The 72,089-nt window shown below is 45.1% G+C and overlaps 2 protein-coding genes and 1 pseudogene across 2 annotated transcripts; 2 read left to right on the top strand and 1 right to left on the bottom strand.

The window, feature by feature from the left end:
* The first annotated feature begins 22,000 nt into the window (after positions 1 to 22,000).
* Positions 22,001 to 23,740, top strand: LOC143099845 (uncharacterized). Its single transcript, XM_076262757.1, has 5 exons — positions 22,001 to 22,095; positions 22,503 to 22,640; positions 22,896 to 23,080; positions 23,164 to 23,300; positions 23,614 to 23,740. The coding sequence occupies exons 1-5, from the start codon at positions 22,002 to 22,004 to the stop codon at positions 23,738 to 23,740; spliced, it is 681 nt and encodes a 226-aa protein (XP_076118872.1). The 5' UTR covers position 22,001.
* A 177-nt stretch (positions 23,741 to 23,917) lies between these two features.
* LOC143099622 (uncharacterized) lies at positions 23,918 to 27,234 on the top strand. The gene is made up of 4 exons (XM_076262532.1): positions 23,918 to 24,192; positions 24,277 to 24,442; positions 24,544 to 24,668; positions 25,443 to 27,234. The coding sequence occupies exons 1-4, from the start codon at positions 24,043 to 24,045 to the stop codon at positions 25,764 to 25,766; spliced, it is 765 nt and encodes a 254-aa protein (XP_076118647.1). The 5' UTR covers positions 23,918 to 24,042; the 3' UTR covers positions 25,767 to 27,234.
* A 17,342-nt stretch (positions 27,235 to 44,576) lies between these two features.
* Positions 44,577 to 50,001, bottom strand: LOC143099844 (uncharacterized; annotated as a pseudogene).
* Positions 50,002 to 72,089: the final 22,088 nt, after the last annotated feature.

The raw sequence follows: 72,089 nt of genomic DNA, 5'->3' as shown, positions 1-72,089 counted from the left end.
GAGTGACACCATCACCCTCTTCACACAACTTGACAGCTTTGTCGATGACATTGACCTAGAACACAGAATCATTAAAAAAAAAAAAAACACACACACATTACATGCACATATTACATGACAAACACATAAATAACCAAACAATATTCCATTCAACTTCAATCATGCCACTTCACCACCTAGTAAATGTAGAAAAAATAAAATTACATATGGCAACATCCACCTTTTGAAATTCTCTACAATCACTTAATATTTCAGTGATCTTCTTTTCTTTGATCTTCTCCTTGGCTACCTCAGCAAATAAAAAGTCCATTCGTTTAACACCACCACCAGCCTTTTGCCTTGAGGGACTCATGCCAACATATACACAATCAATACTACATCATCTTGCAGCACACCAAATTTGGTACAATTCGATCCATAGGGGGCGGTACAGCCTCCACCTTCATTCTGCTAAAGGGCACATAACCGTAATAGGTACAGACTACAAATCTTTACCGTAGGTCTCAAATTAGTGCATGATCTCACACAACATTAATTACTTATTTCCGTCAGTGATATCACATTGGGGTCATTCCGTGCCAAATCAACATTTGGTGTTTTTGGCTCCTTGTTTCCGCCCCTCACCTGAATCTGCTTATTAGAGTAATCATTGTCTCACCTGTTCCCTGTCATGTTTATTGAGCCACTTTCTGCCTTGGCTATTAACTTGTACCTTGTGAATTGAAAGCCAATGTGTACGGTTTACAGTTAAATATCGTTTTAGAATTAGACAGGGCAAGGCAAAAGAATCTCCTTCATCACTGGAACTTTGTTAAAAAAAAACATATGTCATGCTTTTAAAGTGTTAGGAAGCTGAAAGTTCAAATGTCAAGGAAATGAAAAATTTTGGTATCAAATCAAATATCTTCAGGTGCCATTTATGAAGCCTCACCAATAGTGTGACTTTTCTGAGTTGTGAAACACATGCAGATTAATTGCAAAGCCACAAAAAAGGATTTTCAAAGTGATAGCTCTTGACACTAATGGCGGCCTTACATTGTACGATTTTGGTCTGTTTTCACAGTCGGCGACAAAATTTCCAAAGTCGGACAGAAATCATGGGAGTTGTACTGGAATCGCGGCGCGCTCCCGTCAACTAGATCGTTAAGTGTAAGGTGCCAATCTTAGCGGTTTTAAGTCAGTCGGAGTCAGTCCTTTTCTAGTTTTGCCGTTACGACAATATAAAACATGTTTGATATTATCGCAAGTCTTTCTAGTCGTGGCTCATGCAAATAGTGACGTGAACTATAAAAACCAATAGTGACCTCTCTCCAACACCAAACAGGAAGGGGCAAAGTAGGCGACAGCTGTAGCCTATGATTATTTGTTATTCTTATAATATTTGTCATTTCTTATGCATATTGAGTCGGCTCTTCCACGTGACAGAACGACTCTATATTGATGTCACGCATGAAACAATGCTGCAGAAACATGAAAATACGACTTTGAGTTTAGTATGCTATAATTTCGGTTCCTGTTTATCTATTGCACGATGGGTAATAATTTAAAGGAATCTAGTTGCGTCATCGGAGCCCTCAACCTCCCAGGAGGAGCAAAATGAGCTAGTGCAATGTATTTTCCCTAATAGGCCTACGCCTAAATCACTTATGTCTAATTTGTGTAGCCTAAGTGGCACTTGCATGTTCGAAAATTACCAATTTATGAACTTCTCAGTTGAAGGTGGAGTGCTATTACTGGTGGAGTCAGCCCCCCCCCCACCACCACCACAAATGATACTGCTCCTACTGCTGTAAGTCGTTGGAATACTTGAAATTAAAGATCAAGGTAAATAAATGGGCTGTGCAGAGAATAGAGCATAATTTCTTCATGTTTTCTGTCAGTGCATGAGAACATTGGATCAGAATATTTGCTCTATAATGAAGTGTTTTCTCTTTTCAGGCCATGAAACACGCATTGGGCAAATAAATGTCTCAAACAGTCTTACGTGCATTTATTTTTATTTCTAATTGAAGTGATTGTGACAGATTTCATCACGCATTCTTTGACCATCTCTGATATCGATTTGTTGAATGTGGTCCTCGGATACCAGCTCCTCAATATCTGGAAATAATTTTTTGGTTCACACCTATCGCCATTTCTAGCCACTGGGAGACCATACTCAGGATAGGTGAACTCGTATTAATGTTAAAAAACCTCATAAAGTAAAATTTTCATGCCATGGGACCTTTACATATACAACGACCCCATCCAGAGATAATAAGACAGCCACCATGGTGAAGTTCTGGATGGGGTCCTACATCAGACAGTTGCATATTTTAGTCACACGCAGGAGGGTGGATTTTGGACCACTATGCCATTGGGGTGGAGGCAGAGATTGGGTTGGTGGTGAGAGGAAGGCCTAGGTGGTGATTCCCAAATCGCTTGTTGGTGGATAAGCAGTTTCGGCGGGACTGTGGGGAGTTGTTGGGAGCATGGAAACTGAGTCGACCCGCGTTCCCCACAGTGACTGAGTGGTGGGAGGCCATGAAGGAGCGGGTCGCCTTTTTCTGTAGAAGGTGGGTGGCAGCTGACAACCTACGGAGAAGGGAGAAGATCAGGGGGATGTCAAGGGAGTTGGAAGTATTTGTGGGGGATGCAGGGACGTGTGGGGTGAGGATCAGGGCATTAAAGGAGGAGATGAGGCAGTTCTTTGAGGATTGGGCCAGGAGGTTGGGTCTACAGGCCATAAACAATGGCCATATTATGGGTAGACCTATATTTAGGCGATATAGTCTAGACATATCCACTCGGACAGAGCGGGCAATCTGTTTTCTCAGCCGAATGTCTCATGTCATGTCCTGCAACATTGAGGCCATATCTCCTTGTTGGTAAGTTTTTTATGCAGCCCTTGCCACTTAATCTACTAAACCCCTCTTCTACTGCACTTTTTACCCCATAAATGCACAAATAGGCTGACACCAGACATAATTTCACTGCATTTCTTACTTCCAGTAACTATATGCATGTGACAATAAACTTCCTTGTATCCTTGTATCTAAATAATTTGTCCAGCTGTTTAAATTTTTTTTCGTGCTACATTCAAACGCAAAAGGTGCTTTGATATCTTTTTTGTTTGAACGTCGGCAAGCAGGCATGCTGCGGTTGCAATGAATGAGGATAATTGGTTTTATCAGCGGATTTATTTTTTGCATTATTTTGATATGACTCGCTCCAGTCTCAACAGCACGTCTACTTTTTCCACACGCATCTAAGTTCTAACACACATATCCCCTCTCGCTTTCTCTCTCTCCATCCCTGCGCACGGTGCTTTCTTAAAGGAGCTGCACCATTTTACAACAATTGCATCTACATTTTTATATTAGAATGTTTTGTCAAGTGTAAGCTTAAACCACCGTGATCAATTTAAGTTCCAGTGCCCCCGCTGAAAGTCTCATGCGCTTATCGTTACACTATCAAATCTATAAGTAACCGTGACAAATAGGGTATAAGATATATAAACTTACACTATTGTATTATCATATATGTTTGGTAATGGCTCAACTTTCTCTGATTGTTCTACTGACTTGGAAACTGCGTCATGGAAGCAGTAAGTCAAGTCGCATCAAAAATAGTAGTGTCTCCATGGACAATAAAATAAACATAATCTTGATGCTTCAGGTTTTGCGGCCTCCAATACATGACATCAGGCCCCCACAAAGGAAATAGGTAAACACAATGCGTTAATTGCGTTAATATTTCATAACGTGTTATGTATGTGTTATGTACATGCGTTATGTACTTTTTACTTTACTGGTTAACTCCCTCCTCTTTCAGTCTGCTCCCTGCTCTTGCTCCGTTCGTTCTTCTAATTCCTTGTGTTTTCTGGTAGACGCTTCTTTCGTTTTCATGATCTCTCACGCTGGTTTCACTGCAAACTGCACGCAGCCAATGGGCGAATGAAATGTCATCAGCAGTGTTGGGTGTAACGCGTTACAAAAGTAATGTAATTACTGTAATATATTGCTGTTTGCGGTAACGTGGTAATGTAAGGCATTACAAAAAAAAATTGGGTAATATTTTACTCGGTACAAACTTCAGTAACGCGCGTTACAATGCATTTAACCCGAAATTAAGTGGTGTTTTGTTTTGATACATATTTGCCACCACACCACGCGAGAACAACAGAGGAGAAAAAATCAGCGCAAAATAGTAGAACGTTATCTCCTGATACTGGTTGAATATGACTGCTGCAGCAAACTCGCAGGCGGACTCTATTTGCGGGATGGACATAAGCCTACGCTCATTATTTTCAGCTTGTCAGAGACAAGGCTATGAAGAACATAATAGTTAGTGCACTTTGTGTGCGAAACCGAAAGATCTCTCTATGCCTCGCGAAATAGCACAAGTAAATTAATGAAACATCTAAAGTAGTGCCACGCTTATCTTTTTGATTCTTGATAAAACACAAACTATGCTGTTGTGCATGTCAGCTTTGTGCTGTGAACTTGAATTGAAGAGAATAACGGGATAGAAATGCAGAAAAAGATTGTGTAGCCTGGCAGTGCCACCGCTCCCACCACGCGCATCACGCACTTTGCGTTGGGCACCAAAGGACAGAGGGGGCACCCAAATGTAACCAATGAATAGTAGCTTTATTGCAAACTGCGTTTCACTGTTCATCAATAACGTTTACAATGTCAAAATGCACTAACACGATGTTACATGCAAGTTTGATACCTTTTGGGTTCTCTCAATCACCACGTAGTAGCCTACTAGAATTGGTGGGTCTTCAATAATTCGTTTTCCAAGCATTTAGGCTACATGAAGCACATGATATGCTGAGTCGACTGAAACGCATTCCATTCAGATAGCTAGGTGGATACCAGGCTCATAATTCACTTGTATTCGCAAAACGAAATTTGAAGCAACATGTCATTGCATACTTCCATTTCCAAAGCAATGAAGGTTGCTTCAAACAACTTAACATTGTGCATATTATTGTTAATATTGTGCTATCAATGTAACTCAAACAAATAAGGCTTGTAAACAAGAGCTGGCAAAAGGGCATTATGACAACGTAAAGATCAATGCTCTTAAAGTGACAGTGCACCATTTATAGGTAAAACATAATTTCTTCAGAAATTAATGTTTAAAAACACACAGGTGTTTGAGTGTTTGAGTTATCATTTAAATGTCACTCACTCAAAGCCACTCACTTAGGGCACCGAAATGGCCAGCAGGCCACCATCTTGACATGTCTTTATTAAAGGAACCGTATGTAAAAAATGTATTTCAATGAATCATAAAATTGCCCTGATATGTCACTAGACATTAAGATATCATGTTCATTTCAAATACTTATATCACTGACAACAGTAGTCTGGCCAGGATATTGTCATTTAAAAAGTGAAGTTGCACCCCTCAACTGATGTTGATGTTGTCATGTTGTGTTTTGGCTTAATGCGCCACCCTCCACATATCTACTAATCACAAAGTCAGTAGTGTTTCGTCATCCGGTTGCCAACTCTGCCAGTCAGAGGGGAGGGGAAGGGGATACAACGCTCTACAGTAATTTGAAAGTGATTGTAGTACCAGTTTTGGCCACAATCTTACATACGGTTCCTTTAACCTTTGATTTACAATATAGTAGGCTCTCTATTGATTTTAATGAGTAGGCCTAGGCCTTAAAGTTACAGTATTTCTATCACAATTTAGCAGACTTTGACCTTTTGTCAGTTTTTAACAAAAGTCTGACTATGATGTTCCTTGTATTGCATCATGAGCACTGCGCCTATTGCATTCTACTGTTGTTAGCCTTAAACCTAGCTCACTCATTATGCTAAACCACATCTCCCTCCGTTGGAAGAGCAAGCTGCATTGAGCGTAATAAACTGCATTTAGAATGGCAAATCCATATTTCTAGATATTTTGGTGAAAGTAACTTAAAAGTAATGCAATAGTAGTGTAATGCCTTACAATTCAGAGACAGTAATATTATAATGTAACAAATTACTTTTAAAAGACAGTAATAAGTAATACATAATACATTATGATTTTGAAGTAACTTGCCCAACACTGGTCATCAGTAGCATTATGGCACAGTGGTCATGGGAAATGTAGGAAGTACTACCAGGGGGATATGTGACCGAGAACAGCCTTATGTATCATGCATGTAATGCCTCATGCATCACCGGCCAAACTGGCTAGTAAGGTTTTATTAACACCCGCCAAAATGAATTTTGACCCACATTTGGCGGGTGTTAATTTAGAACCCTGGTGGTCGCACAAATGACAAGCACATCACAGAAAATTGCGGCTTTCTTGATAAATTGTCACCAGGAGATGTCATTCTAGCTGATAGAGGCTTCAATGTGAAGGAGACAGTGGGTCTGTATTGTGCTCAATTGAAAATACCAGCATTTACCAAAGGCAAGCAACAGATGCATCCACTGGAGCTAGAGGCAACTAGGGGACTCGCAGCCGTCAGGATCCATGTGGAGCGAGTCATTGGCCTGGTGAGGAATAAGTACACTATTCTTCAGACCACCATCCCTCTGTCCCTCTACCAAACCGACATGAAAGGACAGCCCTCCATTGACAAAATGGCAACAGTTTGTTGTGCTCTTTGTAACATTTGCCCATCTGTCGTCCCTACAGAGTAAGCGTTGGTACAAGTGCTTTCCTTGTCAATTTTAATGTACATAGTATCTCTTTAATATTTGTGTGGACTCTGAACTAAAATGACCAACTAATATATCATAATGCCTCCAATTATCACCACTTTCGTTCGAAAATTCTAAAACATTGATGTTTTTCAATACATCAAAATAATATTTGATAAATGAACCTTACATTTTTCAGTAGCCATACATGTCTAAATTTGAACAAAATCTGTTTTGGTTCTTAACGAAATATCTGATTTTGTTTACCATGCTCGGAGGTTAGTGCTGGCCTGGTGGATCGCATATTTACGGCGTTTCAACGGCACATGAATGGTTAGACCGAGAATTCTCATCATGAAATGAAAATTCCACTGGAGCTCCAAGCGGATGTGTACACGCAGCCTTACACCACTGTTTACAGCTCTTCGAGTCACGGTAAAATGTCATTTTTGGTACATAGCTAATTTAGATACACCTATGGTGTGGGTGCTTGCGTTTCTTTAGGAATCCGCCGTCTTGGTTTGTATAGAAATGGATATTAAGTGACACATACACGTAAAACGGCGGAAATACGGGACCGACGGTAATAGGGGGAGTTCCAATAACTGGTTTACAGCCCAATGCCACAGAAAAGAAGCCGGCAGCCTCCTAAGAAATTGGAAGATTACGACACTGTGAAACAAACGGCTCAAACAGCTGACCAAAATGGTAAGTAATATTTCCTACAATATGTTCTCACTTTTGTTTCACCGATAATTTACAGCATGTTGTAACAGTAGTGAAAGGGCACTCTTTTAACCCAGGTACACTATGAAGTAGCTAGTGTTGCTGTGGTGGAGGGATCGAGAAATAGGCAAGTCGGCACCTGCAGCCATGAATAACTACCAGTTAACATTTAAACTAACTTATTATGACCATAAATACCTTTATCAGTATTGGGCCAGGCATTAGGACATCGGTCGTCTGGCATTTATTCACTATGTGACTTATCATCTGTTATCGCGTTTATCATCTGTGGTTTGTATCAACAAGGGTGGCCAAGTTACGACGGAGTATTAGGGCCACACATGAAGAAAAACATTTTTGCCATGGCGAGATTAAACTCGACATGTTGACTTTAAAGTCGACATGCCGACTTTAAACTCGACATTTCGAGAATAAAGTTGAAATGTCATGTCGACTTTAATCTCGACGTGTCGACTTTAAAGTCGACATGCCGAAATTAAACTCGAAATACAGTTTAAACATAGCCTACAGTTTAAGCTATGTAGCCTACATGAATAATAGGCCTACTTCAAATATGTGTTATTTCAGATAGATTAATGCTAGATTGCTGATAGATTCAGGTAGATTGCGTCTTGTCTGTTAACAACTCATTGCCGTCATCGTGAAGTGTGTCTCGCGGTTATGGAAATACCATGCAGTATGCCATATTTGACCCCTATGTTAAATTCCCATAGAGGCAGGCAGATTTTTTTTATTTCATGGATCCAGGATACTATGCATCCTGATAAAGTTCCCTTGGCCTTTGGAATTAAAATAGCCCCACATCACATACCCTTCACCATACCTAGATTGGCATGGTGAGTTTCTCAGTTAGCCTATTAGCTGGTTTGATGCTCATTGAGTTCAAATGGGAATTTAACATAGGGGTCAAATACTTATTGCCCCTGTAATTTAAGGAAGAACATTTATTTATTTACGATACATTCTTCATTCACTAAGGAAATTGGTGTCCTTAAAGGTTGGATTTTTACTAACCTTTACTAAGGCATTAAGATATGGTTCAAATACGTATTCTCCCCACTGTATATAAACTGAGTAGATCTTGATTTAAGATCTTCTCTCCGGGCAGTACACCCAAACTTTATCCCTTGGCTGGAACTCCTGGCCGCGACAGCGCGTATCGTAAGCTCGCTTTTGACGTATTCCAGCATTCACTCATAGCCTGCCTGGCCAACTCGTGTACTCCTTTCAGTCTCTCGCGTAGCAGCTTGTAGTATTCCAGCCCTGGCTTACCTCCAATCTCCGCTTCCTGGCGTGCGTAGCTCTCGCCCGAACATCAGAGCTGCCGGTGTGCATTTCGTTGACTCTTGCACCGCTGTGCGATATGCCCAGAGCACCAGGGGCAAGTGTAAGTCCCAGTCCTTTTGTCGGCGGTCGGCCAATATGGCCAGCTGCACTGCTAGAGTCCGATTAAACCGTTCCACCAGCCCGTCGCTTTGTGGATGCAGAGGTGTCGTTCTCGTTTTCCGGATGCCCACGCGCTGGCAAACCTTAGCAAACACCTCCGCCTCGAAATTCCGCCCTTGGTCGCTGTGGAGCTCTTCCGGTGCCCCGAACCGGCAGAACATCTCAGTGACCAGTCTGTCCGCTGTCGTGTGGGCGCTCTGATCTGGCACCGCATACGCCTCCGGCCACTTAGTGAAATAGGTCATGGCCACGAGCACGTAGCGATTTCCCCGCTCTGTAACTGGCAGTGGGCCCATGACATCGACGGCTACCCGCTCCATGGGAGCTCCGACTGCGTATTGCTGCAGCGGAGCGTGCGAGCATCGCGTGGGGCCCTTCTTCGCTGTGTAGGCGTCACAGCAGTGCACATGCAGTTCAACGTCCAGCCTGCATCCCGGCCAATAGAAGTGGCCTCTCAGTCGACGAAGTGTCTTTGCAATGCCGAAATGAGCCGCCCTCACTGCCCCATGCAAATTTTCCAGTACACAGGCTCGTAATCCAGCAGGAACCAGCAACTGGAAAATGTCAGATTGTCTATCGGGAGCTCGCCAGTGTCTATACAACAGTCCTTGACGTGCTACTAATCCCGGCCACTGTGAATAAACCGCTTTGGTCTCTGGATCGAGTGCTGATACGTCAGTCCATGTAGGTCGCTGACCAGCTTCGATCCTTCCGGATCTCCTCCCTTGACATCACGTCCACCGGCGACTGCGCGTCCGTGGCCCCAGCTGCCGCTCTGCAGTGTTGCGTTGTGGTTTTGGGCTGCGGTGCGTTGTCTCCGGTCTCTCGATCACTGTAGCTGGTAGCGGAAGGCGGTGAGACGACCTCGGGGTGCTGCTGGCGAGCGTTGACTCTCTCGCTGGTGTGCGGTGGCTCTCTTGATGGTGCGGCACGCGGTTGAGTCTCTCGCTGGCGTGCTGCTGACGAGCGTTGGCTCCCTCACTGGCGTGCTGTTGGCGAGCGTTGACCCTCGTGTTGGCGCGACGCTGGCTAGCGTTGAAAACAGCGACTCTCTCTCTGCCAGCGGTGATGCAGCCTGTAGCCGACGAGCGGGCTCCGGTTGAGCCGCGGCCAGGCTCCTCTCCTCCCTCCGGTGGCAGTGTTGGCACTGGTCCGCTGCACACGGACGCCTGGACAGGGCGTCCGCGTTGCCGTGAAGGCGACCCGCCCGGTGTCGAATCCCCATGTCGTAGTCCTGGAGCGCCTCCAACCAGCGAGCCAGCTGGCCCTCTGGTTCTTTGAAGTTCAGCAGCCAGGTGAGCGACGCGTGGTCCGTTCTCAGCAGGAACCGTTTGCCGTAGAGGTAGGTTCGGAAATGGCGCACTGCCACCACCACAGCCAACAGTTCTCTGCGGGTCACGCAGTAATTCTTCTCCGCTCGGTCCAGTGAGCGGCTGAAGTATGCGACCACTTGCTCGCCTGCTTGTGAGAGGACGGTGTCCAGGATAAATGGCAGTCGAGGGTCAGGGAAAGCGAGCACTGTCGCGTGGAACAGGCCAACGTCTCACCGTCTCCACCTTAGCTGGGTCGGTGGCCACTCCGGCAGCCCCCACGACATGGCCCAGGAACCCGGTTTGCCTCTGGAACAGGTGGCACTTTTTCGGGTGCAGTTTGAGCCCAGCACCTCGTATGGCGTCGAACACCTTCTCCAGATGTCCTATGGCACCGGTGAAATCCGTTGCATGTAAACCACGCAGCATGTTTGTGGAATGCCCGCCAGGACATGCTCCATCAGCTGCTCGAAGTTCGCTGGCCCGTTGCATAGGCCGACCGGAAATACCCGGAACTGCCACAGCCCTTGCCCGATGGTGAACGCTGTCTTCGGCCGAACTTCCGGGGCTAGCTCAATCTGCCAGTAGCCACTGCGCAAGTCCAGCGAGCTAAACCAGTAGGAGCCGGCAATGCTGTCCAGCGCATCGTCAATGCGGGGGAGCGGGTAGGAGTCTTTCCGGGTTACCTGGTGAAGGTGCCTGTAGTCAACACAGAACCGCCACGAGCCATCCTTCTTCCGGACGAGTACAGCTGGCGCAGCCCAGGGACTACTGCTTGGTTCTATTACTCCTGCTGCGGCCATTTCCTTGATCTTTTCTTCAGCTGCTTGTCGTTTGGCGAACGGTAAGCGATGAGGTTGAAGTTGGATGGGCCGGGCATTTCCGGTGTTGATATAGTGTTGGACCAGGCTCATTCGGGTGCAGTCCTCATCTCTTGCGGCGAAGATGTCGGTGTATGCTGCTAGTAGCCTCCACACCTGGCTACCCTGTGCTTCACTCAGCCCCTCACAGCTACGAGTGCAGAGTTCATTTACGGCTTGCTTTGTCTCTACAGAGGGCCGCGCTCTCTGAGCGGAGAGTGGTCTTTGCTCAACCCGCTCTCCTGGCTGGCTCCTCTCTAGTGGGCGTGAGCTGAGCAGTGGCGGACTCAGTAAGCGGACCTGGATGAGACCTGTTGTTTTCGCGGGCTTGAGTTTCGCGGGTTTGTGTGGGAAGGAGCGGAGTCTTGGATGGCGAGCACTCTTTGCGAATTTGCTTTCTGCGGGCTTGTGTGGAGCGAGTTGGAGGGTTCTTCCCAAAGCTCTCCGCACTTCGTGCTCCGTCTTCCCCGCCGTGTGCAACACTACGCTGCTCATCCCTAAGTGTAGTGTGAACCGGGAAATGTCCACCACAGCCCCCCATTTCTCTAGCACGTCCAGGCCGAGAATGCAATCATCCTGAATGCTAGCCAACCAAAGCTGGCGGCTTGCCGTCTCACCGTTGATGCACACACATACCACTTTTTGTCCATACAGTTCTGCTCGCTCTCCGGTAACTGTGGTGATGCGTGTTTTGTCTCTTCCCAGCCTCTGGGTCTAGCTACCAGCGTGCTGGGTAAGAGACCGGGGCGCACCAGCGAGATGGTGGAGCCAGTATCGATCAAGGCACGACACCGAGTCCCGTCTAGCGTACAGTCCACGTAGAGTCCTCTTGTTTGGCCGAGCCGGCCCAGCCGTATGCAGTCCATAGCCAGGGAGGTAGTGAAACTTGATGGTGGCATCCCTACTGCCGTGCCACCTCCCTCTAGTTTGACTGGGGCGCGCACATGAGGGGTGCTGGGGCGGGACAGTACCTCGCGATGTGCCCCGGTCCGCCACACCGGTAGCATCCGTCTCCGCTGGCCGGCCTCTTCCACTCGCGTGGGCGCCGTTGTGGTGGCTGTGCTGTGGTCTGTCGCGTCACCTCCAACTCCTCCCCGTCTTCTTCCATCGATGTCTGGCGTACGCAATGCCTCGACTCCGTTGTGTGGAAGATGTTTTCCACCCGTTCGGCCTACGCCAGCGCCACGGCCAGCGAGCTGGGGGCGCTCAGGCGAAGGTGTTCTCTCAGCCGCTCCGGGTGGATGCCTCGCACAAACGCTTCCAGTGCCATCTCTTCATGTAGACTCTGGCTGTACGTTGGGTAGTCCCAGAACTTGCCCAGTCTCTCGCCTTTGTGTCGCCGTCTGGAAGCGAGTTGTTCTCGAGCATCGCTGGTGAAGATTCTCTGGCCGAATCGTCGTTGCAGAGCGGCTTCGATTGCAGTCCAGCTTGCTTGCTCTGCCGGTGGCAGGTCTTCTAATACTTGTAGCGCTTCCCCCTCCAGGGCCAACGCCACCTGTACGCCCGTTCTCTCCACCGACCAGCCATTCAGCTCGGCTGCCAGACGGACCTGCACCAGGTATGTCGCCAGCGGCCTCTCACCATTGTAGCGGGGCAACTTGCCGTTGGAGCGCCCTTCCGCCGTCGCACCGGGGACCGGCCGATTTCCCTCGCTCCCGTGTGGAGCGGGTTCCAGTGGCGGGATGCTGCCATCAGCCCAGTTCGTCTCCTCCTGTGGCCTGGGGCGGGCTTCTTCGTTATGGTCACGCTGCTGGCTGGCTCCGTCTGCTGGGCCCAGCAGGTGGCCATTGGCAAGCGCGCTGTCTAAGAGTCGCCTTGGCAGGAAACTCATCATCGCCGGGATATCGGTTGCAGCTTTCTCCTCCCGTCCAGTAGGGGTCGACATCCCACTTCTGACACCAATGTAACAAACTGCAAGGTTGTCTCAGAATGGCTTTTATTGGTTACGCACCAAAACACACGAACACATAATTCCGGGCCAGACCTGGCCCTTATGCTCCAGCACTAAACATCTATCTTAGGCTGTATCTAAAACACACACCAATCAACCCTAGTTATGAACAATGTAACCAGCCGCAAACATAAACACAACAGACAGGACATACAACGTTGTCAACCCACATGGTTTAGAACATGAACATTACACACATACACACACTGCACAGCATCATGGGAGCACAGTCATGAACCGCTAGGCTCAGATCATTACATTATTATTATTTTTTTTATGTTGAACTGAAGATTGTGGTGGATCAATCATATTGCCCTCTTAAATCGTAAATATTCTGTGGTCTCCTATGGTTGCTCAAAATATATGCTTTGTCTAGTAGCGGTGCTTCAAATTGGCGCTTTTAAAAATTGCCTGTCTCAGAATATGTATGAGTCGGTCCAGGGCAATTCTGCGCAAAACTGTCACACCCATAACGGCAACACAATGCCATGGTTTTTAGTTGGCGTTATGGGCTTGACAGTTTTGTGTGGTATTGCCCCCTATCGTTATACTGTATAAAGCTCTGTTCTCGCTGTCTAGCTTTCTCCTTTTTGAGCAATCCATGATTTGAAAATAACTTACTTATTGCTAACTTACATATCCATCTGATTGGTTCTCGTCCCATCTCCTCTCCTCGCTCGTTTTCCCTGTCAGGCTAATGCACAGATTTCACTGGCTGAGTAGCGAGATGATGGATCCTGAAGCTACTGAAGTAAATGCTGTTATCCTAACCTACGAAACATTTAGCGCAGCTTTGAAATCTCATCTCATCTGATCTCATTAACGACCTCTGTTATAGGTCATGGAAATTCAGGTTTTTTGTCAGGGAAAAGTCATGGAATTTTACACTTGACTTAAGAGTGTGAACCCAGTAAAAATGATGTATTTCTAATAAATAAAAGAAGTAAACAATAATAGTGCATACATAAATAATTAATTGTAATTCATAAATAGATCCCTATCTCTAAACTACTTTAAAATGTTAAAAGCATTAAAACAGTTGTCTTTCTGTCTACAGATGTTGAAGCGGTACACGTCTTCATCGACAGTGTTAAGGAACTCAAAAAGAGTGGATACAACAGGGACATCCCAAAGTCCAGAGTGGGCCAACAGGAGCTCTTTCCAAAGAGTGGCCTCTTGTCTTCTGTTAAACTTGCAGCCATCCACCAAGACGCCAAGAAGGACTGCCTTCGTCTTTTCCATCTTCTTTTTGAAGATTTTTTCTTACCAGAGGAGTGTGCCAATGCTGTTCCTTTTGGGAAGCATGGACAAATTCCTGATGGGAAAAGAATCTTGGATCGCGGAAAAGTCGATGGAATACTTAGTAAGTGTTTGCTTACTGTTCTATTAATTTCTACAGTATTCTTTCATCATGTATTTAAGCAATTAGTCACGAGGGTCTGTAAGTTATTATACAGTATTTACAATAGGGGTAGACTAGAAATCTGGACGTACCCTAGTGGTAGCAAATGGTTTTGCTATGCAGGTACATCTAGAAACGAACCATAGGGCCTCAGTGTTCTCCCAAGTTTGGTTGAACCAATCACATCAGTCTATTCTTATAGAGGGTCGCTGTTATTTACATGCTTTCCTGAGCAGGAAAGGAAAAAACTGCACTGCTGCAAGTTGTGAAGTACATGCCGTTGAGTAATAAGGAAACACTTTGCTTATTCTATATACAATATCTATATATATCGTATATGGGGATATGGCCTACTGGAATTTCCACAGAATTATTTTTGGAATCTGATCCCTTATCATACCTCTTCATTCGTACTTGTCGCTCGACTTATCGTGACTAAATTCAAGATGGCGGCGAACGGTAAACTTCCTAAAGGTACTGTCTGTATAAATCGTCTTGTAAATAAACTACCAGTGCTTTTTCAAAGTTCTCAATGTCTCGTTTTAAATGTCAAGGCCCTCAGAAGTCTACCAATGAAGTATGGAGCTACTTTGAGCCTCGTAAATGGTGTAAAACAGTGATTTATTTGCATGGCTAGGCCGATGCCCGAGGCACCCTCATCGAAAAACTGTTAGTAGCATATATATCAAAGTTTATATAACTGTTTTCCCCTCTATTTTGTGAGCTATATTCAGAGGTGTAAAAGTGTTCGGCTTCAGAAAGTCCGGCTCACATTTTTGTTCCAACCATTCACTTAAAGGGACACCAGGCAAGCCTGATGCTTTTTCTCTACGAAACTCCCCCTCGCTCGGTCTGAAGCTCTTTTTCTTTTCTTTGCTTCTTCCGTCAAGGGTTTTCGCTGCTTCTTCGCCGGCTCTGCCATTATACACACGTTTGCAACAATCTCTAGCATTTAGTTAGCCTGCCTCTGTGCTGTAAACTGATCCTGCTTCGGTCGGCGGGTAGGATACACCGAACTTGCAAGTGGTATATTCTTCCTACAGGCAGTAGGGGCGGGCAAGAGAGCCATCATTCGCCCCGTAATGAGTCATTTAACCATATACCGACTTACGAAGATGATTAATTAACACGAAAACGTTGCCTGGTGTCCCTTTAATCAGCTGTGTCTAATTAGCACAACTCTGAAGCCAGATAGATCAGCTAATTAGTGAAATCACCTAGTAGAGTAGAGTACTTTCTACTTCTACTTTATACACATAGGCTATCACGATATAAGCATTTCATATCAGTCGATATCGATAATTATTGATTTAAAAAAAATATATATATATATATGTCTATTTCAGATAAGGACCAGAAGGAAAAAAAAGTTAAATTTAAACACTTTTATTTTAAACTTAACCTTCCTCTGATTTTAACCACCTCAGTTATCAATCAAAGCAAACAGGGAAAAGAAATAGCAACACAATCATGAAAAACACTCAAATAAATAGTGCACATAGGCCTAAGTCAGAATGAAAAGCAGCACTGGTTGAAGCATGGAAATAAACAAAGTAGCTTAATTAGCTTAAAAGCTTGTAAACAAAGTAGCTTAATTTGCTAGTTTATCATAGTTTACTGGTTAGACTGTTCAGTTTCCATCCCCACGTGTTTTAAGTTTCAAATTAATACCTTTTCTCCTTGTGACAGGCCCGTTTCTTGGAAAATACTTTTCCATTTGCATCGGGATTGAGATGATTACAATTTAGCAGTCAATTTGAATGCAACAGTTTTGAACAAATTCGTGCAGCGTGCTAATGATGCTAACCGGATTTAATAGCAATTTAGCCAGTCGTCTTGCATGTTTGGATTACATGTGCATGAGGAGGGATGCGCCTGTTGAGAGAGAGAGAGAGAGAGCACGGGGCAAGGACTCATTGAGAGTCTGTGTTGAGGTAGGCCTACTTCTATCCCTACTCTGGTGGAGTTGCACATACTAGCTACAATGCAAGATATATTTAGCCTATTTATTTATGGACAACGTAAGGCGGGAGGTGTGTGTTGCTTTTAATTATCGAATGTTCTATCGAACATATTTTTATTGATATCGATTACATGTCTATTGCGATACATATCGTTTTATCGCCCAGCCCTAGTAGGCTATAGGTTTCACGTTCCCTTTTAATTCGTATCCTCTAATAAGTCTACAGTTGTCATTATAGATAGGTTGTTGCATAACTTAGTAGAATTTGAGCATGTTGCATGTCATTATAGAAACATAGGCCTACTTTCGAAGTGTTATCATTTTTAATAACCCACGTTTCACAATGTACTGTGCTAATAAAGGCCTAGACTCGCGATCAACTAATGTTGTTGCGCTGCATTGCCTCTAAGTCTCGCCAACTGACGATACACATTGGAAATGTGCGTACGCCAGACATGAAGTTTGTGTGGAGGACCGCACATTCTCACGTTCAAGTCATTCTTCGTACATCCGGGCGTGAGAAGTGGCGTACGCAGCATTTTTGTGCATACGCAAGCTTTGTACATGAGGATGTTTTGTTGCACATCCATTTTCTGTAGGCTAAATGTATTTTCAACAGCCTGTAACGATTTGGTAGCGAATCACTCAGAAGTCCAATCAAAAGGTTTATTCACTGGGAACGAGAGCCGGGACACAGATAGACCAAGACACAGAACACAATGCAAACAGGGCAGGTCAAGCACGCACACACACTACACAAACAGGGGAGGACGCAGCCTCCCACACAAAAAGGATCACACACGAGGGAGAACTAAAAGGGAAACATGTTACAATAAAGACGCTAACATTACACACAAAACTAAGGAGAATAACGACATAAACCCCCCAAATGTTCGCTCTCGTATCCCAGGATCCCCTGCGCGGGAGAACGCGAACACTGTCTTTTTGCGCCGACGTTACACAGCTCCCCCAACAAGCCATTGCCGTCCTCGGCAATGCCCACGAGGTAGCCACATGCTAACGTCGGCGCGCGTCGCCCGCCACTCAGTTCAGTGCGACAGTACCGCCAACTCACGTGGGGTGCACGCCGCAGGAGCTCACTCAACGGGCGCCACGCTGCTAGCAATCCAGTACGGGCGTGCTAGCAGCCACGTGGCCGACCTGCTCGTCACCAGCTCCCTCTCAGCAGCCGCCCTCAGGCTGCACTTTCCGCGGCGTGACACCGCGGCACTCCTCCTCTCCAGACGGGGCCCTAGGTGGCCTTACAACCGTCGACACTGTACCAAGCACCGGGGTTCGAGGGGGGCCAGATGAAGCTGCGCCAACGCCACTCCGCTCCGTAGAGTCGCCGACCAGGACAGACAGGCACCGACTCCACAGCAACCGGACCGCGCTGAGCTCTCCCGCTGCAGCTACCGTCTTCGGCGTCCCTCTTCGTGTTGCCATCTCGCAGAGCCGTACTGCTCTGTTCCCGGCCCGTTCCACTCCTTCGCGGCCTCGGCGAAGGCACGACCCCCGAGATGGTCGTGCTATCGAACTCCACACAACGAACTTTTTTCAAAAGGCGCCGGCCAACAGGCCAACTAGAACTAGCGCCTAGCACTGCAAGGTGCCCCTCACCCGCACCCAAAAGTTAAAGCACACACCAAAACAGTCACACACTAGAGGGCCCTTCCGTCGAAGCTGCCCCACCGTCGTGAGTTCGCTGCCCTCAGCGGCTCCGCCAACCGTCCATCGTCTAGGAACCTCTTCCTCGCCGCACTCCCTCTCTGCTCACGCGTCGCGGCTCGCCGTGGAGTCAGCGCCCAGGCCATCGCCGTCCTCTCCGCGAACGCTTCTTCAGGCTCCTCTTCCGGCAAGAACTTCTCCCATGGCCGCAGGCAGCTCCAACCGAAAGCTCCTCTCCTCCGTCGGCAGTAGCGATAGAAGGCCCCGAGCTTTTTAGTAGCCCTTACAAGGGCTCTCTCTGCATCCTCTTGCGTGGGCCTCCACCCAGTGATGAGGTCTCCCGCTCCCAGCTGCTCCCGCTGAGTGGAGGCCATGTTCGAAAGTCGCTTCTGACACCAATGTAACGATTTGGTAGCGAATCACTCAGAAGTCCAATCAAAAGGTTTATTCACTGGGAACGAGAGCCGGGACACAGATAGACCAAGACACAGAACACAATGCAAACAGGGCAGGTCAAGCACGCACACACACTACACAAACAGGGGAGGACGCAGCCTCCCACACAAAAAGGATCACACACGAGGGAGAACTAAAAGGGAAACATGTTACAATAAAGACGCTAACATTACACACAAAACTAAGGAGAATAACGACATAAACCCCCCAAATGTTCGCTCTCGTATCCCAGGATCCCCTGCGCGGGAGAACGCGAACACTGTCTTTTTGCGCCGACGTTACAAGCCTTTAACTTCAAATCATGAAATGATTAAATTATACATGGGATATTTTATAAAAGTACAACTGCATTATCAACTCATTTTGATTTTCTTTATTGTTGTAGATTCGGAAATTGGCTTTTGAATTGGCCAATTTTTACAGCTTGCCTTTTCCACAGCAGTGGACCGAAAATGGCAAGGCGAGGGCTAGTTGGTTCACCAACTTCATGCGGAGGCACCCCATTCTCTCTATTAGAAGGCCTCAGGCTACAAGTGTGTCAAGGATTAAAGTTCTCCGTCGTAGGACGGATTTCCGTCAATTTGATTTTAGAAAATGTCATATTTGAGATCGATGCAGATCCGATGAGAACAATGAGTTTCGCTTTGTTTATGTTGTAGGCCTAGCTACACACTTGTCTCGGGCGTTTGCTTAAAAAAAAAAAGAACACGTATGGAGGACTATAACGGTCTAAAAGTTGGATTATAGTGACACAATCGAGACAGCTGATGAGGTTGGCCAATCCGTTTAACGCGAATTCGGAGAAGAAGCGTAGGCTGTGTTCTTTCCGTGCATCAATGTAGACAATTTCTTACTATCGCGAACTCTTGTCAGGGGAGGTCATTCATTTTGGGTGTCACCTATGACTTGAACAGATAGCCTGCTATGCCACCCGATGTAAGCTACTATTATTTGTTACAGTTTTTAATCAATGCAACTAACATTATGTGTAAAGCGACGCAATATAAACCGTAGCCTATGCAATTTTTTATCCCGTCTGTTATGACATGTACAACAATGTTTTTCACAATTTGCGACGGAAGGTTTTGACTGAGCGTGTTAACATCTAAAAATATTATTAATTTATAGCACAAAACCATAACCAGTAGGCCTACCAGAACCTCGCATATTAGCGTCATGATTTGTGTGCGTCTATTTGGCAAGGCCACTAGCTGTCATGGATGCGTTGTTGCTAAAGGAAGGCAGCTGTCAAAAGTTAAAAAATAAATGGAGATGGGCAGCTGTTGGAAACGGGGAGAACTAACAAGCCATGGTGTAAAGAAATGAAAGTGCCAGGGGTTTGCTTTTGCGCGGTTCGCTGCAAGAAAATTGTTTAAATTGTTTATGGATGCAATAGGAAATGTTTTAGCACGCCACCAATCAGAAGACCGCCATAAGGTTAACTTTCGTGCACTTCAGGACATCTTCCCTACCTGGTGCAACTACCCACCACGACAGAGGTAGGCTACGTTTATCTATGGCTGACCGTTTTTACGTTTAGAAAGTAGGCTACGCATGTTCTTTCATAGCGCAACACGACCTGTCCCTCACCATATCGCAACCTCTTGTCAACCTTATACAATCTGTTGCTGAAGACAAAAGCGCCGTTTCCAGATTGTCGTTATCAAATGTGCAGACCTCCTTCATGAGCACACACAGTATTGCTGCTCATTGGAAAACTGAATTGTCTGTAAAACTCAAAATTACCATGTTTTCATTAAATGCGGATGAGGCAACAAATGGAAATATGAACAATACGTATCTAGAATGTTCTGATTCGTTACTTTGATTAGGAAATGGGAAGTCTTGCAAACTTGATTTTATAGATTTTACTTGTAGTTGAATTGCATATTAACAAGGAAAAAATCTCCCCTTTAAACACTTTTGGCCTGAAGTAATTAAATAAGACTGTGTTAACATAGTTCTCAGTAAAAAAATGTTGCCTGAAATTGCACTGGGCCTATTTACAAGGGCATTGTTCCCACCTTTTTTGGGGTCAACCATCAAGTGCTGGACCTCTATAGAAAGCTGAGAACCTGTAGCTTTCGTAGGAAGCAGTCAAGATAACTGTGTGATGTACACAGCAAATACATGAGTGTTAAAATGTTAGGGACGGTGTTGAATATAGAGTGTTGGTGTTATTTTAACACCACGCAGTTATGAAATAGCACTGCTAGTGTTGCCTGTGACTTATTTGCGTTGTCAAATCAGAGTGTTAAGCTTTTTTGGTGTTAAGGCAGATCTAAGCCACGCCCTCACGTAACGGTTGTCCAGGACGTGATGAAGACGAAAAAACTTTCTCCTGCGCCATTTTCTTTCACAAGGGGAATACTCAAGACTGTAGAAGGTAAGTGCTTAATTTGACTGTCTGGGGGTATTCAAGACTTAGTCATACACCTGTTATTTTATCATAATTCATATTTGCTTCATAACTTGTGCTTATTTAAGTTGTAATTGTCTATTTTGTATTGTAACGTTAGGTAATAGCTAGGTTATAGCAAAGCTTTTAGCATGACTCAATAACTTGCTCTCAGGTTAGACTAGCAGCTATAACGTTAACGTTCGTGAAAAGTTTACTCCCTGATAATAAACCTACTGTGTAAGCGGGAATATATCGCTGGACTTAAAAAGCGAAGTTATTAGGCTGTACTAGTTGCTAGCAATGTGCAGTGTTCGGCGGGAGTAAGTTAGCACGTTATGTTATTGCTAGCAAGCTGGCTAACGTTAAGTGAACTTTAACGTAGCCAGTGCCACTGAGAGATGGTGAAAACATGTATGCTAGCCATCAGTGACAGGATTGGTCTGACTTATGACATGACCTTCTAACCATGTCCATAATTGTCTACAAAAATACATTGCAACATGGAAAAGCATTACTGGTAGAAAGACGTTGCGAACGCAGCATTAAGAACTACAGTTCCCATCAACGTTAGCGGTTTCGCGCTATTTCAGAACCTACGAAGGGCCCGCGGAAGAAGCGGAACCACCGAATTCATCAAGTTCAGCAAGTAATATAACAACAACGAAAGAAGATAAAGGAAGAATGTAATGGCATTCTGAGATTGTAGAGAGAGAAGGAATGGCAGTATGTATTTGAGTAGTATGTAGTTGAGGGATTTGCTGAAATAGGGGAACAAGGGGGAAAAAATGAACGTTAGCCTCCCGTTTTCTCCCATACAAAATGTTGCTACGGACAACTCGACTTGCATGCATGCATGCTCATTTTCACCGAATACAATCTAAAGTACAAAACGGAAATTTGCCCACTGACCATCAGTCAGATATTTAAAATAAATATAAATATATTTGATTAGGCTATGCTGGGTTTCGTGGAAGTGAAAATGGGTAGTAATGGGCAGTAGGAGTCAGATAGGCTCAGGTCACCATGGGCGTATTTGGATTTGCCAGATTTTGCAGGACACTTGATATACAGGCTAATTGCAAATATGACATGTCTGGATGTTTAACTGTTGGCCTGAGATTTGTGTTGTATCATATTTTGTTTTTTTAAGAAAGAAATGCTGGTTCAAGTGGAGTGCAAGGGTGTCCTGAAATGGGTTCGAATACCAATGAAGGATGACCGCTATGATTACTTTCAGTTCATTCAAGAAGGTAAGTAAAAGGTTATCTCGACAATTTTTACATCACACCTAATATTGCATGTCATTATGTGTCAGTTTTTGATTATTAACAGCAAAGTGTGTAAACCTCATGATTGTTTTACATATCTAAAACAGAACTGTACCGACAGTTTATCGGAAGTTATTTCATCATGTCATAGGTTAAAACTTGATGGCATGTGGTTGTGGTGCTGTTGCCAAACAGCTTTTAAGTGCATTATCGTCACCTTCACGCTGTAGTGCATTGGTAATCCAATGGTAGTCCAATGAGATAAAAAGCCGTTTCCGTGTATTGGCCGCACTGCACCCAAGTATTAGTTGCAGGGATGCAGGAATTTTACAAAATTACTATATCAACTGTGGTTAATAGTTGGGAAATAACAGTGTTTTGGATCTCAGTTTCAGCTAAATTCAACCTGCCAATTGAATCTGATGTGGACCTGAAGGACTCCTCAGGAGTTGATGTAGATGCTGACATTTTTGATGAGTTAGTGAGATCTGCTGCAGTATCTTTCAAGGTGTTCACTGAGGACTCTGGTAAGACACAGAAACGCCCCTCCCATTGCATTTACATTTAGGACATTTAGCAGATGCTTTTGTTTAGAATGAATTAGTACATCTGTCAATAGGAACAGAAACAACAATATTGCTATTGTTACAACTGCAGATGTCAGAGAGCAAATATGCAAGATCAGGCCACTGTGGTGATGTTGCCTTATGCAAAATATATTTCCCAACTAATGTTAAATATTATAACCCCCCCCCCCCCCCCAATCCCTTTTCTTCCCTTAGCTGAGAAAGAGGTCTCTGAGGCCTCCTTCTGCTCAGAAGAGGGATCATTCTCACCCATTGAGTCTGTGAGGTCATTCTCATCAGTTGAGTCTGTGAGTTCAGGCTCCACTGTTATTACAGAATGCACCAAAGCACGGAGAAGGCAACTGGTAGAAGGACCACCTGACAGTAAGGCAGCAAAAGATGTAAGTAGTTCTTAGGTTGTTGGTAGGATGTCAAACCATTTTTAAAATGCATAGCAAGTTTACATGCAACCTCTATATTACAGATGGTCTATGTAGCTCTACATCAAAAAACCGGGGGTGAAGACATATTCAAAGAGTACAACGCAACCAAAGGCCTTTCTGATCAAACAAGAAGGAAACTCGTCAACATCCTGGTGGCAGATATGGTCGAGAGTCATGGGTAAGTGACCAATAAAATACAACCCCAATTCCAGAAGAATTAAGACGCTGTGTACAATGTTAATGAAAACAGAATGCTATGATTTACAAATTCTGAAAACCCTTTATTTAATTGTGAATAGTGCAAAGACCAACAGAGGAAAAAGTTTCTGATGCCAGTTAACCTAATTAGTTGTGAAATGTTCCTTCTTTTGTTGTCTATTACACAACTTTTCTAGCGTTTCGTTGCCCCCGTCCCAACTTTTTTGAGATGTGTTGCTGGCATAAAATTCATAATGTGCTTATATTTCAAACTGTCCCTATCTATGGTGTAGGAGGGTCCCACCAATCAATGTCCGCGTGACCTATGCCCTAGGAATAGTTACCCTTTTCCCCAATTTGAAGGATAAGGCTTCACCAACTGGTTATGTGAGTATTATGCAACAGGAACCTCTCATTTAGTCTTGGTCATGTATAGAGAAAAACCTTATTTTGGGGTCCTGATACAGACATCAGCTTTGATGGATTTTAATATTGACTGATTGATTGATTAATAGTGTCTTGCCTGTGTTCTTGTCTGACAGGAACATTACTACGATCCTCACAGTGGCCAAGGTTACCTGGCCTATAGATTGAAAACGGTTCAGCGCAATACCACAAGTGACTTAAAGAGGAGCCCCAAGTCTGCTGATCAACATGGCCCTAAGACCCTGCGTGAGACATCAACATCTGAGCAGCTGTCAGGTGATGAATGCAGAGAAGCGATGTCCGTGATGAAGCATTCAGCAGACCAACCAGTTGTTAAGGAGAAAATGAAGGCAACCTTCAAGCACCGTCAGAGTATGCTACACGATCCAGACCAGTCTTCAGTTATCCTAGATCACTTCCCCCGATTCTTGGATACACCAGGCTTGGTAAGAATAATAGAGACTTGCTTGATGTACCAGTTATTAAATGTGTTGTGTACCATGTTTTAATATGGTTTCTGTCTGTGTTAGGTTAACCAAGACTTCACAATGCTATTTGGAGAAGACGTCTCGGGCAAGTTTATTGCAAAATGGCCAACGTTCTACAAACCTAGGATTATCGCTGTCTGCAAAGGCCTTCGCCCTGGTACTCATGTGGATGACCTTCTGTCCGCTCAAGAGGAATCGAATGATTGTGGTAAGTGTCCACGGATTGTGTTTGCCAGTGTTCTTCATATGCGCTTTTTAACTATGACTGTGTACTGATGGGGTGTGGGTGTTGCCATACTAATCCACTAGGATGGGACAGTGACTTGGCAGCTATCCTCCTGCTCGTTCATCTCTTGCCTCCAACCGCAAAAGGAAAAAGACATGGGAAAATCAGTGCCACTGAAGCTGCTGACCATGTGGTCAAGTTCATGAAGGTATGTTTAGGACATAAATAGTGACTGAATGTTGCTTCACCTCTTTTAACACTTAATTTACCTATGATTTGTCACTTTCTTGCTCAGCTGTTTGAATTTCCCTCTCGCAGCAGTTAGAGGGACACACCAACATTTAGGGAAATTATTTATTATTTATCGTCTCCTTGTCTCTGTGCGTGCAGTAACTCAATCTGACATACCCACTACTAGCCTAGTTTTGCATAGCTTATTGAGGTGGGCAGAAGCAACAAGCAGAGTTAGAACATCAGACTGAGTTACTGCACACACAGTAACGAGAAGTGTATGTATCATCTTATCTAACTTTGGGGGATAATATTTAAAATATTGGCAAGTTCCTTTAAAAGAAAATGCCTCTTAGTGAAGGATAGGTAAAAACATATTTCATCTTGTTTAATCCATAATTGAATATTCATTGTATATATTTTAGGGTTGCAGTCTGATGACCAAATGGTATATTGTTTACATAAAATAATGCTCTTAAAATGATTTGGAGATATTTTATTCACTGCTGTGGTGGCACTGTAATCAAGGAGGCCAAGATGATGAGAGAAAATTAATTATTATTTATGTACGTTGCCCTTTGTTGAATAGACATTCAGTAGATCGATCCCAAAAAAGCTCTGCTTTTAACGTGCCATGTCATTTAGAGGTGTTTAGACGCCTATCCAGCTAAAAGAAGATGGAAAATTATTTTTCTGCCTCTTTGGTTTGTAAACAAATTACTGTTCCTAATTTCCCCTCCAACACTCTTAGGTGGGGACGAGCATGGTGACATTCCTGGACAGATTTGGATCAGCACAGCCCTTCCTCCTCTGTGTTGGAGAAAAGAAGAGTAGTATCCAAAAGTTTTACGTCATCCTCGATCAGAAGGCCATTCCCTGCGTGGCGCAGACAGCTGTGGCTGCATTCGACGAACTGTTTAAGGCCCACTTCGTCTTTGCTGTATCCTACGATGAGGCCTTGTGCAACTTCTACACCTTCATTCAGACTACCGTATATGGGATTGACGTCGGCACTACAAAAGAGAGTCCACGGGTCAAGGAAATCCGGGCAAAAGTTGATCATATTGAGGTTTGAAAATGTTCACCTGTTACATTTGCAAGGTACAGCACAAAAGTTGCTCCGTTTTTTTTCAACATTTGAAGTTTGGTCATGCGTTGTACCCAGGACGTACATTGCGTTTGAAATGTGGAGAGAATGGGTGTTCTTCTGTTTTTTACACATATTGTGGATTCAAGAAACATTTATTGAGAGTACATGGAGACTGTGTAGCTTCAAGTTCTATTGTTCCTTTCGACAATGTTGAGAGTAATGTTTGTGTTCCTGAACAACTGCCAAGTGAAGTTTCTCTCGTAAGCTACTCAGCTCCTCTTGAAAAAAGACAGTTACTGGATATGTGTAGCTCTATTGTGGCTCAAGTACAAGCATCTGGAGTCTCTGAAAGTACTGTGCAGTCTTTAGTTGGTTCAATGGAGGAATTTGTAAATGACGTCCATGTCCAAGCACAGGACACTGTTCTTAAATGTCTTTCGTCTGAGGTAACTGAACAAACTCTAAATAAAGTTAAAGACTGTTTTGAGCAGCTTGAAAATCCATTTTCATCCCTCAATACTGAAACTAAGAGGCAAAGACATTTTGAGAAAAAATGGAAAATTGTGGAACCAGTAGAGCATGTTCTTGGTGTGCGTTATGATCTACGCAAGGATAGAACTACTGGTGTATACAGTCAAATTCCTGTTAATGACAAATTTGTTTATGTGCCTATTTTGGGAACTCTTGAGTCGATGTTTACTAATCAGGAACTCAGCAACTGTTTCCAGCAAGTGAAGCTTCATGAAGATGGCATTTTCAAAGACATTAATGATGGTTCATATTTCAGAAATCATCCATTATTTTCACAGCAAGAACATGCTCTTCAAATTCAGCTTTATTATGATGATTTTGAAACAGCCAATCCGCTAGGCTCTAAAAAGGGAATTCACAAACTTGGCTGTGTTTACTTTATTTTAAGGAATTTGCCAATGAAGCTGAATTCAGTTTTGATGAACATTCATCTTGTGGCGCTTTTTCATTCAGAGGACTTAAAGAAATATGGTTTTGATCCAATCCTACAGCCTCTTGTTCATGACTTAAAAGTTTTGGAGACACAGGGAATCCAGGTACCCTTTTCAGATACACCATTAAAGGGGTCTGTTATTCAGGTTACTGGGGATAATTTAGCTATACATGGACTTTTTGGTATGGTTGAATCGTTCAGTGCAACTTACTGTTGTCGGTTTTGTTTAACTGACAAGACACGTTTGCAGTCAGTCTTTAGTGAGGATGACCCAGACCTAATTCTTCGCACAAAGGAGCTCTACTCAGAACACTGCAATGCCATGGCACAAAATCCCACTCTAGTTCACTCATTTGGTGTTAAGAGAACCTGTCCTCTAAATGCACTGCAATTTTTTCATTCCTCAGACAATTATGCAGTGGATATTATGCACGACCTACTAGAAGGTGTTGTACAGTACGAGTTAAAGCTTCTTTTTCAGTATTTGGTGAAGGACTACATTTCTTTAAATTCCCTCTCTCAAAGGATTCAGAGCTTTAACTATGGATACAGTGAGAGAAAGAACAGACCCAGTGGAGTCAAAGTTAATGATGATAGCAATGACCTCGGGCTCAATGCCATCCAGTCTTGGTGCCTCCTGCGAAATACTCCCTTGATTTTCGGAGACCTAGTTGACCAGAACAACAGTTATTGGAATGTGATTATGCTTTTGATTCAGATTGTCAACATTGTATTCTCACCAGTTATAACAGATGGTATGACTTATTATTTGAAGCACCTAATTTCTGACCATCACAAACTTTTCAAGTTAGTGTTTACAGATAAGAGGCTCATCCCAAAGCATCATCTGATGATACACTACCCCAGATGTATTAGGAAAATAGGTCCACTAATACACATGTGGTGCATGCGATTCGAAGGCAAGCACAACTTCTTCAAAAGGTCGGTGAAGAGTTTTAAAAACTTAACCAAAACATTAGTCAAGAAACATCAGCATCAGTTGGCTTTTCATTGGGAGAATTTTTATTTCAAAAGATTACAGTTTGGTCCTGTTAAACATGTCTCAACTAGCAATCTGGAGGGCAGTGTGGTCTTGAGGTCTTGTCAAACTTTGAATGTGTCTAGTGTCTCCACTACTTCTTGGGTTAAAGTCCATGGAACAGAGTACCAGATTGGAATGTTTGTCTGTACAAGTGTTAAAAATGAAATGCCTACTTTTAATAAGATTATCAATATCATTATCAAAGATGATGAAGTGTTTCTTTTGGCAACTAAAGTTATTACCATGCATTTCGATGATCACCTGAATGCATTCAGCATTGAGGAGGTAGATGATGTGTTCAGTGTAATTTGTGTGGCTGATCTGATGTATTATAGACCTTATGACAGGCAGTTTTCACCTGAAAATGATGAAAGAATGTATATTGTGCCCTACTGCAGTTTAGTCTGAAATGTGCATTGAATTGTCAAAAATGGATTTAATACAAAGGTACTTTTTTCTACAATTTCTGCCATTTGTCTTTTATTTCAGGTAGTATAGTATAGTATATATGCTCTTTTGATCCCGTGAGGGAAATTTAGTCTCTGCATTTATCCCAATCCGTGAATTAGTGAAACACACTCAGCACACAGTGAACACACAGTGAAGTGAAGCACACACTAATCCCGGCGCAGTCTCGGGGAGCAGTGAGGGGTTAGGTGCCTTGCTCAAGGACACTTCAGCCGTGCCTACTGGTCGGGGTTCGAACCGGCAACCCTCCGGTTACAAGTCCGAAGTGCTGATCAGTAGGCCCCCTAGTGGGGCATTGGGAAATCTGACACCCGATAGTGTCATTGGTATTTACACCTAGTAGTGTTAACTATTAGTAATTTTTAACACTGAGTTTTGTTGTATTCACACTACACTGGTGTTGGTGTTGAAGAAAGCAGTGTTCTTTTTTAACATTTTATTTTAACACCAACACCAGTGTAGTGTGAATACAACACCATAAAGTGTCGGTGTAGTGTTGATTTATAACAATATAGAGTGTTAAATCAACTAAAATTGGGTGTTAATTATCTAACACTTTCTAAAATGTTAATTTAACACTAGAGAGAGTGGATGCATATAGACACTTTGCCGGTGTTAAAATTAACACTGTGGGTGTTAATTTGACACTGACAATTTTGCAGTGTACTGACAAAGAGCTACAGAGGCTAGAATATAGTTTTTCCTTTCTGCCGGATTACAAGCATCTCTGAACTGACCACATTTCAGCCCTCTAGGTCACTTGATATCCCTTAGAAACACAACTGAGCCCTAGCACCAGGTCTTGTGAAGCTGTGTGCAAAAGTTGATCAATATAGAATGAAAATATGAGTGCTTTAGACTATTATTTGCCAAGGTATGCCCATGCATTTTGTAAAATGCCTATGGATACTCCCCATAGGACTTTTTGTTATCCAAAATGCATACTGACAATCAAATGCTTACTGCACATGAACCCCTTTGTGTAGAAGCATAATCCTGGTCTCAAATGAAAGGTAACACTTTGAGGTTTCTTGTGGACTATTTAGATTGTATGTCAGGTGTTCTGATATAGACTGACTACACAAAATATGGAATAATTACAAAAAAGTCTCTATTTTTGCATTTACTTTGTTGGTTCAATGAGTGTGTATAAGATCGACTATACATCTGTACAACTAATATTGGATAATACAACATGAAGATTCAAATTCTATGGATTCTTGTGAATATTTCAGTACCCAATATGAGGCATCTACTTATTGTGCTGCAGCTACACTGCAGCCAGAAGTCAGGGTATCACCAAAAGCGGAGGAGGGGGAGGGGGGCATTTTGGATCAAATTTAATTGAGACATAATAAAATTAATCTGAGAATGTAAAGCACTATACAGATTGTACATGAAAGAAGTTGTCATTTTTGGATTCCCAAGAGTCAAAGCTTTGAAATGGTGTATAACATTACTATGCTACATAGCAATATGGTGCATGCAATTGATTTAGAATGTTTGGGGGAGGGGGGTAACGGTCCCGCCGGCGGGACACTGAAAGTTATTTGGTTAAAGCCTTTCTACAATATTGCTGCAGTAGAAAAGAACAGCAATGGCTAATCAGCAATGATCAGGGATGGTACTAAAATATATTTTTGTTCATCAGGAAAACTCAATCAAGAACACTCTCAATTCGTCTTATTCACATGGCGGCACAAACCATAGGATTGTTATGTTCTATGCATTCACCTGTAGGTGGCATTAATTATATAGTAAGTGTACCCTGTAGCCTCGTTTTGGTTTAAACAATGGCCGCCGTGTGAATAAGGCGAATACTCCCTTTACTTTGCTGTTTGCATCTTTTTGTACATTAAAAACCAATAGGTCGCGACCGCAAAAGGGGTGCTATCTAGGTAGATATGAACAACGTAGCCTTATGACTTATGACCTGAAAAAAGTTCAGTCAAACGATTTTTTTTCACTTTAATCCCTGAGTGTGTACAGGTCAACTAATTTCAATGAAGTGAACGTGGGGTCCTTCTTTTAAAAACCTGTCAACTGTCTATAGCAGACATAGCTTTCACGCTAAAGACATTTGGAATGTGGATGAGACGGGGCTCGTCACTGTCCAGAAACCTGGCTTCCTTGTTGCAACGAAGGGGGAAAGATGAGTGGGGAGCATTACATCAGCGGAGAGGGGGGTTCTTGTTACCATGGCACTGGCAGGGAATGCTCCTGGTAACATTACCCCCCCCCCCAATTTTGTCTTTCCCCGGAAGAAATTCCTTCCACATTTTATTCATGGTGGGCCAGAGGGGTCAATCAGCACAGCCAATGGCAGTGGCTGGATGATGGAGAAGGACTTTGTTGTCTACTTGCAACATTTTGTGCACCACACCCGGGCATCAGAGAAGAACAAAGTGTTGCTGCTGCTGGATAACCATAGCTCTCACATCTCAATTGAAGCTATAAACTTCTGTAGGGCCAATGGGGTGATTATGCTTTCATTTCCACCACACTGCACTCACCATCTGCAGCCGCTTGACAAGTCTGTCTACGGTCCGGTAAAGAGGCTCTTCAACGAGGAGATGGACAAGTGGCACCGGGAGAATCCTGGGCAAACAGTCACCATATATGACCTGCCACAGTTGCTCAACAACATCTTACTGCTGGCAGCGTCACCCCTGAATGTGAAGAAGGGGTTTAAGATTACTGGGATCTGGCCGCTCAATCCTTCTATCTTTGAGGAAGAGGATTTTCTCCCGGCGTCAGTGACTGACAGGCCCCCTCCAGATGAGTCTCTCCCTGGTCCGTTCACCGCCCTCACACCACCTGGGCCGTTCACCGCCCTCACACCACCTGGGCCGTTCACTGCCCTCACACCACCTGGGCTGTCCGCCCCCGATGCTTTTGTTGCTTTTACAGGGCCAACAGTGACTGTAAATTCAGATGGTGTTGGTGAAGTAACCCTGACCTTATTTCCTCTGTCTTTACAAGAAAAGGAAATCATCACAGAAGTAAGAGAAATTTATTTAATTTTAAGTTATACATACAATTCTGGAAATGAAATATTCATACCCTTGTCTTTGTGTGTTTATGTTTACCAGGTTCAGCATGTTCCAAAGTTTAGTCCTGAACTAATCAGGCCTCATCCAAAAGCTGGCCCCAGAAAGGCCAATGGTCACCGTCGGAGGAAAAGGACCACGGAAATACTCACACCCCTGCCTGGTGTTTGACGAATGGTTCTCAAGGTCACGGTCAGGAGAGAAATGGGTGGCCTGCTCCAAGTGTAGCATGTGGTCACACGTAGAGTGTACCCTTGGCGGAGACAGCTACACATGCCATCACTGTGAAAGTGACACCTGAGTCAGTCTTTTTCTTTGTTTGTTTACTGTTACTGTTTACATTGTTATTTTTAGTGTTATTGAAATGTTTCCAATATCTGTTCCAGTGTTAAATATTTGTTCCTGTTGTATACTTTTTAACCAGTGCTAATTTAAATAAAATGAATGAATTTGAACATAAAACATGTTGTCCAATTGTTATTTTCTTTATTTGTCTTTATTTATTATATTTGCAGTGAATGGTTAGTTACTTTTACATCATTTAAAATGGGTGTCTCAACTGTACCACGGTACTGTCTAGAGCTGTCACTTTACGTTCGAAAATCGATTGCACAATCAATTGGACCAACCAACACAAGTTTCGAAAACTAAAATAGGGAATCGATTTTAACCAAATATGTACACTATTAATTTTAAACGAATTAAACAAATAAAAAATCTAGATGTAACAAAACTCACAAACAAGCAGAAAAATAACAAAGAATTCCGAAGTGCAGTAAGCATTGCGAAAGCTAAAAAGAAAATTCCCACCAATTTTATGCACCGGAAACAGCTGTTTCAATCGGCTGCTGTGCTGCTGGTGTTTTGCCAAAAAATTCAGGACAACGCGATCAACCTGTGCGACATGAGAGAGACGAGTGATAGGCCCTAATAACTTGAGGAGTTCGATATGGAAGCACTTCGGGGTTTGGGTATATCAAACTATGGAGAAGGACAAAGCGGTATGCAAACTGTGCAGTCGTGAGTTCTACGTAGGCGGAATTTGTTTTACATTTCTAATTGTAAACACAGCCACGTTGAAGCCTGCAGTAATGTTTTTCACTGATGTTATGACAGTCCACTCTGCTTATTGTTTTTCGAGAATGTTGAACTCCTGTTTGTCATTGTGCACAAAACTTCATGCCAAGAAATCATCAGAAATATTGCTGGCTTGTGTGTCTTCAAGCGCCCCCTTTACGTTCGTCCTAATGCCTGTTAGTTGTTCGTGGATTGGCCTATATTTGGCGTTGAAAATTGAAACGTCTTTAGACATGAAAAATCGATTTTACAATCGATTCAATGAACAATTATGTCTCAAGAATCGAACAGGATTTTTTCACAAAAGTGACAGCCCTAGTACTGAAAGTTGAGACAAAAAACACTTTATTTTTATGAGCTAATTGTGGATAATATAAAATACTTATGAGCATTATTGATTGATAATATCTTAGTCTACAGGCTAATGAAATGTCATGTGGACCCTTTCAGTATCTATTTTTAATTTAAAAATCAAAAAGTGTCTCAACTGTACTCAGTCTACCCTACATTGTACGATTTTGGTCTGTTTTCAGTCGGCGACTAAATTTCCAAAGTCGGACAGAAATCATGGGAGTTGTGCTGGAATCGCGGCGCGCTCCCGTCAACTAGATCGTTAAGTGTAAGGTGCCAATCTTAGCGGTTTTAAGTCAGTCGGAGTCAGTCCTTTTCTAGTTTTGTCGTTACGTCAATATGAAACATGTTTGATATTATTGTAAGTCTTTCTAGTCGTGGCTCATGCAAATAGTGACATGAACTATAAAAAACAATAGTGACCTCTCTCCAACACCAAACAGGAAGGGGCAAAGTAGGCGACAGCTGTAGCCTATATGATTATTTGTTATTCTTATAATATTTGTCATTTCTTATACATATTTAGTCGGCTCTTCCACGTGACAGAACAACTCTATATCGGTTAGGGATGTAACGCATGAAACAATGCTGCAGAAACACGAAAATATGACTTTGAGTTTAGTATGCTATCATTTCAGTTCCTGTTTATCTATTGCATGATGGGTAATAATTTAAAGGAATCTAGTTGCAGTCTTGTAAATAGTGACCCTGCAAGATCCCTAGTCATTGCAAAATCATAGTCTGTGACTTAAAACTCTACTACTTGTCTTTAGATGTGAGAGGGTCTGAGACTGTAGTCTTTCACAAATCTTTGCAAATCTTTCCAAAGTCTGTCAGTGTAAGGAGGGCTTTAAACCACAGATGTTTTATCTAATTTAAAATCCTCCCCTACATTTCTTCTATCTTTTTTATTTAAAACACAGTTAAAATCCCCTCCGACCACTAGGGAAGCCCTCCCTAATATGTGGCAAGGAGCACTCTTGCAGTATATATCTGCATTCAGAGTGCTCAACAGGGATAAAATGCTCTGAGCTCTCACTTGAGTCTTCACACTTCTAACATTAATTGTTGAGATTGTGAGACTCGTGAGCAGTATGGTAAAAAAAGACATGACACAAATTAAAAGACTACAAAGGTTTTAAAAACAAGTGGAGATCAAATATCCTGTGACTCCGCTTCTCGGCCTTTTGGCTAAGTTGCGGTCGACTCACGGTGGGAGGAGGTGGTCCTAACCTTTCAGGTGGTTTTGGCCCTCTTATCTGTGAGTTATATTGTGTATTGTGCTTTTCTGTGTTAATATTAGTGTTTTTTCATTTTGTCTTTTTTCTTTACAGGTCTAAGCAGCTGTTTTTCCGTGGAGTTTTATTCAAACATCAAGCCCAGGTAAGCGCTGTTTAGCTCCTTTTCATTGTGTGGTTTTTAGCTTGTTTTAGCTTAGCCTAGTTTTTAGTTAATTTATCTATTTATTGTTTTAATTTAAGTATTTATAGTTTTAATTGTTGCAAGTCAGAGAGGCGTGCTCAGTCCCTTTGGAGAATTGTGAAAAACAAAAAGATGTGTTCTGGTGGGGTGCTCTTTGGTTCAAGGTGCTTGTTTGTCCAAAATTAGTTGAAAAGAAAAAACTTTTCTTCACCAAGGCACTCCAAGGAATATTTTAAAATGTCTTTATTATTATGACATGTCCACTAAGGACTTTAAAGTTGCCCACGCGTAGCGGCAATTGGGCCTTCTTCAGGGCATCGTGAGAATGAAGCCGTGAGGACTTTTGTATGAACAAACAGCACACCTGTTGATTGCTTAATTGCCCACAAATAGTGACCCCTCCCCCATCACCGACTAGAGTGTAGCTACTAAGACCCGCCCCTCAAACATCTTAGAAAACAAACAACAAACACAGAAATACAAAAAATGCAAATCCAGTATACTAAACATTCAAAAATACAAATTCAGTATACTAGACACAGTAGCAGTAGTTAAAACAATTGACCACATTATTACAAAAAAGGTCTGTAATCTATTTCATCATTTAGACCTGGGTACTCCATTGCCTTGAAGCTCCAGATCCAAAATGTTTCTCTCTGTAGCAACCTTTTCAATCTGTCCCCACCCCGTACAGTTTTCTTAATAACTTTAGACTACGTTTACACGAAGCAGGGTATTTTCCTAAACGAATATCTGGCCATCTACGTTTGCAAATAAAACTGCATTTACACAAGACTGTTTATTTTTAAAATGTGTTTACACAAACCTGTGTACATACATGCTGTCATGAGCACGCCAAACCACAGTGGCAGTCTAACGATAAGCTCAAGCTCACATTAACCAATCAGAACCCTGAAAAGTCGCACGTGAGAACATGTAAATGTAAACATTGGTCGCACATTTGTGGGGTATACTACGAAGCACGTTAGACATATCTAGGCTATGTAGACATATCGAGGCTTGACAAAGCCTTGACTCAGGGGTATACGTTAAGTGATACTACGATTGCAGTTATGTGATATATTTGTCAAACTAGGCTTTCAGCTCAGATCTGTGCGCGTTCTCGGTGTTGGGATGACTTTGGCCAATCGTGTAACGTGGAGACGCACAAGACCGCCTCTATTTAAAAACAATTACTTCCGCATTCATGAGCGATAGCTTAATCTACACTGCGGTGATTTTTTGTGTCTAACCTATAACATCAAATAAATCAATTGTCATCAGTTGTTGTATGGTATGCATGTCCATAGTGGGATATTTGGACGCACAGCACTATTAATTGCGCATTCGAGATCCAAAATAATAGTAGAGGCGGAGCTCCACCTGTAAGATATATGACCGAATCCTACACGTGAGATAACTTCGTTTTTAAGACAATTGATTGGTCAGTGTGCGGTAGATTACACAATTTAAGCTATAACTTAGCACATAACCTCCTCCCGACCAGGTTTGGTTGACAGCATAAGATACCATGGTGATATAGCGACACTAAAACAGATCCACTTTCGTGTCACAGCATAGCCTGGCTTTGAGCGCAACATACCTCGCTAACCCACTAATCGAGATTCGTAGTACACCCCATTGGTGTACTTCTGTCGCATACTGTGACGTTGGCTGCCCAAAACTCCGTTTACCACAGTTTAGAACCAAACGCATAAACGGAGTTTTAAAAAAAAAACACTTTGGCCGGAGTTTTTTTGGATAACCGTTTTACGGGGCGAATTCTCCGTTTGCGTCTAAATGAAAGGCTCAAACGTAGGGAAATGTCTTCGTTTATAAAAATACACATGCTCGTGTAAACGGGGTCTCAATCCCCTGTACTTTTAAAGATGATGGGTCACTGTGATGTATTTCTCTGTACAGGTTGGACTTCTCAAGAAAGTTGGTCCAACAGACACTTGGTTTTACGGCTAACGATTTGAATTGTTTGATGACTGCCTGGTAACAAAGGTTTTGATTTTAGCTTTCACTCTGCTTCTCTGTTAAATGTTTTTTGGCAACGGTATGGAACAGTTAAAGACCAGTTCTCCATGTTTGAAGTTCAAAAACTTTCAGACAATTCACAGAAAGTTGTGGTTGTTAGAATGTTTAATGAGACGGTGACTGGAGAAGACATTTGTACATGGCTGGTTAGATATTGCACGGTTAGGAGCCCACCTGTTAAGGTTTTTGACGAGGATGGCATTTGGAACTGCTCGTGGTGAGTTCCCATTAAACAATGGGAAGACCCGAGCAGTTACCTAGGCCAAAGTGCTTTTAGGCAAGTCCCTCCACTCGGCGGCCATATAGCAACGCTTTTTGGGCACTCGTCGGGCATCCTATTCAGCAGAAATGCGCATGCGCAAAGCTTCACGACACCAATCATGCTCCGGCGGCGAGTTTACAACACATGATTGGGAAGATGTCTTCACAACACACAATATGATTGGCTCAATGTATTCACATGTCGACATTTGCCAAGGAAGGAGTGGGATATGTGTAGCCTGACGAGCCAGAGCCACATTAAAATGTAGGGTCTGGGCACTCACTGTTCGCAGTACTCAGTCCGAGGGGCGGGATAATCGGTTGTCTTTCAAATTCCCTCTGTACGCAATAGGACAGCGCTGAGTCCCATGCGTTTTCCCACCAGAGGAGCTAGTTGGCTAGTTTGCTAGTTCAAACTTTTGCCAACTTAAAACAAGCTTAACTTGTGTCACACTGTTGGCCAACAGCAACATCCATCTTCTTTGTTTTCAAGTAGCAGGGAATTCAAGCCAAACCGTTGCAACTCTGCCATCAATCATTATGTTAAGCCCGCCTAACGACTCTATACACGATTTGATTGGCCTGATAGAAGTTTAATTTTTCGAGCTCACAAGCCAACGGAGAGTTGCTAGACTAGCCCTGTAAGCAAATGTAATTTGCTGCCGCTAGGGTGCGTCTAGATTTCTAGGCTAGGATATGTGTAGACAACGGCCGTTACAAACTAACCCCATGCATTTCTATGGAGGATTTTTTGAGTGCTGTGTCTCCTCATTAGAAAGTCTCTGCCTAGGCCTCCATCAAATTCCGTCCATGATAGTGTTGGGAGAAAACCGTGGCTACATTCATTACCAAGGTATGCCCAAACTGTTTGGGCACCTTGCCGAAGCATGTCAAGAAATAGTGTGCAGGAAGTGTAGAGAAATTGGGCACCTTTTTGAAGATTTAGATTCATCCCATCTCTACAGAGATTGCCCTGAGTCTTTTGCCAACAAGCTAAAGGCTAACAAAATGGCCGCCCGGCCGCATTGCCCAGAATAAACACAGGAAGAGAAGGACGAAATGGAGGAAGGGGTGGTTCCTGAAGTTTTGGAGGGAAACCTTCAACCAGCTTCAGGGACTAGCCGGGCGGCTAAGAGCGATGCTAACCCCCAGGCAGAGTCAGAGCAAGAGCCGGAGGCCACACCCTCCCTACCAGACAAAGAGAATGAAGGGGAGGAGTCAAGGAGAGAGGAGGAGGCTCCGCCATCCTTTCTAACCGTGAAGGAGACAAGTGTGGCATCTGAAGGGAGTGAAACTATGGTCTCACTCCCCAATACGCAGCAGCAAAGTGACCTTTGCAGTCACCTCTGTCAGGAATGACAGAGAAGCAGAGGGCAAGACAGTCTTCAGAAAGTTCTTCCTCAGAAGATCTGAATCGACTGTGGCCCTCTGATCCTGCAAATTAAGTGTCTTTTTTGCGAATTGCGCTAAGAACATACACGCCGAATGTCCTGAGATACTGAGGCTGGAGACGCCAGCGAACCTCCTGACCCCAACACAATGGTCATAAAGGAGGAGCTGGAGTCTGATAAGAACAGATTTTTTTTTATATTCGTTTATTGTCACAAAATCAAATCAATATACAAAACATAATCAACACATAAACCACCACCAGACCACCACTGTTTATTTACACATCATAACCAACACCCAGAATATACAACCCCACTAGCCCACTCCTCTAAATCTCCCTGGCCTTCTCAACCCCATGTACTTGAATAAACTCTTGAACATGCCTCCCCACCTTCCCCAAAAACAACATGCGACGGCAAAGCTGGCGTCTTTTTCTTCACACATCCCCTCCTCCACTCCCATAAGGCCAATTTGACAAAGGAAATTAAAACCCACAAAGCCACCCTCTTTCCCTCCCTCAGGCCCCCCAAACCCTGCCCCCAGAGTACCATCTCTGCTGTGAGAGACAGCCCCGCCCACCCACACCACCACTGATCCACCAAACCCCAAGTCCCCCTGGCTCCTGGGCATGACCAAAGTGTTCCAAAGTCTGCTCCCTCCCACACCCAATGGCACACAGAGAAGTACGGCTGATGCCATGTTGGTTAAGGCGCTCCCTCACAGGTAACCGGTCCAGCACCGCCAACCAGGTCTGCCCTACAAAGGCAAAAGACCTTAACCCTTTAGGCGCCAGAGGTTTTTTTTCGAAACGTTCGATTTTGACATCTTCATTTCAAAAGGCTATATCTTAAAAGTGATAAGAGATAGAGACTTTCTGTAAATTAGAGAAATATTAAGGATGACCCAAAGTTTATGTAGGGATTAAATGTTTATATCTAATTTGCATATTATGACGTCATATGGTGGCGGCCATCATGGATTATAGAATTTTCATGAAAAGTCGCATGTTTGAATGATAAAATGCACCACTTCTTTCCCCCCAAAATGTCCCTCACCTTCTGTATGCTATATTGCACAATACTGAATGCTCAGGTAAATAGTAAGTAGTGAACAAACTGTGTAAATCATTACTAATAAATGGCAGAAACAAACCAAATGCATGTAGCGGTAGACTGGCCTTTTGCTGTAGAGTAATGTAATTTTCCATTTACTACATACAGTAGGCACTCTGATTCCATGTATGGGGCACATATATATTATTCAGATGACACACAAACACAGGTAGACAAGACCTGTTTAGTTCAAAAGCTCATTTGCCACGGCAAGGCACAGATCAGGAGTGAGATGACGAGACAAGACAAGAGACAATGTTAGTATTTTTATTTCTTTTTGTTGATGTTTTTTTGTTTTTTTTCTTAGCTGACAAAGACACACACATCACAAGGACATGAACACACAAAAAGGAACACATAGTGTATGTCCTAAATGATCAGGGAAATAGATAGCAAATCAACAGTGTAAATCATTACTAATAAATGGCTGACTTTTTTTTAATGTAGCAGGCCTTTTGCTGTAGAGATAATGACTCCCTATCCCTATCCATACAGGGCCAGCATTCCCATCATCTTGTGATAGACTATGCATGACCCTAATGTGTGTGTGTGTGTGTGTGTGTGGGAGAGGGAGAGAGCGTGTCACCACCTCCACCATGCGAGCAGCATGGCCAGATCTGCCTCGCGCGCGCCGAGTGGAGAGAATTTGCGCAGCTCGGACTAGGCCTACTGTCATTCTCATTGCGACTCCTCACACTGCCACTACGTTCCCCCCTAACTGTCCTATGAGCACTTCGACCTCGTCTAACATACCCAGTGGCATTAGACAAAGGCTCCACCATGTTACTGTCGCCGCGATTGTGGAGAGGCACACGTTCTGAAGACAAGCTAGCGCTATGGACATTAGGCTACCTCCAGCCTCGTTCGCCACACCACTAACACCCTGCTAACTTCCCGATGAACACTCCGAACCCGTGAAACATTATTCCCACCAGTGACATTGGGCAAACGATTCAACGTTTGTGCTTGGTGTAAGCTAAACTATGGAGTAAACTCTCACTTTGTCCAGCTGCATCATTGCAAGGCAGGGACGCATCTGAAGCCTTACTAAACGAATCACCGTCATTTTCTGAAGGCAGATATTCCCCTTCAGAATCAGGGTCCGCGAATAGAAGACCCCACACTTCATTTCAGGTAAACTTTTTTGATGCCATTAGACGATAATCTAATGCAAATACTCAATGACGTTGACAATATCGCTCTGACAAAGTGGCTCACACGCACACTAGCTCCGGTATTTCACGCACTGATTCACTGCAGCTGTAGTGCGAAAGTTTTGTTTAAAGAGTGCCCTTTTTTCGACTTGGGGATGCCGTATGACATGTCTGCCATCTAGTGGAGTGGAGGTCGAACGAAATATGACACCCTATTTGACTAAATCGGCCGTTTTATTCAGTACCGCATCTTGTCGCCTGTGGCGGCTAACTCGCCAGAGTGTGAAACTGAGAAAAATGACTTTAAAGTTTTTTTGTTGTCCAGCCAATTGTATGATAGGTAGGACACTGAAAATTTGCCAAGTAATTGTCATAATGAATACATGTATCTACATGTCAAACTTGACCTTTGACCCTTATTTGGAAGTTACTGTATTCTGCCTTTGCATTATCTGCAAAACAATAATGGGTCATACAAAGGCAAAATACCTTAACTTCTAATTTATTGACCATTTGGACTTTTATCACTCTATAGAAACATTTATATGATAACAATGATAGCCTTAAGATAACATTTAGTGAGTTTTGTCTAGTAAGGCTTAATATTAGGCCTCCATCAACAGAATATTACAAAATACAAAATAATGAGAATGCTACACTGGAACATTTTAAAACTTTATCGTTGTACTTAATTTAAGTAAAATAACACTTTAAGAGCCAGAAAACCAAAAAACAGCCACAACATGATCCAAGCCAATGCCATTAGAAATGTATGCAATTACAGGAATTTTGCTACTCATGGACACATAATAATTTACTGTCTGTGTCGTGCGGGCGGCGGAGGAGTCACACATTGATTGTATTTCTTTCTTGACAAATTAAAGGGACATCGACTTAAGGACATGCTGTGTAGTTTTGTTCGTATGGGAGTCAAATATTTTGCAACCAACACTGTCTAGCTTTAGCTAATAGCTTACCCATAGCGACACTTAAAATTGAATGACAACATCCGAACAACGTTGCACTTTGATAGATTTTAGGCTAGCTAGCCTGCACATAATTATATTGCGAATGGGCTTGCTGAAAACTTGTGATGGATTTAAACAATGGATTTGTCTTCTCAGTGGATGTTGTTTTCCATGGATTTTTTTAAAGGTAAGCTGCGATCTAAGTTCTATCTGCTGGGTTAGTTTGTGTGCGACATGTTCTCCTCGCCGGGGAGGGACGGGGAGGTGTATCGTTAGGCGTCCCCAACCCACTCGCTTTGTTTTCTGCCAGTGAGTGGACTTGCAGATTGGCAGGCAGCTAGCCACCCTGTATGGCACGAGAAAACGTGTACTAGGCTACTAGTTAATAGTATCCAGGCTTTGAGACATTTATGGTGTCTTACAGTTGCCTGGCACAGCATCTATCATGTAGGCTATTTGTGGATCAGGAACAGTTGTGCATCGCTAGCTAACTAGGCTACATCCTAGCTGAATTTCACAAAATCTGAAGTAGTAAAAACAACCACTGCAACATTTTCTTTTCACTTTATTGAAGTGTGGCTGAAGTGCTTCAATTAGGCCTACATACAATACATAGGCATAAGACACTCTGCCTTTGTTTTACCCACCACCAATGTTAATATGGTTTGCTGCGCTGAAATTACGGTGCACTGTAACTTAATTCCAGCGTTCTATAGAGCTGCGAAACAAAGCTAAAGAACCGCAACTGATGTTACGGGCTTCTGCCTTGGCTTACCCTCTGCTTTTTGAAGTTACGGCAAAAACAGCATCTTATTTTGATAAGAAAACAACAAAATTGACTCAAGATATTTGTCCACATGATAAAATTGATGCCCATTGTTCCAAAAATGACAAACTCATTTTTGACAAAATTGAAGTTACGGCCTTTTGCCTTTGCACGGCAGAGTTAAGGTCCCTCCCTTCCCCCTTCAAGACAGAGGGCTGGATGGCACCCCAGTTCACCCTTCTCGCCACCACCGCTCTCTCTGCTTCCTCCCCCCACCTCCTCTCCATCAAGCCTGTGTAGAAGGTCCTGTGTTCCAACACACCACGACCCTCCAACGCCCACCCATTACCCCTCAGCAGCTCATCCACCCTCTGATAATGATCTGGGGCCTCATGTACAAAGACTTGCGTGGATTTCTGTGCGTACGCCAGACATGTTTGCGTGGAGGACCGCACATTCTCACGTTCAAGTCAGTCTTCGTACATCCGGACATGAGCGTGAGAAGTGGCGTACGCAGCATTTTTGTGCGTACGCAAGCTTTGTACATGAGGCCCCAAAGGGGTATTTCACAAAGGCAGAATTAAGACATCCAAGATAAGTGATAAAGCGGGGTTTGACATAGCGTTGTCTGGTCATCCTAGCTCAACTCGTTTCACTAATGCCAATCCAGGATGAGTAGGAGCGACTATGTCAAGCCAGGTGTAAGTAAATCAGGATGTGTGCGCGTTCTCGTTTCTGCTCCAAAGTGCCCACGGTTGGAATAAAAAAAAGACGCGGAAAATAGTGTCATTCACACAAAGTGAACAACCGCTTTTGATATAGACTAACAATGAAGTAAAGTTGTCCTTTTTGGAATGGGGAATCATGGCTATTTCTGTAAAACAGCAGGAGTAGGCGTGGTAGACCAACTGAATGCAAATTTACGTATGCACCCATGTGTGAGTGCTTCCTTGTCTCGGCCCGCAACGTCATTAAGAAAGTGCTAAATTCATCCAGGATAACCTAAAAATCCCAGCTTAATCCCTTATCTAGGTTTTGTGAAATACCCTGTGGCCTTACCCACGTCCAGGGCTCCAGGACAGGGGCCTAAGACGCCTCAGGGAAAACCCCAGCCAGTACCACGCCCACAGCCCCGCCTTGTGCCTGAAATCCCCCACCGCCAGACGACACTGAAAGGCATCAAACAAGGCCATTGCCTTGTCTGAAATGCAAACCACTCCCCTACCTCACCCGCCTATACATCAGCTCCCGGCCCACCCATTCCGTCTTACCCCCCCCCCCCCAAATAAAAGTAAAGACTTCCTTGTCCAGCCTCCTGCCCCAGAGAAAAGGCACTGGGAACACCACCGCCAGGTGGTTGATCAGAGGCAAAACATCCGCCTGCACCGCTGCCACACGGTCAGACAAGGACAGATGCCTCGTCTTCCACCGGTTTAGGTGCCCCTGCACTTTCTCAAAGACCTTCCCCCAATTCCACACCGCATCATCCCCCTTCCCAAACCAGACCCCCAAAACCTTGAGCCCCTCCCTTGCCACAGTGAACCCCCCTGGCACATCCTCCCTCCCTGCCCAGCTACCACAGAACAAGACAGAGGACTTGTCTCGGTTCACCCTTGCCCCCGTTGCCCTGCTAAAGAGGTCTAACACCTCACCTGCCCTCTGTAGACCTGCCTCCGTTGTTAGCAGAAGGGTGGTATCGTCTGCATACAATGCAACCTCCGCGACCCCCTCCCCTCCAGGCACATGCACCCCCCCATTCCCTGGTCCCGCCACACAAAGGCCGTCAGTGGCTCCAGATAGAGAACATACAGGAGTGGCGAGAGGGGACACCCCTGCCGCACCCCCTCGGCTTGTAGAAAAAATGTGAGAGCACTCCATTTACCCCCACCCTACTCCCCGCACCCCTTTACAGGACCTTCAGCCACTTGCAAAAGCCCGGGCCAAATCCCATCCTTTCCAGGACCAGGATGAGGAAATAATGGCTCACCCGGTCAAAATCCTTCTCCTGGTCCACGCTCAAGACTGCCAGTGGCAAACCCCTGTCCTCACTCCATGCCATGACATCCCTCAAGAGTGAGAGATTCAGCCCACACGATCTCCCTCGAACACCACAGGTTTGGTCCTCCCCAACCACTGAGGCCATCACCTCCCCCATCCTCACAGCCATGGCCTTTGCCAAGATCTTGTAGTCGACTGTGAGGAGGGCAATCGGCCTCCAATTATGGAGGAGTGCCGTCTCACCCCTTTTTTGCAACAGAGTCACCAACCCAGTTAGCATGGAGGGAGGGAGAAAACCCCCCACCAAGACCTACCCCCACACTTCCAGCAGACCAGGCCCCAAGACCCCCCAGAAAGCCTGAAAAAACTCTGCTGTCAGACCATCACCCCCTGGGGACTTATGAGCCTTCATAGACAGCAAAGCTGCCTCTAGCTCCGCCACGGAGAAAGGCTCCTCCAGGGCGGCCCGCTGTTCCTCCCCTACCCTGCCCTCCATGCTGTCCAAGAAAACCCCCGCCAGCGCCTCCTCCCCCCTCCTCTCCACAAAAAGAGCCTCGAAATACTGGGGAGCCATCTCGGCTGGAGCAGTCACCAACCCATTGTGGCTCTCCAACCCCCTCATCTCAACTGCTGCCTCACCCATGCCGACTTCAAGAAGACCCGGGAGGGCTTTTCATCTTCCCAAGCGGCCACCATCCCCTGCAGCTCTAGCCTCCTCACCTGCCCCTCAAAAAAGCCCCATTTCCCCCTTTAAAACCTCCACCCTCTCCACCACACACTCCGAATCTGAAGAGACGTCCACCGAACCAAAGACGTCCTGCGTCGTCAACTCCATAGCATCCTCCACTGCCGGTGACGGTCTTCGCGTCTTCGCCTCTAGAACCTTAACGTACAGCAGGGGGGAAAGAGGGAAGCCCTGCCGTACCCCCCCCCCCTCTGTGCCACCGCCCTTGACTTAACCCCTCTAACAATAACATGGCTCACAAAATCCTTATAAGCCAGGCCGATCCAGGCCCGAAAGCCTGAACCAAACCCCATCCATTCCATAACTTTGAACAAAAAAACTGTGGCTAACTCGATCGAACGCCTTCTCCTGAAGAGGTTAAGGACTGCCAGCGGGCACCCCTGCTGCTCCGCCCAACTCAGCACATCCCTCACCAAGGCTAGGGTCAAAGCCCTCGATCGCCCCCACACGCCGCAAGTTTGATCCTCATGGATAACCGCCCCCATCACTCAAACGAATTGCCAACGCCTTAGCCATCACAACAACGACAGTATTCCGGCTGGCCCGGGTAAGAAAGGTTCCCCTGATGCGGCCACCACCCAGGAAATCCTGCAAGCTGTAGACGTCCGCCGATGTAAAAGTCAGCCAATCCTTAAGAATCTTGTCCACCACGTAGTCCCGCCCAAAACGTCTCTTCTCCTCCAATTCAGCATCCGACTCCAAACCGATCCAAACTGTATTCCGTAGCCGCGTCACTGGCTCCCCCGAAATCCAAACGTATCCTGAAAAGAACAGATTTTTCCTTTGGAAAAAGTTTTATTGTCACCCAAACATATATATTATTCCATTACATTTTATGTTGATTTGTTTTTCACATTTCCAGGAATCTTTTTTCAGTACATTATTTGACTTTCCATCACAGTTTCATCACATGATCTTCACATTTTCATATGCTTCACACTTCAGATCTTCATTTTTACAAACATAAAATCATGTGTCTATAAAATATATTTTTTTGTTTTAAAACTGTGTCTGTGTGTGCAAAGTCCATGTTTGTGTAAAAAAAGAGATGTTAAAAGTCCACACTTTTAAAAGAGTTCAAAATGTGATAAAAAATGCAATAAAAGTCAATTAAAAGTTTCCCTCGTGCAGGACCACTAACTCTCCAGAAGAGCAAGGCAAGCGCAGATGCGCCCAGCGGAGGTCCTCCCCTCCGCCCGCTGCTCCGTCCAGTGATGGTGGTAGTGGGGGTGCGTCGGCGGGAGCCAGCAGCCGTGGGGGGCGGGACCCCCCTGAAGTGTGACCCCGGCCCCCTCCTCCGATTGGCGACGTGCGGTGCCTCCTGCCACGCAGATGTCACCAGCCGCCGTAACGTTGGCATGGGCACCGTCACGCGCTTCCCCACCAGCAGGTTGCGGGAGGTCCACAACGCGGCTTTTACACTGTTGAGGGTGAGCCAGAGCGCGGGGAAGTCGGCGGCTGAGATGGGTGTTGGCGCCCTGGCCCACCCTGCTAGCCGGTAGCTCAGCTGGACCTCCCCTGCTGGCAGGCTCGGGCATTGCAGGGGGCCGGTATCGGCCCACAGGTCCCTCGCCACGCTGGACTCCCAGAGCAGGTGCCGCACGGTCTCAGGTTGGCCACATCCTGGACGTGGGCAGGTGTTGGTCCTCGCCATGCTCCGGGAGTGCATCGCGGCTCTGACCTCATGGAGCGCCATCCACGCTAGATCCTTCAGCTTGTTCTGGAGGGCGGGGTGGGCAGCGTTTCTCCAAGCCTGTTGGGCCTCACTTAGTGTGAGGCCAGGAACGGGGCTCACTGCTTCCCGGACCTGCACAAGGGAGACAATAGATTTTGCATTGGTTAAATTGGTGACATCAGATGTTCTAAAATCATATTTGTTTAAAAATTTTTTTATAAAACAATATTCTTTTGGCAAATTAAAAGCAACTGGCACTCTGTGGTCTGTATCTAAAATCTGCAGCTGTCTGAGGTAAGACCCCATCCAGAATTTTACCATGGTGGCAGTCTTGTTCTCTCTGGATGGGGTCGTTGCGTATTTAAAATGCAGGGTGGTGAACTTGCTGCCTAAAAACAGGTGGGGGTCCGGGAGGCCTTTTCCTCCATTTTCTGACTTCTTTTTGAGGACCTCCCTTCTCAGCCTCTCCCATTTGGACCCCCACAGGAAATAAAACACCGCCCAGTCCAGACCTAAAAGAAAAGATTTGGGGGGACTAAAAACAGAACAGAGAAGTTAAAACAGTGGTAAAATTACAGCTTTGACTATTACAATTTTCCCTTCTACTGTCAACTGTCTCAGTCCCCAAAAGCCCAGTCTTTGCCTAACTTTCCCTAACGTGTCAGTCCAGTTGCCCTGTCCAATTTTCATGTCTGTCTGTTTAAAATCTACTGCCAGATCTGGTCTTATGTCACCCCACGGCCCAAAGAGCTGGGCCTCGGACTTGCTCCTGTTGAGCTTGGCGCCCGAGGCCCTACCGTACCAGACAGTCACGTCGAGTGCTCTTTGGGCCGATAAAACGTCAGAAATTAAAAGGGTCACGTTGTCCATGTAAAGTGAGCAGGTCACCGTCAGTCCACCTGGCAAGTCCAGTCCTTTGATCCATTTGTCCCTTCTCAGTATCTGTGCCAGCGGCTCGATGCACGCAACGAACAGGAGTGGGGATAACGGACACCCCTGGCGGATGCCAGAGCGAACATTTATCGCATTGGTTCGCATTTACTCAAATTTTTCCTGTGTATGTACAGCAATCCCACCCACTTTAAAAACCTTCCTGGAAACCCCATTTTTTTGCAGTACCTTTAAAAGGTACTGGTGTGAGATCCGATCAAAAGCTTTTTCAAAATCTAAATTTAGCACTAAAAGCCTAATATTTCTGTCTCTCGCAAAACAGATGGCGTCTTGGACCAGCACTAGGCTGTCCGTGATCCTCTTTCCAGGTACGGCACAGACTTGATCCGGGTGGATCACGTCCTCTAAAAAGGTCGACATGCGTCTGGATAAAAGTCTACTAAAAAGTTTGCAATCAAAATTTAAAAGAGTAATTGGTCAGTCCTGTCGCCTTTTTTGTGTAATAGAGAAACTATCCCTGATCTAAAACTGTCTGGAAGTCTGTCGAGTTCGTCAAATTCTTTAAAAACAGTCAGCATGTCATTGGCTAAAATGTCATGAAAGGTAACATAAAATTCCACGGGGAGTCCGTCCTCTCCCGGGCATTTCCCTGTTTTAAAACCTTTAAGACATTTTAAAATTTCTGCCAATGTAAAATCTTCTGTTAAAACATGTTCTCCCTTCCATCTTTTTTTAGTTTGATTATCCCACCCCCTCTTTATGTTATTTTCTTTAAAAAGTACTTCTGTTTGTCTTTCTATGCTTCTTAAAATTGAAAACTGACATTTCTTTTTTTACCTGTTTGATTTCATCATTAAAATCAAAACCCATATTTAAAAGGTTCAAATATCTTTGTAGTCTTTTTTTGCAGCCCCAACATGCACCTCCTCCCTCTCTCTCTCTTTCTTTTCCTTACCTTTTTTCCTAAAAAAAAAAAAAGGTCCTACCCTTCACCATTTCCCACCATTGTGCACGTGAATCGTACAAGTCTTGGAGGGTCTGCCAGAGGCTGAACTGCTCCCTGTATTCTCTAACTATCTCCTCATCTGATAAGAACAGATTTTTTTTATCTTTTATTACAAATCACCAAATCATACATCATACAAAACACAAATGGCATCCGGGACCAAGCCCGGGCAGAGGCCAGCCCTAAAAGGGACCCCCCAAAATAAAAGGCCCGAAGACCAAACAAACATAAAACCATCCCACCCATCCAGGGGGGTATTCCATCAACCTCGCTAAAGGCCAAACCTTGCTTATTTCGATAAGTCTCGCTAATTTTAGTGAGAATTCTGTTCCATTAATGAGGTTAACGTGAATCCCAGCTTGGTAACTATGGGAATTTATGCCACAGAACTAACCTGCTCCGTAGCAGGTTAACTTTTAAGCTAAATTAAGCTGTGTTAAAGGAACACGCCACCCAAAATCAGTAGTAATATATGTTCTTACCTTAACGTCGAGTAAGACCTTTCACGAGTTGAGTCATACCTCTCCCGCGCCGGTAGGTGCACTCAAACGATCTGTCGCGCAGCGCGAATGTGTTAGCATGTTGCTATGCTAGCGGGCTCTGCCGTGGCCGTAGAGAGAGGAACATAGCAGTAATCAAACACCTCCACATTTTCCCTACTTAAATACAGTTGCACGAGTAGTTGATAAAAATGTGTACGTCACACAACATGAAACGTGCCGATTTTCCAAGCGAATAAACAGGAGAACTACAATGTGTGGTGCAATAGCACTTGGGAGTACTACGACCTAGCGTGGTAATATTATTAACACCTAATTGTAGATCCTATCCACCACAGAGTTTAGAATCCATGCTGGATCGACCCTCAGCCTCTCCCTCCCCTCTGAGCGAGAGAGAGGCACACACACTAGAGATGCGCTGATGGGCTATTATTTCAACCATAACTGCATAGCAAAACTTATCATCCATCAGCCATCCATCAGCACCAAAGTTTGTTGACCAATTTTCAAAACCGCACCCGCCCACCATCCGTTGGTTGTTTTAATGTAGGCTATATGGGTGATGCAGCGCTGCTGACGTGAGGCTAGAAAGCCCTTGCCTGTTCTAGAAAGACTGATCTAATGCAGCAAATATATTAAAAGGCTAAAGTCGTACATTGGCTAGGCCTATCCCCAGAATATCAGCAGCAAACTCAGTCTCTGTCGCGCAAAACAGTCTCCAAATAAAACGCACATCGGCCTGTTGCCTATTCTGCCAGCTTGTGACAATATATCGTCCAAAATGCTTGATTGCATTGCATTCTCCACATTTTTAGCTAAATTTTCATGTACCACATCAGCATTTTTGTTCAGTGAATCTGTTGTAAATTGCTTTACAATTACTGACAATTATTGTCACTAATCCACCCCAAACACAACCAAACATACAACCCACCAGAGGGCGCCAAACACAAACAGGTCAACACAGTACAACATCCCAACCTCAAAGCCCACACATGTACAATCCTCCCCAACCCACACAAACAACATCAACAACAACAAGCCATCACCAACACAACCAACCCAATCAGTCCCACATACCCGTAGTCCTATTCAAATTGGCCTCGTCCTCCGACTCCGGGGAAGGGGGGAGGGGGGCACCTCCCGCACAGAGTCCCCCGACGTCCCATCCACCGCACTCTGCAGACACAGCCCCTCCTTATCCGTCGCCCTCAGTACCTCCTTCACCACAGCCACTCCAAAGCGCTCTCGGGTAAGCGTCGTCCTCTTCTCCACCGGCACCCAGAAACGTATTCCAGACTTTGGAAGTCCCCTAACCAGGTCCGCCGTCGCCATCGCTGTCTCTGATAAGAACAGATTTTTTTTTTTTTTTTATTAGATGAAGTCAAACTCAAACATTACATAATACCAGTGACATCACCAAAACCCTCCACCAAAATCACCTGCCTCTTGGGCAACTGTTTATTACATCATAAAGTGGTGACTCTCACCCTACCCCCACACCCAGTAACAGATGAGGAAGTCACTGGTATCATCCACACTGTCATACACACAGGAAAAAAACGTTTTTTCCCGGTTGCAGCAAAACAAAAACGACGCCTCGGGCCACATGTAGTCAACACAGACTTCACTACAGAAATCACATCATACAGTGGGTCCCCGTTAAGTTTGGACGGGTTCCTTCATGAATCACGCACCCCATTTTCTCAGCAGAAATTGCACAAACTGCAGTTGACACAAACAACCACAAGGTGTCACTTGGGTGCCACTACTATTTTTGATGCGACTGACTTACTGCTTCCATGACGCAGCGGGGGCACGGGAACTTAAATTGATCACGGTAGTTTAAGCTTACACTTGACAAAACATTCTAATATGAAAATGTAGATGCAATTGTTGAAAAATGGTGCAGCTCCTTTAAGAAAGCACCGTGTGCAGGGATGGAGAGAGAGAAAGCGAGAGGGGATAGGCCTATGTGTGTTAGAACTTAGCGTGTGGAAAAAGTACGTGCTGTTGAAACTGGAGCGAGTCATATTCAAAATAATGCAAAAAAAAGCAATTATCCTCATTCATTGCAACCAAAGCATGCCTGCTTGCCGACGTTCAAACGAAAAATATATCAAAGCACCTTTTGCGTTTGAATGTAGCACGAAAAAATGTTTAAACAGCTGGACAAATGATTTAGCTAATTGATTATATAACCTGTAGGCTACACCAGCAATTGTTGAACATTTACCTGTACAAGTACATTGACAGTAGCCCAGCCTAACAGCATGTTGTAGGACTACTGTAGAAATTTCACTTAAATTGCAACCGCAACATGCCTGCTTGCCAACGTTCAAACGACAACGAAAAAGATAATAAAACAACAAGAGGGTTGAGTCTGAATGACACTGAGTTTTTAGACACTGAGTTTTTGTAGTTAAGAAATATTTTCGTATAAAAAAATGGTCATTCTTCAATCTCCTTCACTGACGCCTATGGAAAAGGCTTAACGTCCCAAAACAACGATCAATGATCATCAAATTTCTCTCTCACATTGCTCCTCATAACCATCTATAAAAAAGTGTTTTTTCTTTTCTTTTTGAGCACATCCGAATCCCAGGACATAACGCACTGGACCTTATAATAGGCTCGAGATATAATTCCAAAGGGGGCAGATAGGGGCCACTGCACTTAAAACTTAAAAAGATTAAGCTTTCCGAACTTTGAAATTGTGATCAGTGACTGGCATCGGGTGAACGAAGCTTTTCGAAGTTGAACAGGCTATTAAAAACTATTTGCGCACCTCCATGTCACAGGAGAGACTGGGCTCTCCCTTCTATGAAAAAGACGTTAGGCTACCTGCAAACTGGCCTATGATTTCATTGCTGAGTTTGCGGCAAAGCAAGAAAATGTTTTTTTTCCTGAGTCAGGATATGGCGAGTCAGTGTCATTTATTTGTCCAATGTTAGCCTATAGATACAGACCAGTACATCTTATCAATAGTTTGAATGTCGTGTGTGTTTCTGCTCATTGACAAATACCGTTCAGCACAATGATTCATGCCCAATTAAAGGAGAATTCCGGTGTGATTTTGACCTAAAGTGTTTTGAAACATGATACCGAGTGTGAACGTATGTCTCATAGCCCATCTCGGCTTGTCCCCTGCACTCCGAAATCTGGCGCTAGTTAGCCGATGCTACCAACAAGGCGGTCAATGGTGGTGCCTCGGCATCGGCATAGCCATGCAAATAAATCACTGTTTTACACCATTTACGAGGCTCAAAGAATCTCCACACTTCACTACAAGAAACTGTAATCCATGCATTTCCACAGAATTATTTTTGGAATCTGATCCCTTATCATACCTGTTCATTCTTACTCGTCGCTCGACTTATCGTGACTAAATTCAAGATGGCTGCAAACGCTAAACTTCGTGAAGATACTGTCTGTATAAATCGTCTTGTAAGTAAACTACCAGTGCTTTTTCAAAGTTATCAATGTCTCGTTTTAAATGTCAGGGCCCTCGGAAGTCTACCAATGAAGTGTGGAGATACATTGAGCCTCGTAAATGGTTTAAAACAGTGATTTATTTGCATGGCTATGCCGATGCCGAGGCACCACCATTGACCGCCTTGTTGGTAGCATTGGCTAACTAGCGCCAGATTTCGGAGTGCAGGGGACAAGCCGAGATGGGCTATGAGACATACGTTCACACTCGGTATCATGTTTCAAAACACTTTAGGTCAAAATCACACCGGAATTCTCCTTTAATTCCCCCTGTTTAAGTGTTCGCCTTTGTTACACTATTTGGTTTCGTGATGTAGCCTATGATAAACACCATATGGCCAAATATATACAGGCTATACAATTGAATTTCCCCTCTTAAAGGTAAGCTGGTGTAGCTTATTAGACTAGGCTACTATTAAAATACACCGACGGTAGCCTTGGCTATGTGTAAAGTAAGCTATCGCATGATTTCATGCACGTAAGTGAAAAGGGCCTTGCATCTGTCAAGTTCGCACAGGGCCTCGCATCCCCTTGCGACGGCCCTGCAGCTCCTCCTAAGACAGCGAGGAAAAAGTTAAAATACGCGATAAACCGGGAAAAGTTGACAGGTTTGTTTCGGTCCCGGTGATTATTTGTGAAATTGTGCAAACGACAGCCTTTTCAAGGCATTTCAAGGAAGGAGTCGTAGCATGCAAGCTCCCAAATTGACCCAGTAGCCTAAGGCATCAATAAATTGTTGGGACTGGGGAGGGTCATGCGTTTTTTCTCAATCACTTTGGAGGGTCATAGAAAAAATTCTTGCTGGCGAGGGAGGGTCACGTCTTTTTTGACTAACGCTCCCAAAACTCCTCCGGTAGCCCCTTAATTAAATAAATAACGAACAGTCCCTAATTGATTAATAGCCTAGGCCTACACCAGCAATTGTTGAACATTGACCTGTACAGGACATTGACAGTAGCCCAGCCTAAATATATCAAAAGTAATAATGTAATCTGCATCGCTTTATTTAACAAACTGCAAGCAACAAGAGCATTGAGTTCGCTGTAAGGCCAAACCCAAAAGCAAAGCCTATCTGTTAAGGCAGTCGATAGGCTATATAACGAGCTGTGTGCCTGGAAAGACGATAGATGACGGCTCTGGTCATCCCATACCCTCCCCCCACTTCCTGTAGCCTACCATTATGAAGGCCTGTAGCCTAAAATGACTCGTTGCCGTTTTGTGACATTAAGCTTTTTCACGTTAAGCCCCCCTCCCCCATCCCCTTCTTTCACAAGCAGTGGGGGAGCGCGGGGCACAAAGTAACAATTTTTGGTAGACAAAGGAGGGTTCTCCGCGCTTCTGTCGTTTGGCCACAATCCGTTGCAACCAGGCCAGGACAGAGACGCCGGTGCAGCTCAGATGTCTTCTTAATTTTCTTTATTCTTTAGTAAAAGGTGCAGAACATTATTAAACTTTGACTAACATTTCGATGTGTCGATGTTTTTGACTAACGAACATCGAAACGTTAGTCAAAGTTTAATAATGTTCTGCACCTTTTACTAAAGAATAAAGAAAATTAAGAAGACATCTGAGCTGCACCGGCGTCTCTCCTTCTCTAACACTTTTTGGCTTTGGCTAAATATTTCTAAAATCATTTGAGTTTCACTAGTCACATGTTTTAACAAGCAACACTTGTTATTGAACTAATAACAGACGTGTGTCGAAAATTCACTTTATTTTCCATATGGAGAAATAACATATGCAGAGTCTAACCAAGGTCAATCTTGCCAAAAAAGCCCTCAAACCTGAAAACACATGAGGCAAAAGTGCAAAACATCACAAAACTAACTAAACTAACACGCGCATATTTTTGTATTGCAATCATTGTAGCCTACAGTTGTAACAGCGCGTAACAGTCGTTTTACTCCACGGATGCGCTCATTATAAAGAACGTTTAACGTGTCCCAAAAACAGCTATCAATTAATCACCAAACGTCTTATAAACAAGTATTGCCAGGAGCAACACCTTGCAAAAAATAACAATAGGCCTAGGCCTTTATATGGCTCTGCTCCTGCCTAGATTCGAACTCAGAACTGCCTGAAAGTTGCAGACCTGTTCTGGAAATACGTGCATTAACCCACTCAACCGTCAGACAACGCTATCTGCTTCGAGTAGGCCTATTGGGTAGGACTGTAGCCTACACTGGTTGCTGTGGCACAGTCTTGAGTGACCGAATTCGTTTTTCTTTGTCATATGAATGCTGTCATTTTGTTAACATTACTGTTAAGGAGATGCTGTAGGCAAAGTCTATATTTCAACCTCGTTAGTGTAGTAAAAAAAATCAGAACTATTCACAAGGTTTCTGGGCAGCATATTTATGTTCTGTTAGCAAGCGAACTTCTCATGACTACCGACAAAGTAGCCTACTGCCAGCTGACGAAGCTCTCATTTTAAAACATTACTGAGAGACAGACACTGTACAATCAAGAAATCTTGCCACTGAATCCAAAACTATGTTTAACATTATGTACAAGGCGTAGGCTACAGTGGACTAGCATGTTGCAGGGGCTGCTAAAAACACAGAGAAACGCACTGAAAACTCGGCCAATCACAGCCCTTGCTGTCGAATGCGCCGTCTGGTTCGACCGTGAAACTCCACAGCGGACTATGCTGCCCCCAAGCGGCTGCAGTTGTACTTACATTTCACCATTCACCATGATCGTGAATGAAGTGTCAATTTTTAACTGGGACCCACTGTACATTACTAAGAAAAACAAAACCAAAAAGAAACCCCATCCCTCACTACCCCCCTGCCCCCACCCTCCCCCCCACCATGGAATCCCACAAAACCCTCACCCCATCCCGCCCCAACATAGCCACCTCCACCCTTGCCACCCACCTCAACCTCCCCTCCAACCTGTGGACACTCTTCTCTGCTTCCCTCACCGGGTCCCTCCCCCTGATGCACCCCGCCCTCCTGTGCCACAAGGCCTTCTTTACCTCTGCCACCACCAGCCACAGCACCCTCTGTTGGTCCGCCCCATACCCCTGCACTCCCACACCCCTCAACACCAAGTTCTCAGTCAAGCTCACCTGGAGGCATCGCCGCAGGCGCAACCCCACCCAATCCCACACCTTCTGTGGCTCAGGGCACCCCCACAGAGCATGCCCCACCGTCTCCTCTGCCCCACAGCCCATAGGGCACAGGGGCGTACGACTCATCCCAAAACGATGCATTCTCTCCCGCACCGGCAGGCGATCCAACGCCCCCAACCACCCAATATCCCTCCCCTGCCCATCCACATAACTGGTGTGTATGACACTCCACTGCACCCGCCTCTGCACCCCCGACAACGGGCGGAGGCACCCTCCTCTCCACCAGCCCCCTATACACCCGTCGATGGTCGCCATCCAACAACCAGGGCTCTGCCCTTAGGAGGCTTGCCACCCGGTGGTAGTGGGGCGGCTTCTCCCATGCCCAGGGGGTCCTGGCAGACAGGGCCAACAAAGACCTGAAGTCTAACCCCAGCCAGAACTTGGCAAAAAATGCTGCCGGATGCTCAAAAGCCCCCAGCACCAGCCTTGCATGAAATGCCACTGTCAAGGACAACAGCTTGAGAGGGCCACTCGGCAGGCCCCGCCCTCCACTGCCCTCCGGCTGCAGCATTCTGGCCTGCTGCACCATTTCGGTCCCACCTCCCCAAATGAAACGGAAAAGGATCCTCTCGAACACCACCCCCTGCCTTGGCGGAGGGGGGAAGACATATGCTAGGTAGTTTAGAGCTGGCATGAGGTCCATCTTGACCACCAGGCACCTACCCGTGATGGACAAGGCCCTCCCTCTCCACCTCGCCAGCCGGGTCGTCAGTCCCCTCAGCCTCTCCCGCCAGTTCAACCCAGCACTCCCAGCCCTGTAATTTTTGCCCAGAATCCTCATCCCGTCTGGGCAAAAATTAAAACCCCCCAACGGGACCCTCTTCCCTGCCCACGCACCACAAAACATCACCGACGACTTCCCCTCATTCACCTTAGCCCCAGACAGCTCCCCATACTCCCTGAAAATACCCTTCACCACCCCTACCTCACAGTCAGCCGTCACGAGGACGGTCAGGTCGTCTGCATACGCAGACACCTTCACCCGTTCCCCCCCCCACCTGGCAGATGAACTCCACTAAGGCGCGGCTCCTGCCTCAAGCGCGCCGCCAGCGTCTCTAACGCCAAAACGTAGAGGAGCGGCGACAACGGGCACCCCTGCCGAACCCCACCCGCCTGCCGCACCGGGCCAGACAGGTGGCCGTTGACCGCCACCCTGCTGACAGCTCCGTTGTATAACAGCCTGACCAACCCCACGAACCGGCCCCCAAAATTCATCTTCTCCATAATGGAGAAGAGGAAAGCGTGGCTCACCCGGTCAAACGCTTTTTCCTGCTCGACCCCCAGCAAAGCTAGGGGCAAGCCACGCTCTCCCGCCCAGGCCATTACGTCCCTAATCAGGACGTGGTTCAGGCTAGCCGTCCGGCCACGCACCCCACATGTCTGGTCAGGGTGCACCACTGACAGCATCACCGCACCCAACCGCGTCGCCACTACCTTTGCCAGGATCTTGTAGTCCGTATTGAGGAGAGTAATTGGCCGCCAGTTCGCCAGGGACAACCTCTCCCCCTTCTTATACAATAATGTGACCCTCCCTGTCAACATCGACGGTGTCAAAGAACCCAGACGAACTAGCTCCCAAAACACCTCCATCAAATCCCCCTCCAACAAATCCCAGAAAACCTGGTAGAATTCAGAGGGGAGCCCGTCACACCCCGGCGCCACCCCCCTGTTCAGGGAGCGCACCCCCGACCGGAACTCCTCTACTGCCAGCGGGGCCTCCAGCTGCTCCCGCTCCCCACCAGAAAGCGCCCGACTCAGGCACTCCAAAAAGATGGAATCCCTCGGCGCCGCCCTCCCCCTCTCGGAGAAAAGGTCCCCATAATACCTCTCCACCTCCGCCCTCATCCCATCCACTGAAGTCACCACCCCCGACCCCACTTTAAGCCCCTCCATGTACCCCCTACCCTGCCAGTGCCGCACAGACTGAAAAAAACACCTGGAGGGCTTCTCATCCAGAGAGGCCCTACGGACACCTGCCAATAGCTTGCGATGCCTGGCCTGCGCCTCAAAGTGCCCCCTCAGCTGCGCCTTGACACCCTCATACGCACCCCAGTCAAAACCAGAACCCCGCACATAGTCACCCCACATGCGCTGAAGCTGCTCCGACAAGGCCTGCGCCTCCTCACGCCTGGCCCTCGCCAAGCCCCTCTGCCAACCCTTCCCCAGAGCCATCACCCTCAATTTAACATCTTCCCACCAGGATCCCCAGTCATCATAAAGACTCCTCAAATTCCTCCACCCCCTATAGACACTCCGGAACCTATCACAAAAAGCCTCATCCTGCAGAAACTCCACAGGTAGCCGCCAGGGCCCCCTCCCCAACTTCTGCCCCCCCCCCCCCCCTGCAAACCCACCCGAATGGCCGTGTGGTCAGATTGCCACATCGGCCAGTTCTGAAAGGTCACACACCCCAACCACCGACTCACCAGAAAATAATCTATCCTGGAAGCCATCCCCCGCGAATTACACCAAGTGTACCCCGGCCCCCCACCCCCCGCCACCTTAAAAGCATCCACCAAAGAGAACCCACTGATCAGCCCGAGGAGCTCACGGCTACCCTCCCCACTCCTCCCCCTATCCACCGACACATTCAAATCCCCACCCAACACAATGCCCCTGCTCGTGTGTAAGAGAGGCTCCAGAGCAGCAATAAAGTCTGCCTTCTCCTCCCGCCGTGAAGGCCCATAAACATTAATATGCCTCAAGCCCACCCCTGCCCATACACAATCAACACACAGAATTCTCCCAGGCAAAACACATAGACTGGACTCAACAGTGAAGTGTCCCCCTTTAAATAAAATCCCCACCCCATCCACATTGACCCTCCCCACCCCCCAAACAGAGTCCCCCACATCCCAATCCCTAGAAAACACAGTAACATCCCCCACATCCCGTAAATGGCATTCCTGCAGAAACATAAAATCAAAACGTTCAGCCTTAAGGGCCTCAAAACAAGCTTTCCTATGCAAAGCATTTTGTAAACCCTGCACATTCAATGAACATCCCACCAATACATCGTGCAAACCCACCATTATAAACTGTAATGAAAACCCAGACACTCAGTCACCGTCCACCAAGCTTAACCAACCTCTGAGGCTTCCCATCCTTCTCCCGCCCCCCTCCCCCATCCCCACTCCCCAGTCCAGGGCCAAGCCCCTCACCTTCTCCCGACACAGCGTCCACCTCTCCAGCCCCGGCTCGGAGCTGCAGACCCAGTCCCTCCGCCGACGTCTTCTCGCCCGCCATCGCTGCACCAGCACCAGTCCTCAGCTCCGGCTGCCCGTCCCGACCATACGCGGGGCTTGCAGTGTCTTCCCCCACCACGGTCCCAGAGGAGGCGTCACTCTCCTCCCCAGAAGTCGTCTCGTCCACAAACCCCAGACCCCCAGACCCCGGCGAGTTGACCCCCCCCCCCAGCAACATGGGTTCACTGTCGCTCTCCTCGGCCGCTTCCTCCACTCGCCGCACAGCCCCCTCTGCGGTCCCCGGACCCTCCTGCGGCCTGGTCTTCTTTCCAGCCATGGCCTCCTCGCCTGCCCCCTGACCCAAGTCGCTTGGCCTCTTCTGCCCCGACTTCCTCTCCTCCAGTTCAGTCTCCTCAGCCCAGGACTGCACAGCGAGCTCTCCCGACGGGGGTGTCGCCAGGTCCTGAGTAGTCGGTGCACACGCCAGCTCCAGTTCAGGCCCCGCCTCCGGGAAACCCTGCAGCAGATCCGACTCCCCTCCACCCGCGGTTCCGTCAGTTGCCTGCACAGCCGGGGGGGGCGCCCACACCTTCCACATCAATGAGGAGCTCTGATTGTCTCACAGGTGCCCCCAATCCTCCGCCAGCACCATGCTTCACTGCATCAGCAAAAGAAAGCCGGCCACGCTTTGGACACATACGAAAGAGATGATCCGACGCCCCACAAGTGCTGCACCTACGTGGGGCCGGGCATGTAGCTGGAGTATGCCCAGGCCCCCCGCAGTTCCGACACAGCAACCCAACACAGTCAGCCTTCGTGTGGGCTACGGCCAAGCAGCGATGGCACGTCACAAGCTGGCCTGGAAAAAACAGGTATCCACGGTCGGGCCCAATGACAAAGGAACTCGGCGGGTGCACTCTGCTACCATCAGCATTCTTCTTGAAAGTCACAAAAAAACGCCTCTTACCGTTCCAAATCTTCCTCACATTCAGCACTTTCGGCCCCACCACCACTTTAGTGCAGAAACGCTCCAAAAACAACTTAATGTCCAGTTCATGAACCCAGGGATTGAACATGTGCACGGTAACAGGCACCTTCTCCTCGTCAAACAAAGGAAAAAGCTGGAGGCCTACCAGACTCTGATGGCTCCTCCTCTCCATGAATTCCTCGAGAAACCTGGCACTTCTCCGCCCCTCATGAAAGGAAATATCAAAAAATCCAGCGTTGGAGTTGTCCTGCAGACAGAAGACGTCTCCTCCCGTCACTTGGAACAAATTCCTCAAGATTTCATCACAAACAAAGATAACATTCACCCTCCTCTTTGCCTCCACCGTGTTCTCCACAATCAAACGGACAGTATTCCTCAGCCGCATCCCGGGGGCCGGCCCAACAGCATCTTCCATCGACATCGCCTTCTCCGTCACGAAACCAACTTGATCTTAGCCAAAAGGCCGAGAAGCGATACCCTACAACTGTATGGGGTCCGGCGCCCCCCCCTAGCGAGGGCCCCGCCACTCAGAGGGTTACTTGGGGGCGGGACAAGCAAAAGCTGACCCCCACGGCCGGCGCAACACAACGCTTGACTTTGGACAGAAAGGTGCAGCTCTGCCGAAGCAGAGCTTCCAAAAATACCGTAAACTTGGGGCTGTTCCCCCAGAGTTTTTTTTTTTGTGTATGTTACCCAAAAGAAAGGGAAATCCCTTAAACCTTTAAATGTCCCAAGTTGTATTACCACAACCATATAAATCACATTGTCCAGAATTTAAGTCCAGTTGAGGGCAAGGAAAAAGATCTAGCTAAACAAGGCAGAATCTAGTAACACAAAAAAACATATGAAGTTTTAGGCTAAGACAATTATCAGGTACAAAAGGCAATCCACAAAGCAGGCATAGGAACAAGGTGAGCACCAAATTTTACTGTTCTGAAAGCACAAATGATGAAAATACCATTTTTAATGATGTTGTAATTACAATATAATAACAATGCAATAAGGATGTAACAAGGAGAAACAATTCAAAAGACCACTACCATTTATCATTAAGACCCCACGGTGAGATGGTATTTAATCTAAGCATCCACCCTCTTTCACAGTTAAGTCTCTGTGTTTTGTTCCATGATGCATTTGATTGAAGACCTATAAGGCGCAATTGCTCTATTGGGTGTTGTTGGAAATGACGGTACAAAGGTCTGTCTTTGTTGATTCTAATGTAATACATATGTTGTTTCAGACGCACCCTACCCGAATGTTTAGTTTCCCTAATGTAAAGTATTCCACAGGTAGAGCACCTGATGGCATATACCACATTGGTTGTATCTGGTGATATGCGGTCCAGAATTGGAGCTCCCTTCCCAGTAAGGGGGTTAGTGATGTATTGGGGGAAGAGAAAAGGTCCCTGTTCTGTTCGAACTCTGTCAAACCTTGTACGTATGAGCACATCCTGTAAATTCCTATTTCTGCGGAATGCAGAAATAAGACGAAATTCTTTGAGCTGTGGGATTCGATCTTGTAATTGTTCATAATGAGACTTTAAGTGTTTATTCCAATTGACTGCCTCTCTATGAAAGGTCTGAACCAAGGGAATGAGCCTGGTGCTCTCCGGAGGTTGACGACTAATATGTGTGTACTGCTGGAAAGAGTGTCTCACCTGGGCTTTGATGCCCCTAAGAAACCGTTGGGAATAACCCCGCTCCCGTAGCGCTTTGAAGAGGGTCCTAGTGGCCTTTTCAACATCATCCTCAAAGCTACAAATACGTCAGAACCTAATAATTTGCGACTTGACAATGCCCTTAAATGTATGTCTAGGATGGTAGGAACTTTTATGGAGTAATGCATGTGTATCTGTGCTTTTAAAGAAGACTCTTGTTGCCAAACGTTTTGACCCGTCAGAATCACCATCTACAAAAAACACCTCAGTATCTAGGAATTCCACCGTATGGGGCTGAAGATTGTTAGTGACTTTGATTGCCTGATGATGAGTATTCAGAATGTGCACAAATTGGTTAAAAGCTTCTACACCATGCTGCCACAGACCAAAAAGATCGTCCAAATACCTATAATAAATGAGGGGTAAATGGGGGCACCTGGCAAAGGCTGCTTTTTCCCAAGATGCCATATAAATATTTGCATAGGATGGGGCGAAAGTTTTCCCCATTGCAGTCCCGTGAATCTGTAAATGATATTGACCATTAAAAAGAAAATCATTACGGGTAAGGCCCAATTTTAGTAGCTGTAAAAGTTCTCTATCTGGTCTGTTTGCATCAGGGTACCTCTCCAAAGCCTCTGCCACTGCCTGCAAGCCCAAGTCTGTATCTATATTTGTATAAAGAGATGTAATGTCAATTGTAAAGAGAAAGGCGTCTGTTGGTACTACGACCCTACGGATCTTCTCAATAAAGTCGTATGTGTCCTTTAGGTAACTATCATGGCGCTGGGAGATGGGGTTAATATAGTAATCTATGAATTGAGCTATGTGGTACGACTCAGAGTCGCAGTCACTGATAATGGGTCGGCCTGGGGGTATCCCTGGTAGTGGCCAAGTCTCTGGTTTTTTGTGTACTTTAGGTAAAAGGTACATCAGTCTTAATCTCGGTTCATCAGGGCCCTGAAGGAATGTACGTTGGCGCTCTGTTATAAACCCTGATAGTTTTAAGGAATCCAGTATGGGTCTCTGTAGCTCTCGTGTAGCCGCCTGTAACGAATGTTCTAAGGGGGTATAGGGCTCAGCAACCGAGAGTTGCCTTTCGGCTTCTCTCAGGTACTGAGCCCTATCTAGTAACACTATCACTGAGCCTTTGGCCACATTTACACATAGCCAGGTATTTAGAGAAACGAATATTTCCCCCCCTCCGTTTTCAAGAATAACATCGTGCACACAACATTGTTTTCAAAAAACTTGTCATTGTCATCAACCCGCATAAATACGCTGTCGAGCGCCATAATAACTATGCCAAACCTATGGGTGGCAGTGTAGGGAAAGGAATAAAGCCATGCTGGCCAATCAAAATCCTCAGAATCGACACCAACGACTAACACGAACAGTAAAAATGCTGACCTCCGTGCAATCCTTCGCCTCTGCTCCTCCATGTAGAGCAGTTGTTGCAAATGCAAACAGGCCAGAAGCGTTTGCACAAAAGTAAAAATTAGTAGCACCTTAACAGCATCCATGATAATCCTGATCAGTAGCCAAAGAAACTGTAAACATCAGGCGCTCACATAACGTTAAGGATTTTCTGGCGCATAATGTGACGTTTAAGAAGCTAAAACGCCGTTTATCCCTGTTGACACGACAGCACATAACCGGCGTTATCAGAAATCTCCACTTTGGCCGGAGGTTTTAGAAATAATCGTTTTCTGTGATAAAAACGGGGTTTTGGTGTAAACGAGAGGCCAAACCGCAGGGGAATATCTGCGTTTTCCCTTCGTGTAAACGGGGTCTTTATCTGCTGGTTTGAGAATGATCAATTCATTATTACTAAGTTGTCGTAGGGCTATGAGTTCTTCATCAGTTATGTTCCCTTTAGAAAGGGGCTTGTCTAATGGCAGCAAGGTCCTGATTGCAAAGGTCCACAATATGTGGAGAGACCTGATCAGATGGTGGCTCCCATCCAGAAGGATATTGAAATGGGGTAGGTTCTCCCGTGTGATCAAAATTAATCCTCCTGTGGTAGGTGTGCATGTCTTTAAGTAAATTCTGACGGTAAAAAGCGTAATGGTGTGGGAATGAAGGTGAGGCCTTTAGAGAGTATGGAGATTTGTGCAGAAGTCAATTGAAAGTGACGTGACGTGATGTTATCTGTGTGGGGGCTAGTGTCATACTCTGACCCGGTTGGCAGTTTAAACAGCCCAACCAAAAATCGAACATGGCCACCGCTGTTTTCTTAAGCCAGTGTATGTTGTCTCTGGCATTCACCTTGAAATATTGTGTGTCCAAGGTGGGAAAGAAATGTGGGCAACTTTTCTCCACTCTGGCGTTGAAATCCCTGGCTCGGTCCCTAATATCTTTGTTCAATAATGGGGAGCAGGTTATTTGGGCAATGTAAATGAGGGCTTTTGGAAACTTAGAATGGCAGAGTCTCTCCAGCTCTTTGAATTGTTTCCACGTAGTGTGGGGTTCATTCAAGTTGGAGCAATTGATGATGCCTGCTGAAATGACCACTAGTTCACCCCGGTCCTGTATCTGAATGGTACTTATTAATTGGGATAGGTGATGGAATGCTGCCCCTGGAAAGCTGTCAATCTGGAGGAACAGCCCCGAAATCTTTAGTAAAAGGCGAAAGATTTGTACGAGATGAAGAGAAACCCGAGCGATGGCTGCCACAGGACACGCTGGACGGAGGTGGTTGGTCATGTCGTGTCCTTTTGTGTTCAAGGACTGAGGACAGGCCTGGTGTTTCTCAGAACCTGTGGTAGAGGAGACGGCAGGAATGGTGGAAACAAGAGCCAGCACTGAGATTGTCCTACGCGGCTACTTCAAGGCAGCCACATCAAACGACTCGTGGTCAGCGAGTCACATTACGACCTCAGGCACATCACTGGGTAGACCCCCCCCCCCCCCCCCCCCCTATCTGCGAGGACCCTTTTTCCACTCTCCGGTTTCCTCTCGCTGTCATCTTTGTCTCTTCTCATATCTCTTCTCTTCTTTTTATTTCTCTCAGTCTTCAAGAATAACGGTTTTATTTATAGTCTGTTGTCTCTCACTCAGGTTTCTATTGGTCAGCGTGAGTGTTGTTATGGGCATACATTTCTGTTTAGAGTTGAAATATTTTAACAGAGCTAACATGCCATTTTCAAAACACAGATAAATAAAACAGATAAATGCTTCTAAGTCACTGAGCAGTGTCTGTGGTCTGTTACAGTAATACATGCACAGGGCAGTAGGGACAGGAGAGCTCTTTATGTTCTTTGTATTTACTGCCACCTAGTGTCCAAGGCCTGTCATTACTGACGTTATGCTGTGACCAACTTCTTACAGTTTTTGCCTATTGCAAAAACTTGAACTGACCCCACCTAAATGCCTCTGCATGCCCCTTCCATTGCTTGCAAACGATGCATGCAGGTGTATGGTTGGTGGTACTTTCCATTGGCTCACTGAAAATAGTTCTTCAGCAGGTATTAGAAATGGGGAGTAATGGGGCAAGTACAGAACTGTTCTCAATGTAAAAGTACACACTTGAACAGGTACACAATAACTTAAGCCTCAGACTGATTAGTGCACAGTTTTTTTTGTAAGTGTTTTTAGGTGTGTTTGGGTATTACCAATCACCAGATATTCTTGCATTTTGAACAGAAGTGTTTTCCCAATAATAACAGGATATTTTATTTTGAACAGTGGCTAATGTAAAAACCTGTGTGTAGTGTTTCACAACAAGTGTGCAAAGCACAATGAATGTGCAAAGACAATGTGATTAAGCTATGGTTACACAGTGTTTAGGGTAGGCTACAAGAAGTTTAGGTATTCAGGCTTTGGTCTAAGCATTTGGTGTTAGTGTGAAAGCAATGTCTAACAACTGTAAAATGAAAAACTTGAAGATAAATCAAAATTACACACTGCCCACATGGTAAAGGTGTCATACAATGGAATTGTGGCTACCACATGGTAAAGGTGTCATATACTGTAGAATGGAATTGTGGATGCCACGTGGTAAAGGTGTCATATGGAATGGAATTGTTGCTATATCACATGGCAACACTCATCTGGAATGGTATTGTGGGTAGCATGCAGACATGGTAAAGCTGCTATGTCATGATGTCATGCTGACATGGTGGCCGGGCCCAAACCTTTGCGTAATCAACCCCCGTGCCATGTACGATCCCCCTTCATCCAGTGTTATAAATCCAGGGCACTTTATTCTTTCTTTTTTAGGAATGTGCTCACATGGGTTTTGGTGTTGCCATTGTGTTACTTGTTTCCTTGACCTTTTTTTTTTACTGTTACACACATTTTCAAAACTCTGTGTCTATTTCTCAAAACTTTACACACAAAAGCCACTATTGCACACATAAAATGCAAAATGCCTCAAATCTCAAGCAAAATGAAACACAACATTCAAAATGCAAGCAAGAAATAAAGCAAGCATTTGTTTCAAAATGTAAACACTTTTGTCATAATATGACATTTTTGCTCTTCTGTCTTTCATGGGTATATTTCCATACAAGAGTGAGAGTGTAAGTAGTAAGTAATCTACAGAGAGAAGTTGAAATGCACAGTAAACAATTTTTTTTTCTTTTTTTGGGGGGCGGGGGGGGGGGGGGGGGCAGCACATATGTGACTTGCTGGTTCTTACAGCTGGATTATATAAATAAACTGACACACCACCCACCACTGCCCAGGCATCAATGAGTCACACACACATACACACACACACACACACACATCACTGAGTGATGACACACACACACACACATTGAAACACACACCAATAATACACACACACACACACCTCTGCCTATACCCGAACACATACACACCTCTGTCCATGCTCAAACACACACACACACACACACACACACCTCTGCCTATGCCCGAACACAAACAACACACACACATTTTCATTCTTTTTTTGGATTCTTAAAAAAGCAAAGATCAGGGCAATACAGTTACATTGTACCCACAGTTGTTTAGGGCATTACTCAGGGGTAACAGTTTCTGAGGCGCACACACACATACACGCACGCACACACACACACACACACACACACACACACACACACACACACACACACACACACAATTAATGGTGGGTGAACACATGTAGGCCAAATTCTCTGGAATCCAACTCTGAAAGCGTAGTGTGGCTGTTGAAGTTGGGGGTGAACATGAGACGTTCAGGAGCACTGGAGGTGCAGCTGAGTTCTTGAGCCCACAGTTTCCTGTGACAGTTTCCTTTGCATTACCACACAAGGTGCTAGAAGCAGGGACACACACACACACACACACACACACACACACACACACAGCACAGCGATATAAAAGCCCCAAGACCAGAGACAAACAACAATATGAGCAACACTCAGAAGAAGATTATAGATCTTGAAAAGCTCCTGTACGTATCAGCTACTCCCCTCAACCACCGACAACTCAACATAGCCATCGTCTAACTTGTCCTTTTTTATAAAGAATATATTTATTAGTTTGAACTTTTGTGAACAGGAATCCATTCTAAAATCCATTGACTAATATTGTGAAACCATCCTCAACCCCCAGCCTGACCCAAATGTCTTTAATACGCATTTCCTAGGGAAAATTCTCTGGTTCCGGTTTCCGTGTCCATTGCAGGTCGTGGTTTTGTTTCAGACACAGGAAAAAGTCCCAAACCAGCATGGCACAGCGGTGCAATATGGCACAGTTAAAGGGGAATAAACTGACACACCACCCACCACTGCCCAGGCATCAATGATTCACACACACATAAAAATCACATTTCCAGTGATTTTTCACATAGATCTCCGAAAACAATCGGTTTTACCTAGCTCGAGTTGCTGCAGCCAATAGCTGAGCATGAACATGCCCCCAAAGTGTAGCGCTGTTGGCCACAGAAACTTGAGCTAGGTAAAACCGATTGTTTTAATTTTTTTTCATTCTGACGACAGTACTCGGTGACCTCAAGAAACGGAGATCTATTTGAAAAATGTATCTTTAAAATTGTCAGAAATGGAAAGGCAGATTAGCTCGGCACTCCGTGGTGGAGCGCAGAGCAACGCAGCCTCAAGAGCTGATGGTAAAAAGGTATCCGTGTTTCGGGGGGCCTGGTGGCACAAGCGGCTGTAGCACCCATACCACAGGCCCGGGCCCAAGTGCCCACGGGGACCCGGCTTCGAATCCGCGTTCATTTCCCGACCTCCCCCCATCTCTCTCTCCCGCTCGCTTCTTTTCACTCTTGACTGTTCTGTCTGAATAAAGATAAGACACCCAAAGTGTATACTTTAAAAAAAGGTATCCATCTCTCTCTGTCTCGGGCTGACAGCTTCACCTCTCCCAGTTCACACCTGTGGTCTTCCGTTCTGACTGTAGGTTCTTCTCCAGGTCAGAGCTAAATGGTAAGTGCACTGCATTTATATAGCGCTTTTCTATCCTCAGAGCACTGAAAGCACTGTACAATTCATGCCTCATATTCACTCGTGTCCTTAAGCTCCTGTGTCACCACTGTAGTGATCGTGTCCTTAAGCTCCTGTGTCACCACTGTAGTGATCGTGTCCTTAAGCTCCTGTGTCACCACTGTAGTGATTGTGTTCTCTTTATTCTTTCTCTGGGGATGTCAACCTGAAGTGTGATGTGGGATGTTTGTCCCTGTGTAGGGTGCGTGATGTGGGATGTTTGACCCTCTGTAGGGTGCGTGATGTGCGATGTTTGTGTGTAGGGTGCGTTATGTGCGATGTTTGTGTGTAGGGTGCGTGATGTGCGATGTTTGTGTGTAGGGTGCGTGATGTGCGATGTTTGTGTGTAGGGTGCGTTATGTGCAATGTTTGTGTGTAGGGTGCGTTATGTGCGATGTCTGTCCCTGTGTGGGGTGTGTAATATGTGATGTTTGTCCCTGTGTAGTGTGTGTCCAGTCCACTTCAGCTGGCTGCTGCCTGGTTCTCTGCCAAAGCTCCTGATTTGATTTGCTCATACCACCTGATGCGGAGGATCTGTGCCATTTTTAGCCAGGTGTCGACCTTGTCGTCAAGGTGCATGGTACGTCTCCAGGTGTCACCCTTGTCTTCTAGACCAAGTATACTTGCGTATACAAGGCATTTGGTCTCTGCATTTATCCTATCCGTAAATTAGTGAACACACAGAGCACACAGGCAATTCCACACAAAACTGTCACGTCCATAACGCCATGGTCAACACAACATCCATAACACAATGCCATGGTATGGTATGATGTGAATAAGGATTATTTGAAATTTGAGCATTCAATCACTCTTCTTGGTTGTAGAATTTACATGAAAAACTTTTCACATAATCATTCGCATCATACAAATACCATGGCCTGTAGTTATCCCTATGTTCCCCAGGTCCTATGTTCCCCGCTCGGGGTTAGGGTTAGGGTTATGGTTAGGGTTTTAAAAAAGGGTCCTATGTTCCCCGGTCCCATACAAAGCGGGGAACATAGGACCCGGGGAACATAGGTACGCTCCCATGGACATGACAGTTTTGCGTGGAACTGAGGTGAAGCACACACTAACCCGGAACAGTGAGCTACTTTGCTACAGCGGTGCTCGGAGACCTACAGATCCGCTACCCTATTTGGCAAACTTGCATAGTGCGGTTATAGCCGATAGAGGGCCGCGAAGCGAATGCAGAAGTGCCATTCATCCTGTTACAAGTCGATGAACCACTGAAACGATTTTCGAAACATTTCAAGGTACAAAAAACTCTTTGCTGTTGCTTTAATGCAGCACGTGATGGAGGACATTTCAAAATGCTAGTTCCGCGTGAGTAGGCCACGCCTTGTAAACAAATCCATGGTTCCCGTGATAACCTGTTTCGGCTAGGGAGAGTGGCGTTCGTCCCAAAGCTGATTGTGCCATTATAACCCTACGCGTTAATCAAGGGATCTCCCTTTAGCTGTGAGGGTGCTTCCCACCCGAGTGTACTCTGTAACTGTCTAACTGAGGACTAGTTTCAGAAAGCACCTGAAAATGTTCCCTTAGCATGAAATTCACTGGATCTTCTATGACTTAGTGCCACTACAAAAAAAGCACTGTCAAAAAATGAATCTTAAAGCTCAAAGCCAATCAAAAATGCAAGTTTATACTCCAATACATTTTGATCTAACTCCTTGAGAATCCCAGTGGTGCAAACCACTGCTTCATGGAAATTGTATCAAATTATAAACATAACTTGCAACGTCACAAAAAAAAAATTGTGCACAACTCAGGGGCAGAAATGAAGGCATGACATGAAGGGCACACAAACCAATGCAAAACTAGGTTAGAGCAGCCAACTAGGTTAAGTTTTTAGCGTAGTGGCCGGCCACTGCGCGTCTTTTGTCCCCTGGCTGTGCCCGCGTATAGTAGGCTAATGTTGGTAAATGAGAAACCCAGCCGTCTCTGGAAATTGTATGCTTTTATATGACTCTTCTGCTTGACGTGAGTGGTGATTCAGTTTGGTATCTTTGGTATTTTCACCACCTACACATTTTTTTCCATTCCTCTTTCTGTGTATCTCTATATTTCTTTATTTTTTCACCCCACACACATGTGTTGTCTGTCTTTTCCCCTGATTTATCTGCCTTTTGATCTGTCCGTCTGTCCAGCTACCCTCTCACTCATGTCTCTTTTGCTCTGTTCTCTCTCTCTCTCACCCTCAACCTCTCTCTCTCTTCTCTTTCCCACCCTCTACGTCTCTCTCTCTCCCACCCTCCACCGCTCTCTCTCTCTCTATCTCAATTTTCCTTCGAAATATAGATCATATGACCGTGGCTGGTTGGCCGACAAGTTAAAAGAAACTCATCATACTAGCAAATCATACTAAGCCTACTAAACATCAAGCAAATGAAAAAAAAAGACTTGTTTGACTTTTGTTCACGTTGTTTAGCCTAGGCATTTCATATAATGTAGCCTAGTGCATTGTGCGCCTGGTGTTACATTACAAAACGTTTGTGCAGCAATATGCTTTTATGACAGGTTGATCTCTAATAATGCCAGTCAGTATATGGAACTCCTCCTACGGTGTGTGTGATTGTAGGCCTAATGATTTTAAAGCTAAGGGACCGTTCGTTATTTATAAACGGGGTCACCGGAGGAAAATAGGGGAGGGTCATGTCTTTTTATTCTTTGTTGAGGGGAGGGTCACCTAACTTTTTTTGTCTAGGAGGGGGGGTCACCCATCTTTTGTATTAATGAAAACTCAAAGTGGCTTGTTTGATTGTTGATTTCTGTCGCCATATAACGTTCTCTTTCGTTCCATAGCTCTGTCAATATTGAACAATGAAAATAAGGGAGATTTCCCGGGTTTCTCACGCAAAATACGGAAAATGTCAACATCCGTCCCCATTAACGTTGGAAGGGTTGGAGCAACAAAGTAGCTTACTTTATTCACGCCTAACAGCCTATATCCATTTGGTCAACTTTATCCAGCCCTAAAAAAGCTAACTTTGGTTTACTTGTAGTTTACCGTGTAGCCTAGCCTAACTTTAAACAGTGTGCATGCTTATAAAGCATACTTGTGCTTCATTCATCCACACATCCAGCTCCTAACGTTTTGACAAGCATTTCTACCAATTGACCTTGTTCCTGCCCATCTCTAGCTTTGCTGTCTCCATCCTTTCTGTTTTTGTTGTTTGCAAAAAAATATATAGTAGGCCCTATTTATTGGTAACCAGCAACAAGTGCAATTTGTTAATCGCTGTCATTCTCTCTCCTGCCAACAAAAATGTGTTACGTTCCAAGTAGCAGTGCGTAATTTTGCTTCATAAAGCAGAATACAGAATACAAATACATTGGTCCTATAAATAGCCAGTTTATGGTCTACAGTGTAGGCTAGAGTTGGTAAGTTATGGTAGGCCAACTTGGAGTGAATATACAGGGGGGTTTATTTGGCTCTTAGCCTGGCAGGTGCGCACGTAGACATAGCCTACGGACGAACATGGCAAGCGCCAATGAATCGTGCTCTCACAACAACCACGTTGTTAACTTAAATAGGCCTACTGTAGGTTAACATCACTCTGAGTTCGCATTCAAGCAAGCAAACGATTATTTGAATACATCTGTTTCTCTGGAAGGGCAAGGGGTAACAACAGGACAACACAGAGACAGGCCAGAATGCAGGACTAATGTTATGAGAGTATTACAGTAATATGGGATATTCTACGGGGAAATATTAAAACGGCAAGACAGCGGGGAAAAGTTAAAAATGATAGGCCTAAACCCGGAAAAAGTTGGCTTGTTAGGTATTTTTCGGTCCCTGTGAATATTTGTGAAATTGTGCAAACGGTCTTTTCAAGTCATTTAAGAAGAAAGGAGTGTAGCAAGCTCCCAAATTGACGCTCGTCTGAGAAATTGAGTTTTGGATAATGTTCAGCTTTGGCAGCTTTACAATGACTGAGAAAGCCTAGAGACGAGTCCATAGCAACAAGTTCATGTGTTGAATTTGTTATTACCCAGTGTGCTTTGTTGAATGGTCTCAATGTTTTATTGTTTTATTTCATGTGAATACTTACTAGAGGAGTAAATTATTTCAAGTAGGCTAATGCAGTTGCAGGAAGTGTGCATTTAGTTCCCATGCTTATTGTATTTCCACAACAATGTTAGTGAGTAAAGCTACAGAAATGGCCACCATCTTGGTGAAGTGTGATGTGTAAGATCAGAAAGCAGAGGATGAGTTTAGAACGATTGTTTAAGTCGATGTGTTTTCATAGCGCTCCATAGCGCTAGGTTTCGACGATTGGCCGGGGAGGGTTATGTCTTTTTTGAAAAGACTGCTGGAGGGTCGTTTTCTTGCAGGCAGGGGAGGGTCATGTAACTTTTGATTGAAGCACTCAAAATCCCTCCGGTGACCCCGTTTATAAATAACGAACGGTCCCTAAGCAGCAGCAATGGCCGCTGAGTGGAAGGGAGACCTCCGGTTAAGCCATAGCGATGGTTGTCTATCACTATATTACAAAGGCAGTGAAATATTAGA

This window comes from Alosa pseudoharengus, unplaced genomic scaffold (assembly GCF_046254945.1).
Source record: "Alosa pseudoharengus isolate Yale_2024_CS ecotype anadromous, Long Island Sound unplaced genomic scaffold, YU_APseudo_1.1 YU_APseudo_1.1_scf_3, whole genome shotgun sequence".
Taxonomy (NCBI): domain Eukaryota; kingdom Metazoa; phylum Chordata; class Actinopteri; order Clupeiformes; family Clupeidae; genus Alosa; species Alosa pseudoharengus.
This window is presented reverse-complemented; position numbering and strand designations above follow the sequence as displayed.

Bases quoted from the DNA above. Each gene is read 5' to 3' on its own strand.
- LOC143099845 (XM_076262757.1), top strand. From the start codon at position 22,002: ATGCTGGTTCAAGTGGAGTGCAAGGGTGTCCTGAAATGGGTTCGAATA. The intron at 22,096-22,502 runs GTAAGTAAAAGG...TTTGGATCTCAG, and splicing joins CTTTCAGTTCATTCAAGAAG to TTTCAGCTAAATTCAACCTG. The intron at 22,641-22,895 runs GTAAGACACAGA...TTCTTCCCTTAG, and splicing joins GGTGTTCACTGAGGACTCTG to CTGAGAAAGAGGTCTCTGAG.
- LOC143099622 (XM_076262532.1), top strand. From the start codon at position 24,043: ATGTCCGTGATGAAGCATTCAGCAGACCAACCAGTTGTTAAGGAGAAA. The intron at 24,443-24,543 runs GTAAGTGTCCAC...CTAATCCACTAG, and splicing joins AGAGGAATCGAATGATTGTG to GATGGGACAGTGACTTGGCA. The intron at 24,669-25,442 runs GTATGTTTAGGA...CAACACTCTTAG, and splicing joins ATGTGGTCAAGTTCATGAAG to GTGGGGACGAGCATGGTGAC.